This window comes from Lissotriton vulgaris, chromosome 5 (assembly GCF_964263255.1).
Source record: "Lissotriton vulgaris chromosome 5, aLisVul1.2, whole genome shotgun sequence".
In the NCBI taxonomy this organism is placed as follows: Eukaryota; Metazoa; Chordata; class Amphibia; order Caudata; family Salamandridae; genus Lissotriton; species Lissotriton vulgaris.
Genome location: NC_141693.1, coordinates 1,743,786,867 through 1,743,858,955, shown reverse-complemented (window position 1 = coordinate 1,743,858,955; position 72,089 = coordinate 1,743,786,867).

Below are 72,089 nucleotides of genomic sequence, written 5' to 3'. Positions count from 1 at the left end.
ATAAGGCAAAGTGATAAGATAAGCAATAGAATTCTGGAATATAAACAACAATTTGAGATATGGGGAATTGAACTTAGAAAATTCAAACACAGTTTGTATCCAACATTGTTGATACCCAAAGTGGAACAGTGCTACAAGAACATAACAGGCAACGGAAAAAGAAAATGGGCAAAGTTGATTCTGAGGCACAAGGTGGCGGACCAGGCTCACAAATTGGAGAAAAGTCAAATATATCAACAATAACTGTGACCTGTTCCCTAAACTTCTGTCCGTTAAATGTAAATGTATATCATGTAAAGAATCCCAATGAGACCCTACAGTCAACTATTACAGACTATTTTTCTACGGGGAAAATAATAGAAAGAAAAAGATCTTCTGGAAAACAAAAAATGGCCAATGACATAATAATGACGGGAATAAGCGAAATAAAATCAAATATAATATTATCTAAACAAATTCAGTTCCCAGAGGAAGAATTGAGGAAAATAGATTTGGAGGCTGCGGTATCCGTGCTCAAAAACCATTCAAGATAAATTACATGGCACCTATTCATGTGCTGGGTGCTCATTCCTTGGTCGTAAAAGCCAAAGTTCATGTTCCTTGTTCTACAACTATCTTGACCAAGTCCAGTGGTGCAAATAGTGTGTCTGGGAAAAAAGCAGCATTCAAGGCTAAAAAAGGATCCGAGAAAGGCTTAGAAAATAACAAGAAAGATGGTGAAACACCTGATGGAGCGAGTTTTTGCATTTGTCGGAAAGAGGATAATATGGTGATTAGTATATCAATAGGCATTGAGTCAAATTCAATAGTCAATGTATTTCTACCATAGTTCACTCAATCACCAAGAAACATAGCTTTATCCAATTATAATAGGGATCAGATCTGTCATAATATGAGTCCGGAAGCAGTATTAGGCCCCAAGAACCAGAAAAATAGATTTGAATTAGATCCTTTTAGTCTAATTTCAACTATAGGGAAATCTAGTTCTGAATTAAAACCAGCAATGATTCCCGAGGTGATAGACATTAAGGGGCCGATTACGATGTCATTAGGATGGGCTCTGGATGGGATTCGGTATTGTAGAATCCGATTCGGACCCCTTGTTTCCTACTGAATCGTACAGGTTTCCCAACAACTGATTACAATGCTCAGAAACCATTCAGGAAAAAAACAACAGGAGTATAACCCATAGAACAGATTGAGATCTCAAAGTCAGCGCCAGGGGACCCGTCATTGATGACGAACCATTTCTTTTGTATATATTGTTTTTCACTTTCTCACCTTGCGTCCTTCGCTGTGTTTACCCCTGTCGCTGACTAGTCTACTCAAGAGACCCCCAGCCGCCCGATGGCCACTGGATTCACACGGCGGCCAGATCAAGTCTGACACTATGTACATACAACAGGACCTAGGCAGTGGATCGGTTGGTCTGACCCTGCCCCCCGAATCCGCTTCCGACTAGGCTTAAGACACTGGGCAGATCGGGGCTCCGATACTGCGCCCACGCCCACCTTCGTTCCGCACCCAGTACCTTCTAAACGAATACTATATCGGACTCTTTGAGCCTCCCTGTACCATATCCGGACTTCCTCGAGTGCATCGAGTTGAATTCTTCACCCACTAGTAACACGTTACTTAACCCTTGGTACACCTGCAGACAGTACTTGGACGATACAATACTCTGCTTTCACTTACCAAACTGGCAACACGGTCCTGATGAAGATCCTGACTAGATAGGATCGAAACGCCATCGACCCTACGTACAGCGCGACTCATGGCGCACCCTCAACCTTGGTTCCAAAACAAATATTTGCTTTCCATTCATTGATGATAAACGATTGCTTCTGTGTATATTGTTTTTCACTTTGTCACCTTGCGTCCTTCGCTGTGTTTAAACACCTGTCACTCACGCCGTCACTCTTTGTTTCACGAGGACCAAGTGCACAAAGCCCCCTTGGGTTGCCACCGCATTTTATGCCAGCAGTGCTGCTACAACCGTCCTATATAAAACGTGTTTTTAATACATGAAGCTATATGCACTTTTCAAAATTGAAACCGAGAGTCTCTCCTTTTTTCGTGACCTCGTAATGTCTTGTACTTACACGTATACTTGCCATTTTCATTGAATCCGATTGAGATATTGTTGTTCAAAACACAGAAACCATTCAAGCAGAACGAATTGGTTCTGAAAGGCATCCAGACAGCCCTAGTCTTTCAGGGCCGATTCGTACAGCTCTATGGACATGGTTTCCGGACGAACGATTACGATGACCGATTTGGACAGCTGTTCCGATTCGGTTTGCCCGTGACAAAATGGCTGCTGGAATCTGTCTTTGGGGGCCCGTTGCCGATCCCCCTTCCCCCGGAGGCATCCAAATGTGGCTCGTGGGGGTACAAAAGGGACCCCTCTTCTCAAGCACGCACAATGTGGTAGGCACCATGGAATACCTGCCACAGGATGCAAGGTTTTCCCAACCCACCCCTTTTTTCAAGGAGAGCCTGTGTTTGCCTTCGGGACACAGGCTCCCACTGAAGTAAATGCGAGTCCGACCGAACGATTTTGGGAGGCATTGTAATAGATCGCCTGGAATCACAGGACCCGATTCATTTGGAAACTAGTCCGGAACCGATTTGTTCGGGACAGTTTTCAAAAGACATCATAATCGGGCCCTAAGTGTGCAAATTTGTCAAATAAATCAGAGAATGCACACTCTGTGAACAACCCTCTTAATTCAGCTCATCTTTTCTTATTGGCAAAATATTATACAAACTTTTCTGTGGGAGAAGAACTGACGAGGACTGTACAGACATTCAAACAGGAATATGGGGCAGTTTCTTTGACACTATGGATACTATAACCAACGCCCATTATTAACATTCTAACAAACTGAATATTCAGGTGGATCTATTAAATACTCCTGCCCTCTATGTAGCAGGGATAGACTCCAAACTACTAAATTTGATAAACCTAGTAGGAAGGGCACAAGTTGATAGGGTGTGGGAGGGATGGGCGAAACACAAATCTAGGAGGCCTGATGCGCTTCTCTATTTTGGTGTTTATTTCTTTTTAACAGAACAAAAATGCAAGAAGTACGTCTTAGTAGGAAAGCGAAATAGTCTTATGGTTGCAGTTATGGTCGCTGGATTCTTCCTCTTCCAATGGTAGCCTTCTTCTCGATTTTTTTCTTTTTTCCTCTAGGCTGGGCTTTCGAGGTGCATCGTCCCCAGTTGGTCAAGTAAAAAGATAGGGAGTGCAAGGTAAGTAAAGGTCTGGCCGATTTCATTTATGAGGAATAGAGGCCATCACCACATCCATTGGTGTTGGGGAAAACTGCCTTCTAGTGTGAACTGTAAATCCTTGACCCCCTCCCCCCCTTTTTCCCAGTAGGGTTGTCTAGCGATTCTTAGTCTGGTTCTCTCGCTTTATCTACTGGATTGTGAGGATGGGGAAGTGCACAAGACGATCATGTGAATTTGTGCTGTACCCAACCTACAGTCAACTCTGTGTTCCGAAAAAACTACACCCCTCTTTCTCTGGGTTTTTTAAACGCTTATATAATCCTTTCATAAGATAGTCTTTTCTTCCATCCCAATCTTGGATTTCCTTATCTGTAGGTCATACCTTTTATTCTGATATTGTTTTAAACCACAAAATAACAAAAAGAAAATCAACCCGAACTAGAAAGAAAAGAAAGAGAAAAAAACAAGGAAAACAAAAGTGCGGTCCAAAACAATTACTGGGCGCGATTGCTTTTTCTAGATACCCCCATTCTTGCAATTAGAACACTGCCTTAGTCTTGCCTCTCGTTTCCCACCCATCTGAATCTGCCCCCTTTCTCCTTCCCCAAACCGCTCCCTATGTCTCTCCCTCCCTGCACCCACACAGACCAGGAAAGCCGCAACGAGAGTCACGCTTCCTAGGGCGACCACCACTCTTGACTCCAGGGTTCTGGCGTGTCGTCGTCTTCGGGGGCTTGTCGTCTTTCTTCATTTCCTCGCAAAGGAGCTTTGTTGTCCTCTTCTAATTTGGTCCGCATTCTCTCTCCCTCAACGCCGTTTGACTCCACAATGCTCTTCTCGTCTTCTTCCGGGTGCTTACCCCTCTTCTCCTTTGCCAATCCGTTTGTCATCCACTGGCTCCCCACCTTTCTTTGTGATTGGTCCTCGATGTCTGAAGCCCCGCCCAATTCTTTCATCAGCGTCTTCTCGCTGAAGACGTTAACCATTTCTCCTTCTTTTTGTTTTACAGGGAAGGAGTTGCTGGAGTTGTTAGTTGTGCTGAGTGAAAGAGGTAGGTGAGGATTGATTCGGGGTGTAGGGTTAGGACTTCCTAGGGTTAACAGGTTGGGTTCAGGGAGCCGACCTTGTCTGTCTCACATTATGATAATCAAATGATATCCTGTATGTGTGCAAATATCATAGACAAAATATCTTGCCTTCCGATTATAGTTGGTTCTCTTGTGGACAAAGTAAAACTAATGTCAATGCAGAATAAAACAGAGCTAGTAATTACAAACATGAACAATCATAGCTATGGCCAAGACATTAAGACACCAACTACCCCAAAAACATTTGAACAGATTACTTATGGAGTATCAAGTAAAGGGATTAATTACAACACATTACAAGATGATTTGGATCTAGAATTACAATCCATCCAAGAGTTTGAAAAACGAAATAACATCATAATTGTGCAAGGAAGTATACAGGTCCCATAGATGGTTAATTGTGAAATCGAAGCCAAGAAAACAAGAAACAGCTCAAATCGGAGGGTTCCCCAAGCACCAAATACTCTAAACTCATCACTTAACCTAAAATCAGCAGGTCTCAACAAAAGAACAAGGGAAAAACAAAGGAAAGCACATAATAAAACAAACAGGAAAAATAAATTAACTAATTCAAATGTTTTGCACGCCCCAAAGGAGGTCTACCCGATCTTCACAGTATGTGAAAAACTATTTTGTAATATAATAGATGGAGATAAAGGGGATAAAGAATTGACCCCAAATTTGGAAATATAGGCAAATCTCCATCATTTGAAGATGCTCGGATTAGGATAACACCTCCTCAAAGTGGTGAAATTTTGTATAGTTATGTGGCTCAACAAGGTTCTATGAAAAGGTTTCCACCAGTAAATGGAGTCTCTCAGATTCAGATACAGGATAAAAACAAAGAAAGTTGCAGTCCTACTTTAACCACAATGGAGAAAAAACAATTGTTAAATACAAAATGTTCGCCCTTCTCTCCAGTTTGTAAAAAGAACATTTTTGTGCAATGCCATGAAGCCATTTCAGGACAAAGTTGTGAACTTGGGCAAACTGCTTGTGTTGGAGATAGTCAAAGAGTTTTGAGGTCACAAGGCAAAAGTTTAAACCCTACTTTATCTTGTTTTATTCATCAACTTAAAAAGAATCTAACAACATCAGGGATGGTTGTGCCGTTTCTTCCACAAAGTTACCTTTTATTACATTGTATGCTTCAAGGGGTCGTCATGACATTTTAAATTGTGGTAATATATTAAAGCTATAGCTTCTACACCAGAGATTAGTAACCTCAGACATTTTAGAATCAGTTCAATTCAAACAGACTTCTGATAACCCCAAACATGAAGTAACTTGTACTATAAGGCAAAGTGATAAGATAAGCAATAGAATTCTGGAATATAAACAACAATTTGAGATATGGGGAATTGAACTTAGAAAATTCAAACACAGTTTGTATCCAACATTGTTGATACCCAAAGTCAAGGAAGAAAGACATTTATCAACTAAATCAATGACAAAGTGATCGCAAGAAGTGGATATTAATACTCTAAAGGGGCAATAGGACCACTACTCAATCCTGAGTTATCTTCTGGCATCCAGATCACATGCATCAATTTGGGCCCATTGAATTTGTAAAGAAACACAAAAACAACCAGATCTCATGGATGATTGGGGTGGGCTACCAAAAAAACTTAGTAGAGGGAAACTTGATGAGAATGATTGAAGGTGGAGCAGTTTGCTCAGAAAAAACAACTCACCAATTTTAACATTTGCTCTTGGAATGCATATTGCCTTTCTAGGTTATTAAAAGAGCATGACAATACATTTTATTCAGAATTTTAAAATCTTAATGTTCCAGGAAACATGGAAAATGTGCCATTAACCCATAATTGTTTTTCACGAATATGCCAACTTTGCAACTCGCTCATCTGTTTATGGCCAAGCGAAAGGTGGGCTCTCTACTTATGTGTCTTTGGATTTAGATGCAATCCACCATGTAATAGACTTCCAATTGACCTGGTTATTGTGCATCAAAATAGATTTTGAATCACAAATCATATTTTTTAATGTTTTTTGAGAGTAAAGAGTGCAGTTAAGATGACTCAGCTTTCAGTATTACGGGAATCAGTTAAAACTTTATCATATCAGTATCCGGTAACTAGCCTTATCACTTCGGGAGATCTTAGTATGGATCTGTTTACTAAGGGTATAGGGAACAAAAAGAGGACAGGTAACACTATTACCAAGATGTTTTGTTCCCAATTGCAGAAATGCAACCTTGTGCTGCTCCAGGATAGTCAACATAATAAAACAGGTGTTCCAACTTTTTTTTTTGCAATTTTTTTTATTAAACATCATCAACAGATTTCACCATTGACATTTACGAGCAAGGGACCATACAAAGTACAAGATTGCAATATGAAACACAATAAATCAAATCACAGTGTACAATGTAGAGTAAATCAGGGGGTTTTAGGAGTCTCGGTTTCCTGCAGAGGAGTTGGTGGAGTACAGATGGCCCCTCTGTATTGGTTCCATGGCCCCGACACTGTATTCCATTTCCCAGGGCACCCCCTTGCAACATAGACCGATTTCTCCCTGAACATACATCAACCTAATCCCAGTTCCATTTTCCCAGTGCAGGTGGCTGACGTGTCCCCCCTCCAGTGCTGCGCAATATCCCTTTTTGCAATCATTAACATCAGAGTAGCCCTCTGTGTGGTATAAGAGTAGGTTCCCAAATATTCAGGAGGTATCTGCGGGCCTCCAGCTGCATGTCAATATTCAGAACCTCTCGTACAGTTCGATGTATGGCTTGCCAATACGACTGTATGTGTACACAGTCCCATAAGATGTGCATAAATGTGCCTGTCTCCCTGCACCCACGTCTCCCGTGTCTGGTCTACCCATACGCGCCAAGCCTGGCCCTGTGTAATAGATCCTGTGTAGGATTTTGAGCGGTGCCAGCCGCAGTCTTGCCTGGACCGCCACCTTTCTCAGGGAGGAAACCGCCTCTTGCCAATCTTACTCATCCAGCTCTAAGCCATCTCTGACCCATTTCCCCTTCAGTGATTGCAGGGGATCTTCCATATTGTTAATCAGTTTTTTGTAAATCAGGGAAATGGTTTTCACAGGGAGGTGGCCATCTAGCATCCTGCCCTTCAAGGGAGAGGCCTCCGGAATTGTGGATTTGCTCGTGACGTGGGTGAGCAAGGCATGCCGGATTTGAAGATACAGAAAATATTCTATATCTGCCAGGCGGTATTGCTGTTGGAGGGAGGCGAAGGGAAGTATAGTCTCTTTACCCCATATGTCTTTGATCTGTGAGAGTCCAATAAGATTCCATTTATCAAAGCCCTTGGATTGCCATAGGCTTCCCAGCCTATCAGAGTTCCACAGTAGAGTTGCCAGGGTAAGTCTGCGATCCCATCCCAGCTGTTTGTTAGTAGCATGCCAAACATGAACAGAATGTGCAGTAGGTCCTGTAAGAGGATACCTGCAGGGATTGGCATAGAGCACTCTGGTGTTTTAACCCCCAAGGAGCAGCCACTTGTCCATGGAATACCCGGAGTGATCTGGTCGACCATAGATACCCTGGTTAATAGCCGCCAAGTGGGACATCTGGCTGATGCCCCCATAGTACCAGTTAAGGGTCAATTTGGTTAGCGGTATGTGTGTTTTGCCCTCCCATAGGAGAACTCTTTGAAGGTTCTCTATTTCTTTGAAGTAAGAAGGGGGAACCGGGCCCATTGAATAATGGAGGGCATACAGGAAGTGCGGCAGGGCCGTCATTTTAAAGAGGACCGCCTTACCTAACAATGAAAGGGGTAGTGACTTCCAGCACTTGATGTCGCTTTTCAGCCTCTGAAGGGGTGGCACCAGGTTGCAGGCGAGCGGAGCTCTGCATTCAGCGTGATAAAAATGCAAAGATAACGAAAGCCGTCCGATGCTATCTGTATCGGGCAGCCCCTTGGGATGTTGGGTGGTGCTCCATGTAGGACATACACCACAGACTTCGACCAGTTTATGGTGAATCTGGAGTATCTCCCAAACCCCGCGAGAATGTCCAGGAGGGCGATCAAGGAGGCTTAAGTACAGCAGAATATCGCCAGGCGTATATCGATATCTTGTGTTCTCTGCCCGGTGACCACAGCATCCAGCGAATCACTTGATCTCTACGGACCCATGCCGCCAGGGGCTCCAAAGCCAACGCAAAAAGGAACGGTGACAAAGGGCAAACCTGGCGAGTGCCACGGCTCAGCTGGAAAACTGGTGACTTACGATTGTTCGCAACAACCTGGGCCATGAGACTAGAGTATAACAGGCAGACCCAGCTCTTAAAGGTGGGTCCACAACCAGTTTGTCAAGTACGGCAAAGAGGTAAGACCATTCAACCATATCGAATGCCATGGTAGCATCCAGGGACACCAGTATGGCGGGTTCTAGGATAGTCGGTACCCTGCCCAGGACACCGTGTAAGCGGCGTAAATTGAGAGCAGTATTTCGATGTGGCATAAAGCCAGACTGGTCAGGGTGCACTAATGTGGCAATTACCTCAATCAAGCGTGAAGCCAATAATTTTGCAAGAATCTTGGGTACTGCATTCAGCAGCGATATGGGTCTATAGGACGCACAGCTGGTTTTGGGTTTGTCCTCCTTGTGAATGTCCGCAATATTTGCAACTTGTTGGCCAAAGGGAAACATTCCCTTGTCTCTGCTGTCTAAGAACATCGAGCGGAGGAACGGTGCTATCTTATCCGGTCTCAATTTGTACAATTCAACTGAAATGCCATTAGGACCTGACACCTTCCCCGAGCGCACCCCCCTTATCGCCTGTGCCACCTCATCGTCTGTGATAGCCGACTTGAGATATTCATTATTTTCATTTGAGAGGATGGGGAGCCTGATATCCCTAAGCAGTTCACTATTGTCTTCGTCCGTGTAGTTGCCAGTCGTACGGTATACCGTTTGATAATAGTCTGCAAATTGATCAGCTATTACCTGTGGGTCGGTTATGGGGACGGTGTCTTCACTGCGCAGCCCGGGCACCAACCGGGCCGCCTACTCCCCCCTATCCAACCATGCAATTAGCTTCCCCGCCTTATCGCCATGTTCATAGATTCTGCTCTGCGTATTTCTCCCCTGTATCTAGGCTCTATCCTCGGCTATGCTTCTGTACTCATCTTGTTTCAAATTAAGGAGATGCAGCTTTTCGGTGGTCACGGTCTGAACTAATTCTTCCTCCATTCTCAGTACTTCGCTTTCCGCTTGCACTAACTCTGCCTGCTTATTCTTCTTCTTTCCCGCTATGAGGGATAGTGTTTCCCCTCGAATGACAAGCTTCCCATAACGTCCGTGCTGAGTCAACCGTCCCCTCATTATCTTGGAAATAGTTGTCTGCGGTTTGAATTATTTTGTTCTAGCTTTCCGGGTCCCTCCGGTACTATGAATTGATTGGTGCTATCTTCCCAGCACTCATTTGACCCAGGACTATCTGCATCTAGACCGGAGAGTGATCCGAGATACCTCTACCCAGGTGACGAACCTCCCCGATACTGAACGCATGTGCCGCCGGGACTAGGATATAGTCAATACGGGAGAGACTATGATGAGCTCCCGACAAGAACGTGTATTGATTCGTATTGGGGTTTTGGGACCTCCAACCATCTACCAGTCCCATGGACTAAAGTAGGTCCAATAGCCACCTCTGTGAAGGTCTGAGTTCCTGTTGTGGGTGACGGTCAAGCATTCCCGACAGCACTGCGTTAAAGTCTCCTCCTATAACAAGGAGGACTACAGGGAGTGCCAGGAGGATACTACCCAGGTCCTTGAATGTATCATTTTGAAGGACAAGGGGAACATACACTAAAACAAATGTGGCGTCCTGCCCTCCCACAACCAGAGACATGATAAACCTACCCGAGCACCAGACCATGTGGTTTTAATTGTGAAAGGGAACGTGTTTTTGGCCAATATTCCCACCCCTTGCGACCCCGTAGTGAAGCCCGCATGTGCCACCAACCTATATCCTCCCTTGTTTAGAGCCTGACATGTGTTCCCAATAAGGTGTGTTTCCTGTAGGAAGATGACATCTGGGGCCTGTTGCCTGATATATTGGATGACCATCCCACGTTTAATCTTGTCACCCAGGCCATTTACATTCCAGCTGAGGATTCTAACCCCTATATCCCTGTGTGTACCCATCTATATGCAGACACTGCAGCTGCTTCTGCTCAGTGATCGATGTTTGTGCTGTCGAAAAATCATACTCCACACACAATTCAAACCTTGAAAACATCAGCTTCCCCTCCCAAGCTCCCCTCCCTACATCCCATACTCAGAATTATCGATTGGACTGAACCTTCTAAAGAATTGTTAGAATCAAACAATAAAAACAACCCCTCCCAATCACCCCCACCCTGCTACCCTGCACTCTGGACTTCAAACAGCCCATGACTAAACTTGCAGAGTGCCTGTCACCCCACCAATGTGACTAAAAGTAGAAAATTTGGGTACGTGGTGCCCCCCTCCCATCCCTTACCTACACTCAATCATCTACAACTCAGTCAAGGTTATGCACAATTGCATGCAGTTAAATGGGTCCAGGATAAAGAATGTCTCCGATAGGTGAACCCAACCTTTAGGGCAATATTCCAACCTGACCCGTTTAACATGAAGTCTCAGATCAGCACATCCCCCAACCCCCGGCGCAATCCCCCTCCCCCTCAATCAACTTAACCACATCGTCGAAGGAAAATTCTGTCAGCGATTCTACAGCCACTCCGCTGCTGACTCCGGATGCTCAAAGAACCAGACACCCGGAGTCTAGCCGGGAAGAGCATAGGGTACTTGAAGCCTTTATCTCTCAGCGTTTTTTTAATTCCAAGGAATGAACATCTGTTTCTGAACCATCTGTGTGAAGTACGGGAAGAATGATATCTCAGCATTCTCGTACTTTAGGGGCGGGCCTGTTCTAGCGTGCCGGAGAATAACATCACGGTCGCGGGAGTTGAGGACTCTAGCCAGAATCGGACGAGGGGGGCCCTGGGCCGCGGTCGACCTCCAGGATCTCTATGCGCTCGCTCGATGACGAAAAATGTCCCTACCCCCTTGGGTTGTAGATGGTTGAGGATAAGGTCTTCCATGAAAAGATCTGTAGCCTGCCCCTCTGATTTTTCCGGAACACCCAGAATACAAACGTTACTGGGGTGCAGGCGTCCTTCATAATCGTCCAACTTGGATTCAGCGAATTTTCGAAATGTTTGCAAGTCCTTGACTTCCAGTTGCTTCACACGCTCATTCATGTCTGCCCGGAGCAGGTTGACCTCTACGGTAATGGCATCCATCTTATGTTCAAGGGAGATCTTGATACCCGCAATCGCCTCCAGCACGTCTTTAAGCGTTGGTTCCGATGCAGTGTCTCCCTGTATTGCGCCACCTTTGCCTACAGGGGAGGAATCAGGCAGCGACGCCTTGGGGAACGCGTACCTGTCCAGATGATTCTGCTGCACGGACTTGGAACCCCGAGACAACGACATTGTGCCTTTAGCTCTGTTTCAGATGAGGTGTCTGTGGTGTATCACCTCTCAGGGCGCACAGCCCCACCTTCACTGCTTATATCACCTTCACCGCAGCCACCGAACAGGCCACAGGTCTGGCTATTCGATAGCTGGTCTCCCACTATGCCTAGCCACAGCACACAATGTCAGTGGATGCCCAGCCAATGGTACTCACTTTGTGATCTAAAGGTTCAGGCTAGACGGAGATGAGAACAAGCCACCGCACCCTGGAGCAGCCAAGCATCCCAGGTATCAAGGAACCGATGACAGGCCCTCCAGAGGAAAGACCGGCCCAGCGCTGTGTCAGCAGTGGATGGGAGAGGACCGTTCGCCACCTGCATGCCCACCTCAGGAGTTCATAGCGTGGTTCACAGCAAAGATTGCGCAGGGCGGGCGCCGGCAGGAACAGTGCCCACAGCATGTGCGGCGCTCCGTCAGCAAGTATATATGGTGGTCATTAGAGGTGTCCCCAAACCCCCCAAACGGCAGATCTGTGCTTCTATCCCAGGCTACCTTGAATCGGTGTGCTGGCAGCAGGGCGGATCACAGCATGCAAAGGCCTGCAAATCTTGGTCCTCCTGAGGGGTGCGGGCCAGACAGGAGTCACACGCCTCCCCTCTTCGGGTCCCCCACTGACGTTAAGTCTGGCTGTACCTTCGGATCGTTGCGCCGATGCGCTGTCTCTCAGGCCCAGGAGCCGCCACCGCTGCTCCTGGGATACTTCAGACATGGGGTGTGGGGCTAGTCCGAGGCAGGTCTCGGCCGCTGTTGCACCAATAACTCTGGGGCCTTACGGCGTATCATCCAGAGCGCCCGGGGTCTGCAGCTAACTGTCTTTGCAATCGAGGCCCCGGAGCCCACGTTGTCACCAGGCTCCGGGGGTTCCTGACCGCTCCCGTGTTCTCAAGCCTATGTCGCACTTTGTGCACTGCTGGGAACCCTTCAGAACCATTCCAGTCTGGAAATCCCGTCGACAGGTCCACCGAGGGGGTATCTGCGTGCAGGTCCCGCAGTCACTCAGGGTCCCGGCTTCTACGCCACAACCAGGCCTTGCCGAGACACCGGCTCGCTCCCAGCCCCCGATCACCGCACAACATTAGAAGGGTACAGATGTTATGCCGGGCACCTTACCCTTAGATACCCTCATGCAATCGAGTTACGGATAAATGGGTTGGATAGACGGGGGATGAGAGGATTCGGCGGAGCTCCTCTAAGCTGCGACCATCGCGCTTTGCGCTTGGCCACGCCCCCAGGTGTTCCATCTTTTAAAACTTCTCGGCAACACTCTACTATTGACTATACCATAATTTAAAATAAATTATTGAAGAGTCTTATTGGGTTTCAAGTGGCTCCTAGAGTATAAAGTGATCATAACCCACAAATAATTACATTATCATTGGCAGTGGACTACTTACCAAACTCAAGAGTACCTGATAAAGGGCCAGTTGCCTATAATCTGAAGAGGCTGGCATGGCATTCAGCAAAACAAGAGGAGATGTTTGCCTTTTTAGTCCCTATAATAGATCTAGCACTAAATGATAGCCGTCATGGTAAATCAATAGCGGAAAATTGGCTGGGTCTCTTTTCTTTATTTGTTGATCGCTTTCTGGCAAAATCAGCTATCAAGGGAAACCCTTTTAGGCCAAAAATAAATATGTGGTATTCACACAGGTTATACCAAAGAAAAAGGCTCTTAATGAAGCATCCCGGGCTATTTGCAATAAACCACATGGAGCAATTAAATTTACCCAATTGTGTTTAATAAAGAATTTGAGAAAATCATATTAAAATGTGATTTGAGAAGCAAAAAGAGAATACAAGAAAGGATTGTGAATAGAATTGTAGCAGGCGAGCAAGACAAACAATACGAGAGCTTTTTGGGGTATGAGTAACACCCTGGAACATGGCAATATGCGACCTAACGGTGCCATTATTCCTGCAACAGCCTGGGACCTTTTCATCCCTGTCCTGTATGGGTCAACTACTGTAAATGAGTCAAATTCCAATAATAATGTATGTATGCCATTTTCGATAATCAACACACATAATGAGAATAAAGGGCATGAAAACTATGACGATCTACTATTAATATTTGAGTCACTGCAGGAGGACATGTTAAAGTCACTGATAAGTAGGATTAAATCAAACGGTGCGCATAGCTCAAATGGGATCCCAAATACTGTCTTTAAAGCAGGAACGGACATATGGTCAAAATTTCGTACTCAAATGTTTTAAGAAATTGTAGAAACTAAATTAGTCTCTGAATCCTGGCAAGGCAGCATAATACATTCAATTTATAAAAGTGGGCTAATTTCCCTAAAGGATGCAGAAGCAAAAATGTTTGCAACATTATTACTTAAAGATCTAGAGGAATGGGCAACGACGAGGAAAGTTATTCCAATTTGTCCGAATTTTGCAGCAGACAGTCAACAATTACGAACCTGCTGTTACTTACCTTGTTGGCAGAGAAAGCCAAATACAAAAAGCAAAACCTTGCTTTTGATTCTGTTCCGCGGAATCTCCTTTGGGCAAAACTATTAGCATGGGGCGGACTGTAAAATCTGCTGGATATGATTGTATTGTTTTATACAAATACGTGGGTGCAGGTCAAAATGGGAGATGGAAGCTGTACTACTCGCCGCCTTGAAACTCATAGTGGCCTCAGACAGGGCTGCGTACTTGCCCCATGTCTTTTTAACCTGTTTATGGTCTACTTATCATATCATCTAAATACTTTCAATGCACACTCTCCAATCCTTGCAGGCCAAAGTAAAAAATACTTGCAATACGCAGATGATACTATTCTATTAAGTCACACGCAAATAGGGCAGCAAAGATTGATAGTCATTTGATCAATATACATTAGCGAATAGTTTACAAATAAATATATATTTTTTTAAATTATGATAATAGGGTCAACTAAATCAGATAAGATATTATGGAAACTTAATGGATTATCTATTGAATCAGTAAAGCGGCATAAATATTTTGGAGTTACGCTTGATGACAGAATGACTTTTAACTACATTTTGATAACCTAAAGGCCAAAGCAACGTCATTGTCTTTTGCTTTTAGATAACTGCGAGATAAACTATTATGCCCAAATTACAAGTATTTATTGAAGGTAATAAAGGCGAAACTCATCCCCTCGCTCACATATGGGTAAATCATTTTTCCGGGTAAAGATAGTCAACTTTTGGATAAATTACAAATAAAAGTTTTAAATCAACTTTTAGGATTCTGAAAAATGTCTGACACTCTATTGTTAGATTGGAGTTTGGCTTTTTAAACCAAACAATCGGTTAGGTAAGCTGTGTTATTAAAATGTCTATTTTCACTCTATTTATCGGATTCTGAGTCCCTTGCATATATGTGCTGGCAAGAAATAAATAACAAAGAGTATTCCAGCCCATGTAGATCATATCTAATGGAGAGTTTGAATATTTTTAAGCTCCCATCTTTTGATGATATGGTTAGAAATAAGACTGTTTTAAAAACAGATTTTAAATCAATCAACCAAATTTGTATCATTTTTATTAGATCAGGAGACGATTGCAAAAAAAAAGAAGCATGCCTGGTCGAATTTTAACTCGTATAATAAAATTGAGCCCCAATCCTATATAAACTCTTTTTTTTAAACCGGCGGTAAGGGATAGATTGCTTAAGTTAAGGGTTGGCCACTATCCAACAAAAGATGGGATCCCTAGATGGGTACAATATTGGCAATCACAAAACTGTAGATTATGTGGCTGTACCAATTAAACATTATTGCACATTTATGTCTTTGCCCCAAATAGCATCAAGAGAGGTTAACACGTTTAAGACCGATATTTAAGGAACAAGCGATTATACTGTGCCTCCAAGGGCGTAATATTAATTTAACAGTTTACTTCATTAAATGTATACTCATAGCTGAGAAAAAATTGCCTCAGGATGATGTTTTGGTCATGCTATAAGAATAGAAAGTGGCTATGCCAAGTAACCATATTGTCTCATCCATACAGGTATTGTAACTGGAAAACTCTTTACTATGTCTATTTTCACCGATGATATAGTATCCAATGTGAAAGGAAATCTTAAGAAACATGGATGCACTTTATACATTAAGAATAAAAATTATATTTGGCCACAATATGTGTAAATCTTATGTAGCACTTTTAAAGGGGCTGCATAAAGGCACTTTAATTATTGGGCAGAAAGAGGGTTCAAAGACTGATCGTATGGAAGGTTTTATCAATATGTATGGTGATCAATAATGAAATGTAATATTTTTATCAGGTTATAAATGAAATATTGTTCTATGATATTTTATGCAATTTCAATGGTTATTAAGGTATGCTATTAATTACCCAACATTTGTAATGAATGTATGAAATAGCTCTGTATCATGAAATGTGTTGTTTTTATTGTAATGATTTTAATTAATTGGACAATAAAGAACACTGTTTACATTCATGCCTTTACCACAAAATGGTGTGGTAAAGGCATGCATGGTAAAGGAATATGTGGTTACGATGTATCCATGGTTCGGGCTGCGTGGTAGAGGCAAGCGTTGTTTAGCCATGAGTGCCTCTATCGTACAACTATCTGGAAAGCTTTCAAGTACGCCACCAGTATGCACCTCTCTAAGGATGCTGCCACTAAATCCGACAAGGTAGGAGAGTAGTGCTTTAAATGGGCCGGAACTGGCTGATACTCAGTTCAGGGACTATTTTATATTTTGAGAAGGAGAGTACCTGCACTTCTCAAGAGAGACATAATACTCAGCAACGGCCGGCACCGATCAGGGTAAAAAAAAAAAAAAGAAATCTTACCTGTTTGCCGCATCCCTTCTCTTCTCTCCTTCATCGTTGCTTCATGCCGGAACAGGGAAACAGGAACCACCCGGCTCCCAGGCTCCCCATTGGCAATCGTTGGGATTGGTCTGAGCGCCGTGGTTCGGCGCTCAGCCAGAGACTAGGGTCCGTGACATGTTCTCCACGCAGATTGTAATGCAGCTTGCTTGATAAACATGCAAAGTGCGCATGAATGTTTGGCCAGCCCGAGGCGGCCGGCCAAACATTCATGCGCACTTGGAGTGTTCAAACCACTCCTCCCCTGCTCTGCTCTCCCTCCCCTGCTCTGAGTAGAGCAGCCTTGCCCCACCCCGCCCGCAGAGTTGCAGAAGCAGGGAGACATAAACTGATAACAACCAGGTATTATCATTTCATGGCTCATACATTTAATGAGAGTACCAGCACTTTCCTGAAACAAGCAAGTACTCTGGTACAGAATAACTGCACTTCTGTTTTTCAATTTCAAGCACTGGATGGGAGAGCTGGGGGCACCACAGCAGCACCACACAGCCTGGAGGTGCAAACATCCCAGGCCAGGGAGGGTGGTCGACAGCAGAAATAGATTTCTGCGAAACCTAAATACGGGACCGCGCACAACCTGCCTCAGAGGCTCCTGCCTCAAGAACGAGCCCCAAAAGGTTACAAATTAGTCAAAATTCGTTTCGAATTCAGTCTAAAAAAATATGATGTCAAAGTGAAAGAGCAATTCCATTTGTTGCATGCCTGGGCCCTCTGTGTATCTTTCAACCTCTTGGTGCAACTTTGTTTTCATCTAATTAATTCGTCTTCGGTTCGAATCTGCACTAACCCACAAAGTATTGAATACTGTTTACGAATAATTCATAAACAGCATATGGCCAGATACAGTGCTCAGAAGTGCTCTTGGAATTCACCCGATCCCTCACACGCGGCTGCACACGGTCACGCTCGTTCCCTCAGCCCCCAGTTGGTATTCCAACATTTCTCTGGACTGCTTTTGACCCCTGGCCTCAGGGGCGGCACCCCTGCCTCCCAGGGACTGCAGCCTGTACCTTGCACCCGCCTTCTACTTATCATCTTTACCAGCAGAAGGTCACGTTGAGTTTGTTTTTATGTGACAGGGCAATTAGCAGCGTAGACAAACACCGGATGTAGTAAACGTTTACGACTGGGTTAAGAGGATGCTGGGCGAGATGTCCGTCTCCCTTTGAGGAGCACGAGGGATCGATGCCTCGTTACGACTCGCAGCCACACAGGGCGTTTGCACGGGCCTCGGGGCAAGGATTGATTTAAAGAAGGTTTTAACTGGACTGTGCCACGCCGGCCTCGGCACTGAGGTGGCGTGAGAGGCGCCATTTTGCAGCGGTGTAGCACGGGTGCAATGGACTTTGATGCAAACAATGAGCTGTACCACCTTACCCTTCAGTTGGTTGAAAAGACATCAAAAATGGGGGTCTATCAAACCCCAGGTGCTACTGCAACTGCTGCACTAATGATAGCCGAACTCAGGGCCCGATGTAGGTAAACTCCAATTTACCACTTCTTAAATACCGAATCATACCGATTCGGTATTTGAGAAGTGGTAAATTGGAGGGGGGGAGATGTGGGTATTTCAGAATCGATAAATACCGAATCTGTAAGATTCGGTATTTACCGATTCTGTAAATACCGAATCGGTATCCCCCATTGATTCCTATGGGCCTTGAAGCCCATAGGAATCAAAGGGCATTACCGAATCGGTATTTACCGAATCGGTAATTACCGATTTCTGCAAGGGTGCAGGGGGTGTCACTTTGACACCCCCTAGCACCCCCAATACATGCTTGGGTGCCATGTGACAGGCATACATGCCCTAGGGGCAGGTCTGCCTGCCACATGGCATAGGTGTGCATGCACACATGTGCATGCACACCAGAATAGGTATTTTACCATGAAGTTGTATTTCATGGTAAAATACCGATTCGGTAACACCTGTGGGACTCAGAAGAGTCCCACCTACATTAGGAATTTACCGAATCGGTAGAATTACCGAATCGGTATTTTACCGATTAGGTAATTTTACCGATTCGGTAAATGTGCAGTTACCTACATATGCCCTTGGAAACGAGCACCTACATACCAAATGGCCATTTAACGGTCGGAAACGGCCGAAATCGGCCGTTTCCGACCGGTATTAAGGCCCCTACATCGGGCCCTATGTGCTTTAAATGGGCCAGTAGTGAGTACCGCACTTTTTTGTTGAGAGGGAGAGTACCGGCACCTCTCAAGAGAGATCTAACACTTTTAATTGGAGAGTACCGGCACTTCTTAGAAATAAAGCAGATGCTCTGGTCCAGAGTACCTGCACTTCTATTTTTCCATTTCAACCACCGGCTACACTGCTGGCCATTCGTTGGAATATATGGTGGACTACAAGGCTTGTTGAATGTAAGGGGAGGGCGGCCTAATGGTGAGGGGTGTATCCCGTGACCCTCCTGCTGGGGGCTATCCATCCAAGAGTGAACTTTGTCAGATGACAGTTTGTAGGGAATGACCGTATATTCATCCCAAGTTCAGCAAATATTAGATGGACAGGGAGTACCTAACTGTATTGTGGGGCTTACGTTTTGAGCCCTTCTCCAGGGCTTTAAGTGTGCCGGGTCCCTCTGGGTAGTTAAAATAAACAGACTTAAAAACAGGCCCCCTTCGGGCCCTGCATTCCTGTCCTTATTTAAAAGGAGAATCACTGATCGATTTCTGAACGAGTGTAAAAAATGTTAAGGTCATCCATGTCGTTCCTATCTAAATTTCACACGCTTTATGTAATCTGACATTCCCTTAGAATATTGGTTATTTTCGGGATGTTGCGTTATGGTATTTCTTTTCAGGCAGCTTGTTATTCTTGTGCAATGCATCCAAGTGTTTATAACAGGCCATGATTGAGTTGTGGCTGGAGGCAGTATAAGCTTCTCCCAGTGCCTGTCAGAGGGTCAAAAAGGTGTTCAGAATACGTGGTGGTCCAATCCTTGGCCTTACAGCAGAGCGCACACTGGACAAGTCCTGTATGCCAACTGTGCACAGATCAATGGTCATGTGTGCTAGTTGTGCACAGAGTAATGGACCTGTATCAAGACACTCCCTTAAATATATAGACAAGGCCCCTTTTGGGAACCCTTCTTCTCTTTGCATCCCACTTAAAGTCCTGTCCTTGCCCATGCTGGTCCCAATTGCGTTGCCATGTACTAAAGCTTTACAGGATGTGGAATATGGGCCAGAGCTGCCGACTTCGGAGCTGCGGAACCAGGTTTGAGTCTCGGCTGGCGTTGGCTCAACATCCTGTGATTCTGGGCATATCACGTAATCTCACAGCGCCTACCAAAAATGAATGCATCCTTATATAATGTAACTGGTGCACATGTAAAGCACTCCAAAACCTTTGGGTCGAGTTTGCGCTATATAAATCTACAAAAAAAAAAAAAAAAGTAGGCCCACAGCATGCAAAACAGGATTATGTCAAAGATCAGTCACTAGAAAAGTCTTCCACTTTAAGCACGACTGGCGTACAGAGTATGGATCTATGTATTTACCTATCTCATTTTGAACCATCTTGAATCCTGTTTTAGGGTGCATGCCCTCCATTCAGCCCTCCGATGCTCCGAGGTATACTTGTCAGCATCAGATTGGTAACGCCGGCACTCGGGCAATGCCCGAGGGGCCCGTATCCGAATTCCTGTTGTGGGCTGCTTTTTTGAGCAGCCTGGGGTTAAATCCTGGGTCCTAGGCCCACATAATCAATGACAACACAGACACTGGATTGGGGTACTGTGAACTAGCCACAAGTAAGTGTACTCTAGCTCTTTTATTTGCGGGGTCACCTGACTGGTGACGCCCATGTTGGATGGGTGAGGGGGTGTGTGTGGGGGCCAGCCCTCGAGGGAGTGGCTGGCATAAACACTAGACTGTGTCCAGCAGGACACAACATTCCTCCCAAATTGTATTAAAATGAAAAACAACAAACAAGAGTCCAACCTATGTGAAGGAATGAAATCACAACTGAAAATAACTGAAGTCTCACAGTTCAGAGATGCAGCTCGCAGGACAGCGGTGGACAGGTGCAGCTGGGAGCACCCGGACATCTTGGCACGTGTCCATACTTTACTGGGGTGAATGTAAGACATTGTTCTGCAATCTGTCCATCAACTGTGTTTTTTACATGTCCATACATTAACCAGGCATATCTGGACACGAACATGGTGCTGATCAAGTCCGGACATTGCAGCTTAGCATCAGTTGAGTGATGGTTCACCTATGTGATGTTCCTCTGTCCAGCATACTCTTGCAGTGAGGCAATTAGTGTCTTATTGTTCAAAATAGGTGCATCAGGAGCGTAGGTGGAGGTCATTGTAAAAACACCTGACGACGATGTCGCTTAACCCTTGATGACAATCTTGGCATCCTGTGACCTTTTGAAGTCTCAGTTGTATGGCCTGGCTACTTCCTGGAATCCATTTGTGGGGCAAAGTAAAGTCCATCTCTCACGATCGAGAAGGCCCCTTGGATCAGTTGCCACAGGACTGCATATGGGCTCTGACTCTGGAGCCACCGCCTAGTCACTTGTGCAAACTTCAGGGGTGGATGTGTCATGGTCAGAACATGCTCTCGCAACCAGGATCAGGACATGCACCAGTTAAACTGATGGTCACTGTATCTTCAGATCGTCGCTCTGTATGGCAATGGTGCAAGACTCCAGTTGTGACACGTGATACTCCCGGGATGGTAGTGATGCACATGGCATATGAGGGAGTGGCTGCCATGAGCCGACTGTACAACAGGTGGTGAGGACTGGCAGTGATTATGGGTGACTGGTGAACCTTGGCAGTCACGATACTCATCGTACACTTGGTGCAACTCTTCTTGTTTGGCATGTGTGTAAACAAACAGGGATGCCCTTTCCTTTAAGCAGCCGGCGACAAGTGGCTGGATGGTCACTGTGAAGAATGACGTCACCACACCCCAGTGGCTGTCGTATCTTAGAAGATGCATTCAGGTGATGGTGTGAGTACTCGTTCTGGTCCCCTTTTGCTGACTTCTACTGCGCACCTGTTGTCGTCTGCTTTCCTGGAAAAGGACTGACACCGTCCTATATCTCTCCACTCCTTATCTTCTCTGAAATGAGGCGAAAGGCCACGCAAGACAGGTTGCTTCTTGCTGCAGTGGCGTCTTGCTGTAGTAGCGTCTTGCTGCAGTGGCATCTTGCTCCAGTAGCATCGTGCTGCAGTGGTGTCTCGCTGCAGTGGCATCTCTCTGCAGTGGCGTCTCGCTGCAGTGGCTTCTTGCTGCAGTGGCGTCTTGTGGACGGGGGTGACACGGGGTCACTCACAGCTTCTCCCAAACATGCAGATTTCTTGCCCTTTGCAGCATCAGGTCCCTGGGCGTACTACTGGTGCATTGCCGGTCCAGCCAACCTTCTTCCTCACGGCACAGTTTACTGGGCAGCGGCAGGTGAGGTTGCAGAGCCTCTGGCGCTTTCTTCTTCTAGGAACTAGATTATTTGCATCGCTCAATCTTCATCGCCGGTGCCGCTTCTGTCCCTCTTCCACAGCAAGGAAGGGTTCCCCCTCTGCTTGGGTCGACGTGCCCACTTCTTTGGGAAGCCTGAGGCAACGGTGCTGCTAGTTGGCACGGCGTGGGGAAGACGCCTCGTCGCCAATGTTAAAACCTGGGCCCTCGGCCCACATAATGAATGAATGATAACACAGACACTGGATTGGGGTACTGTGAACTAGCCACAAGCACATGCACTCGGGCTCTTTTATTTGCGGGGTCACCTGACTGGTGACGCCCGTGTTGGATGGGTGAGGGAGTGTGTGTGGGCCAGCCCTCGAGGGAGAGGCTGGCAGAAACACTAGACTGTGTCCAGCAGGACACAACACCTTTGGGGGCCGATTTGGGCGGTTTCTGCATTGTTTGATGCTGCCAGCAGCCCAGTGGGTGCCTGAGTGGCCTTTCTGGAGGCAGATGGGCGTTCATTACCTCCTTGTTATCAATGGCAGAGGTGTCACTCCTTTTCTCTTGCTTGGCCGGCCCATTAATCTATGCATATTGAGCGGGGTCAGGGGGCCTGAGCAAAAGTGGCATCACTTGTTTTCAGGTGTGTTTCACCAGTGTAAACTAATCTGTGCGTTTTTTTTAAACCTCCCCCTCTCCTTTTTATAAAATTTCGCAGAAGCAGTGGTTTGCGGAATGGCAATATGCAAATGTGGGCCACTTTAGTGACCGGGCCAGTTTTTAATCCCAATCCAACCCTGATACTTGTGCTATACAAGTGCCAATATATACATTAATTTACCATCGTTCACGGTTCACCCCAGAGGTCTCTTTGTGGGTCCCCTAAGCCCAACGCTTTTCTTCACCCCATGGACGCAATTCTTAAATCACCCCGAGTGGCTCGAAAGTGGTTCGGAGTCCGGACCAAAGGCTTCCTCTCATTTGAAGCCACTTTCCCCGTTGTCAACAAAGTTTTGATTTTGTTATTCATTTGTAATTTCCCCAGCGACGCCATGTTTTGCGATCCGGTCCTAATTATGAATCTGCCCGTGAGAGCCTCAGACAGCTGTGACTGTGAGGCTAAAACCATCCATTAGAGCGCCCAGATGAACCCGCTGCGCGGCGATTCTTTGAAATCAATGGCCTCGCACTCCTGTTCATGTTATATTTATTAACCGCTGCACTCAGCGCGCTCCCCACCCCCTGCAGAAAGGGCTCTAATGGCATTCCCGTTTGAGTGCAACATTACAGTAAATGCTGGTGAAGGCGCACGTCACATAGGGACCCGCCAGCAGGCGCGCAGAAAGCATCTCCTGCCCCTGCCAAAAGCCCTTTTAAAGACTCGGTTCCTGCTTACTTTTCTGTCATCCGGGGTTGTTGCGTTGCAGTTGCTGCGGCGGTGAACTCCGAGGGTTGTTGAAAGCGCGCAAGTGAGCCATTTTCGTTGCGAAGTGATAATAGCTCGGTCTCACTCACCTATAAGTCTCAAACCTGGCATGCTTTCGGCTCCACGGGGCGTCTTTGACGTAGTCACGCACAGATGACGTCAAAAGATGAGAAAAAGTCAGGGTCGGAGTAGGAGAGAAAATAGTCCCGGACACCAAATATAAAAGCTAAAAAAAAGTCCCGTTCTCTCCCGCATTTCCAAATCAACAAGCTGTGTATGTGTTTTGCACGGTATGAGGCTGCATACGTTTGTGATGCTCAGGGCACAGTTTGTGGTAATGTCAGAAAAGTGAAAACGGGCCCCTCAGACCATAAGAGCCCACACACAGCCCAAAACATAGCCCATAGCACCTGTGAGACCAGTAGGCCGGTCACTTACAGACTGCCCTGTAGGGCTTAACGCCAGCCCTGGAAGGAAACGCCCCAGCACCTTCGTAGTTCAGTGACTCTAAAGGTATCGCTCATTTGTGTCCAGCAAGACTCCTGAAACACGCCCACATTGCAGTAGGATCTGCATTGGCACTACCAGTGGAGTAAAGTAAAATGATGGCCGCCCTGCAGAATGTGATGAGGGGCCCCTGTAGTGTCCTGCTGGACACGTTCTAGTGTTCTGCCTGCTTGTACCCCACACCTTACACCCACCCATCACAGGCGTCACTGGTAAATTGACCCTGCAAATAAAAGGAGGTGTACGTGCCCTGGGCCAGTGAACAGTACCCTACTACGGTGTCTGTGTGCTTTGTTCGCAAGCATGTGGGCCTAGCGTCCCCTACATACATTACAGCCCCTAAGTCCGAGTGTTGTAATAACTCTTACAAAAAATGTTCTAACACAATGTGTGCATGTATCTCATTCTTTTTCCATGAGGTCTAAATCAGATACAAAACGTATCTGTCTGTGCTGGTGCATTTTTGTGCAACGTATTCGAAATGAGGCCCTGTTCTTGATACCCAGAAAATCCCTAATGCCTTGAAACCACAACAGCTTTACCTGTATTGCCCTCATTGTACACGGGACAGAGAAAGAATGCTTGTCTTCCAGCTCTACATTGTCATTTTCAGAGGAAAGACCGTTGTCCATCCCCTGTGCTTTGTTGTTTTTGTTGAAACCCAATATCTATTCGGCAAAAATCTAGTCAATTTATTGATACTTTGTGAAATTCACCATAAATCGAGCTGATAGGCGGCCTTCTGTCATTATTCCACATTATTTATTTTGCTGCTCTGTTCAAGCATCTGCTGCCTGTCCTTTGAAGGGGTCAGAGAATGTGGTAGGATGATTGTACTGGGGAAGAAGACTTTGGGTGACATTGAGGTTGTCAGATGTTCAGCACCATTGTGCTCATGTGGAGGCGTAATTACATTTCTGTTTTTCTGGTGTGCTGTAATAGCCCACATGCCGAGTGCCCGCGTGTGCCCTGTGCACATGTACATCCCACCTGCCGGATGTCTTGACCTTACATACATTCACAATGTCCATCTGCGATCCCTTTTCTTAACACCAGACAGTGACAGAAAGAAGGCAGAAACTGCAGTCAGCTGCTATCGGTCCTCTCAAGGAATCGCAGCTCTGACCAAAAGAGGAGGTGTGATTGACAGGCGGACAAGCCAAATGCTTTCTAGCACTCCACAGATTGGTTGTTTCAGTGGAAGTACCGTAAGGGTCATGGGGAGGCCTGAGATGTCTCCTTCTTCCTGTAATATCCTTAATTGCTCATTTATTTAGTGCAATTAGTCCCAGGTGCGCTGCCTGTCCATCTGACCTCTATTGATGGATTCTGTGCAGCCCGCCCTGTTCTATTCCTGCTACAGGCATGCATCTCTTCCCTGACTGAGCCCTGCCTCCACTCAGAGCTTCTAATTCAGACTTCACATGATTTAATGTATATTTTATTGCGTTATTTATATACACCCAGGCTTGCAATGGAAAACAGCTCCTCCAGCAGTTCCCATGACTCGCCTTGACATCATCCTATCACAAGACTGCCCCGGATTGTACACAAAGGCTGACCCACCCCCATCCCTGCTTCTAGTTGCGGACATTGCAATGGCTGTGCTCTTAAAGAAAGAGGCACAACACCCGTGGCACTTGAACTTCCACAAAAAAACTGTTTCATCAACATAAAAAATGACAGTAAATATAAACCCCAATATCCACAATAACAAAAATACTGACTTTTCATGCAAGGCGAAGCAGCCCATGAGCTACTCCCACATACCTGATGATTCAGTGAAACAAATAACAATCAGAGTCTGATCTGAGACAGGACCCTGGAGACCATGGCTGTAAGGCCAGAACTAGCGACAATGCTTGCTGCACAATGTTCTCTTACACAACATATTTGTATACACTCTCTGGAAGTTATGTCATTGCTGCAGGTTCACATGCACTACGGAATGTACCGTCTTTTCTTCCTCCCACTCAGATGATGCACGGGAAACACAAGGCCTCGTTCAAGTGCAGTTCTTTCGGAATACCCCAGGCGGATACCAGTCACATCCCTCTGACGCCTGAAGGAGCAAAGGAGAACAAATAACCCATTGGGCTAGGGGTGTTTCAAACGACGTTAAGGTGAGAGAGGGTTACTTTACGACGCAGTACTACAAGATACGCGGATGGAAAAGTCCCGAACCTGCGTCAGTTAGCACGGGGGCCTCAGATCTGGCATCTACCATGAGAAGCTCGGAACAAAGTGAAACGGAACAAGATGACAGGTGACAGCGTCAGGTACTGCGAAACAAGACAAGAGCTAACAAGGCCGAACTGGATAAGAATACAAAACAACAAGCAGACGGAAACACAATGCATAAGCAAAGGCACCAGCTAGCAGCATCGTCCCCAACAGCACACTCAAAGGAATCCCAGTAGCAAAGTCAGTGTCCTCTGTGATCCATCACTACTTTTGCTGGATGGATGATGTCATGTAGGTGAATGCAGGGCAGAGTTTGCTAATACACCTACAAAATAGACTACCAGATCGCAAGAGCCATTTTTCAAACGCTCCTCGTGGGAGCCTTGTGTCCTTCACTGCCTCACCCTGCTTGTTTTGCAACCTGCCCCCCCCTGGCCTGTCACTGTCTTCTGGGGTGGTGGAGCATCCATCAAGCTCCAGATTTTAGGTACAAGTAGTACCCTGGGCCAGAGAAGATTTCCGTGGGTGTGGAGAGGAAAGGTGGGAGTTGGATCCTCTGAGTTCTGGCGGAGAGGAAGGATTGGGTCCAGTCAAGGGCGGCTCCTTGGATTCCCGCGTCGTGCAGTCTGGCTGCGAGTGTGCGATGTGAAACGGTTGTCTGTCTTCATCCCTACTTTCGGTCATCTTCTGTTAAGAGGATATATATATATATATATTCACTGAAAAAAACATAGGTTTCAGGGGTGTTATAGTTATCTGGACATTTCACTCATACAAAACCATTGAAATTCCTCTGTTATAGTTAGTTGTATTAACTGTAACTCTCGCGCCCGCAATTCACTGGTGATGATGTCACATATTACATAATTCATGACATGGTCAGTTTCATCACTGATGACATCTCAAATGACATCACTGATGACATCACTGATGACATCTTCCAGAGAATGTGGTTTGGTTTAATATTTAAATATGTATTATTATATAAATAGCAATCTGCATTTAAGAATCAGTGAATATATTCCTATCTTGAGGGAGGATTTAGTAGCAGTGTGATTGACTGTTTACTTGACTAATTTATACTGCCTCACTAAATATATTTTATAGTGATTAACTGTGTGAATATCTGTATTATTTTGTCAGTTGTTGTGTAAACTGCTGCACCAGTTAGTTACTAGCTACGTGAAAGTCTATGTTAGTTATTGGTTAGTTAACTGATTATTTGTATGGGAGAGTGAATCTGTGTGTGGTTCGGTGGGGGATCTGTGACTGCCCAAAGATATGTCAATAGTTAATTCAGTAGGTATATGACGTGGAGACTACATGTTATAATAGTTGTTTGGGTGAGTGAATATCTTTATGAGTGTGGTGATGAGCAAATATATTTCTCAATGGTACATGTCCAACAAAGTAGAAAAAATAAAAAGCAGTGTATATGACAGTCGTTGTATATAAATAACTATACATAAAGCTCATTAATTGCATGAGTGACTGTATATATAACTGTATACTTGTAATAGTGATTTCATAACACATAAAGTATCAGTTACCATCTATATGAATACCTGAAGTGCTATTAGTATAAGTGTGTAGCTGAGTAAATTTAAATATGATACATTATTTCCAAAAGTGAGTAGGATGACTGCATAAGTGAATAGAATGTGTGCTAGTGTGTAATATCAATATAGGTGTACAAGTATATTTGATAGTGTTCTATTGATTATTGATATCATGTATGAGTGAATCTATAGGTAATTGATTAGATGTGTGTGTAGATCTATAAATTACTGAGTAGGTTTTTAGATACTTGTATTACTGTGTCAATGGATTCAAATATGACACTCTGTATTTTTCAGTAAGTGATGAAAGGTTATGCTAGTGTATGATGAGGTGTATCTGATTGTCATTTGGATGATGTAATCAGTGATGTCATTTGAGATGTCATAAGTGATGTCATCGGTGATGTCACTGACCATGTCATGAATGATGTAATATGTGACATCATCACCAGTGGATTGCGGGCGCGACAGTTACACTTTCCGAACACGACGCTATTCGACTGGTACGCGACTTGTGGCGCATACACAAGATATACGTATTATGCGACGTGACGGTCACGCGGTTGCGCGTCACGTCATATGCGGGAGACGCGGTCGGTGCCAGCTGCGTGTGCGTACCGTGCGCAGACACCATGTGACCAGGAAAAAAAGAGATTTGATTGGTTCATTACACTTCCTATTGTAAGTATTGAAGTACCCCACCCATTTCAATCATCTTTCTTTTTAGACCTTCCTGAGGAGAAGACATCTACTGCCAAGATCTGCTCTTTTTCAATTTTGCACACCTGTTTCTCAGCAAGGTTAGAGAAATGGCTACTAATGAAGCATCTTCTGATTCAGAACACTCTGGAAATGAAGAATTTGTGCCTGAACCTCCCCCTCCAGAGAAGTATACATCAATTGTCTGGAAGTTTTTTACTTTTACTCCGTTGCAGAAGCAGGTTAATGACACCAAAGTCATTTTCAAAATCTGCAAGGCAGAGCTGTCCAGGGGTAAAAGTACAAAAAAATACTCTTGTGAAACAGCAAGTATGAGGAGACATCTTCAGACAAAACATCCGGAACATTTCTCAAGAGAGGAGATGAGGAGACTAAAAGAATACAACTTTCGATCTACAATGCGGTCAGTAGAGTTTACAATTTGATAACAGTGGTGCAGAAACACTACAGACAACATTGAATTCAGTCTCGATTTATTTAAGGCAGAGACAATTGTACTATGTCCTCATATATTATTAAAGTATAAACAGTAGGAAATGTAGCCTTGATTTATTTAACGCAGAGACAATTGCACTATAAGTCTTCAGATTTTGTTTAAATAAGTGACAAAAAGCATTTCTCGATGTCTGTGCCAACTACTGCCTTCGATCCACACTACGCACAGCAGGTTTCACAACTTGAATATAGCTTTTCATCTACACTACGGACAGCATTCAAGTTAGCCTTGATTTATATAAGGCAGAGACAAATTTGTTAAATGATGCGACAAAAAACATTCCTCAATGACTGTACTGAGTACTGCCTACAAATGTACACTACGATCAACAGAGTTCACCACTTGATACCAGTTCATGAATCCCATAAGCAACAGTCAATGTATGGAGTTCGTTACAGATAATGCAGTGCAACCTAAGATCTACATTTCGAACAGCAGGGTTCACAACTTGAATTCAGCTTTCCATCTACACTACGGACAGCATTCAAGTTATCTTTGATTTATGTAAGACAGAGACCATTTTGTTAAAGGATGCCACAAAAAACATTCCTCAATGAGTGTACTGAGTACTGTTTTCAAATGTACACTGCGATCAACAGAGTTCACCACTTGATACCAGGAGCGCATCAGCTCTATAGACAATATTACATTCATTCTCGATTTATTTAAGGCAGAGTCAATTGTACTGTGTCCTCAGATTCTGTTAACTGTGACAAAAAAGCATTCATCGATGTTTGTATCGAGTAGTGCCTTCCATCTACACTGCGGACAGCAGGGTTCACAACTTGAATTCAACTTTGCATCTACACTACGAACAGTAGGAAATTCAGCCTTGATTTATTTAAGGCAGAGACAATTGTACAGCTACACCACTGGAAGAATCATCTGATTCTGATCATTTTGTTGCTGAGAATTGATAACCATCGATGGTACTTTTATTTTTCACCCTCAAAGTACATGCAGTCCAGCATGCAAAAGCCAATGCTTTGAGTGCAGCCCGTTCGGACTACGCATCATCGCAGGGTGAGCATACGCTAAACACCACACTTACCACTTATACTCAGTGCACCAGAAATAATCGCCATGTGGCCTTATTAAGGCAAAATTCAGTAGTCAAAAGACATTCTTACCAGTGCGGTCTGCCTGAACCACGCATCATCGCAGGTTCCACTCAAACTGACCTTAAAGTAGTGCACCACAACTCATGAACCCTTTACGATACAATCTACTGTGTATTATTTCACATGTAGTGCTCCTACCTTTGTACAGCAGAAGTCATAAACCACTTACGATTAAATACCTATGTATGATATCATGATTACTATTCTACTTGTTACGAACAGCAACATAATAAAATGGAGTTGAGCACACGTGCCCAAGCCCACTTCAACTATCTATCTGTGTCTGTGTATTTATTATGTTTGTAAAATGCTGCTGCTGCGCCCTACCACATTATATTGTGCTATAAATAGCGTATGCACCCATCTTACCTCTGACAGTAGGTGTGGGCTATTCCTCCTTTGAAAAGTTTTTTTTAGCATATTTATATAGCGCAAAATCAACCCAAAACTATATTAGCAATTTACATGAGCACCGCATTTACAGTACATTTTCACGCATGCGTAGATTACGTCATTACTCTACAATAACAAGATGTGGACGCAACTCCGAGCCTCGAACACTGATTTCCAGCACCAAGTTCGACAGTGTACCTGAATCGCCACATACGTATATATATTAGCTGCCCTTCATGTGGAAAAAACGACAACTTAAACCTTTCACAGCCCTGTATTACTACAGCTACAACACTCCACTGAATGTACAACAAACATTCATAATCGCAGAAATGCGTTGAATCCACCATCTTTTATGTGTGCAACCATGGATGAATATAGAGTCAGTGATACCCTGCACCTTCCATGTTGGCCATGCTGTGGAAATTTACAGATATAATGATACATTTGCGTTTAAGACCCGGGTGTCGCCAGCACTACAAAACGGACACCCAAATCACTTGTTTTCTCATATAGCTAACAACGGAACCATGCCCATAGCTTCGGAGTCATGGTTCAGGGCCTCGAGCAGCACTGGCATATGTCAGTCCAGCCCACTCCAATTACGCTACCAGAACAAAACAAAAACGCAACATTGCCCAGATTTCCATTGTACTGATTTCTTAGTTCCAGGTCTAGTTGTCAGAATGGCACACACACACTCCCTCATGCCTGGTATACACTAAGCATGGGCTGAAAATTCATTCCGCTTGCGGAATTTGCGGATTTTCCGCGATTTCACGATCTGCAAATCCCGCGAAATCGCTGTAAAATCTGCGAATCAGCGGGGACAAATTTTCAGCCAAGCACATACAGGGTTACAGCAGCAGGTGCAAAAGTTGAAGCTAATTTTTTGTAACCTTTTACAAAAGGGTTCCAAAGAAATTAACTTCAACTTGGGCACCTGCTGCTGTAAGCCTGTAAGTGCTTCCTGGCGCCTCGTTGCCTACTTGCAACTATTCTCTGACCCTGCTCTGACCCTTAAAGCAGGGTCAGAGAATAGTTACAAGTAGGCAATGAGGCGCCTGTGACGAAAATTAAACCTCAACAGGAAGCACTGACAGATATAAAAACAAGCATTTGCAATGCAATAGGTCTGGCATTAGGAAAGTTTGAGCTATTGGTCTTGTAAATGACAATTTTTTTATTCATGTGTTGGTTTTGAAAATAGCTAAATTAATAGCTTTGTTATTTACAATGCCAATAGTTATAACTTTCGCAAATGTGACACCTATAGCATTTGTAATGCAACATGTTTTGTATTTATGTGACTTAGATGTATTGATATTACAAATTACAATGGCTTTTAATTTTTTTAAATAATTAATACTTAAATACAAGTGATTTTAATTTATAATGGCAATAGCTTAAACTTTTGTGAATAACTTTTGTGAAGATTATGTTCAGTGTATTTTATTGTGATGAAAATCCAAGAACAGAAGTGAAATATTAACATCTTTTTGTGACATTTGTAATAAAGCTTGAAAAATTGAGAGAACATATTTGAACCAGTTGTTGTTGAATGGTTGCGCAGATTGATGCTGGGGTGGCGCTGAGTGGTGCTGTGGTGGTGCTGAGTGGTGCTGTGGTGATGCTGAGTGGTGCTGTAGTGGTGCTGAGTGATACTGGGATGGTGCTGAGTGATGCTGTGGTGGTGCTAAGTGATAATGTGGTGGCACTGAGTGATGCTGTGGTGGTGCTGAGTTATGCTGTGGTGGTGCTGAGTTGGCGCTGAGTGGTGCTGTGGTGATGCTGAGTGATGCTGTGCTGGTGTTGAGTGGTGCTGTGGTGGTGCTGAGTGATAATGTGGTGGTGCTGAGTGATGTGTGGTGGTGCTGAGTGATGCTGTGGTGGCACTGAGTGGTGCTGTGGTGGTGCTGAGTGGTGCTGTGGTGGTGCTGAGTGATAATGTGGTGGTGCTGAGTGATAATGTGGTGGTGCTGAGTGATGCTGGGGTAGCGCTGAGTGATGGTGTGGTGATGCAGAGGGCAGATAGTCACAAAAAGCAGTCTAACAAAGGGCAGAAGAGCAGAAAAACAAGGGAAAACGAGTCTAACAGAGGGCAGAAGGGCACAAAAACCAGTCTAACAGAGGACAGAAGGGCAGAAAAACAAGGGAAAAATGAGTCTGACAGAGGGCAGAAGGGCACAAAAAACGAGTCTAACAGGGGGCAGAAAGGCACAAAAACGAGTCTAACAGAGGGCAGAAGGGCACAAAAAACGAGTCTAACAGAGGGCAGAAGGGCACATAAACAAGGGAATAACAGTGGGTCGAAGGGCACAAAAAACGAGTCTAACAGAGGGCAGAAGGGCAGAAAAAAAAGGGAAAAATTAGTCTAACAGAGGGCAGAAGGGCACAAAAAACGAGTCTTACAGGGGGCAGATGGGCAGAAAAACAAGAGAAAAACGAGTCTAACAGAGGGCAGAAGGCAGAAAAACAAGCGAAAACCTAGTCTAACAGAGGGCAGAAGGGCACAAAAAACGAGTCTAACAGGGGGCAGAATGAATCCCGCCCTGCGTGTTTGTCCATGAAGATGCCACCTTTTTGTGCAATACCTCTACTCAACTGGAGTACTTTCTACTGTCTAATCAGTAAGTGCTCCCTCGTTGGATAAATGTATTGGGGCAGATTTACAATAACTGGCGCATCCCCAGGGATGCACCAGTTATTGTGCACCGCAGCTCCGCCACCCATGGTGCGCCGCATTTACAATGCGCTGCACCATGTGTCAAAAACGGCACAGATGCGTCACGCATCTGTGCCGTAAAAGCAGCGCATTACTGGAGCTGCGTCGCAAGCGCAACGCAGCTCCAGCAATGCTCTGGGGAGCCCTATCTCCCCAATGCTGCATCAAGCCTTGCGCCTGCTTCAAGCAGACGCAGGATTTTGACGCAGCATTGGCCTAAAAGTGACTGAGTGAAATCTTGTAGATTTCACTCAGTCACTTTTAGGAGGCGTTCCTGCGCAGAAACGCCCTCCCCTGCGCCGGAACGCCTCCTGATGGTGCAGGGCTTTACAACGTGACGCATCTCTCAGATGCATCACGTTGTTAATACCCAGCACTATGGCGCATCTTTTGTGCTGCCGCTGCGTCACAAAATTGATGTAACTGCGGCGCAAAAGAGGTGCAAGCGGCTTGTACATCTGCCCCATAGTGCTTTTACTACACTGTAGCTGCGTAAAGGGCCAGAAGATGTGCCTCCAGTGACCATGTGTGCCTGTAACACAGGCACAGGCACACATGGTCACTGAAGACACATCTTCTGGCCCTTTACGCAGCTGCAGTGTAGTAAAAGCACTATACATTTACCCAATGAGGGAGCACTTACTGGATTAGCCAGTAGAAAGTACTCCAGGGCAAATCGCAAAAAAATCTGCGATTTCGCAAATTTCGCCCATGCTTAGTATACACCCACACCACACCCATCCAGCACATGTGTCACTACACTCATGACCCTTCAATAAAAAAGACGGGGTGCACGTGCTCTACGCCATTTTAGAGTTGCTCCCATCGCAAGTGCGGTAATGGCCCGTCCTAGTGGTTCGGACACCTCATGTAGGCCCAAACCACCAAGTACAACGGTCCACCACTACGTGCGTGGCCTCTTTGGTCAATGAGTTAGTGGTACAGCAAGGACTGAGTGGGTGAGAAGCCTGTGATGATGATGGGAGCACGAGTATGTCCTTTCCCATAACCATATCAAGACTCAGCACCAAATGTGAGACTTCTTGGTGGCAGAGTGGGACTGCATGATGTAGAACGTGTCCTGTCCACGAAAAGGTGAGCAATGATGCCTGGGTGCGCATCGGAGGGAGTCGAAGGGGTGCACCAGACTGGACACAAAAAGGCGACGCAGCGATTTAGGCATACGCAGTCGTATATACTGTATCTTATTGCATTTATATATTTTTTTTCCATTAACAGGAACGCTTTTATAATCGGTGAAATGTCCGACGCTCTTGATAATTGAAACCACGTGTATCACTTCGCACCTCTTGCTTTCACAACCGTATAAAAAAATTGTACTATAGTAATTTTTCAAAAATCAAAGCCTATTAAACAAGTTGGAACTGTACAAATAGTTGTTTTTAAATGCGGGGGGGAAGATGTCTGAAAAGACGATGTAAGTCTACTCCACATTAAGATATTAACAAATCCCAATCATAACATCTTTCTTTTACTCTCTTTTAGATGTAGAGCTTCAGGGTGCATTATGTCCCGGCATGTGGTGAAAAACACACCGGTGACAGAAAGGTGAGCTGCGAATATTCTTTTCAGTCACTCTCTCACTTCCTCTCTCCTTTGATAAAGAAATGACACAATGTTGACTTCCTTTTTATCTTACAGGTTGTGTTTCACAAATTGGCGTCCCCCTCCCCAAACACCTCCAAAGCTCTATGTTCGTGCATTCTGCGATGATGAGTGGCCATCGTAACAACATCTGAGAAGCCTGCTTTGACACCCTCTTTGAATCAAGCCAATGGCACAAGGTGAGCAAAGAAGCTTGTTTCCGAAGCAACGACAAGTCATCTGTGTGCGGAGAGAGTGGGTAGTGTGCATTCCTACGCTTGACTGCGTAGGAATGCACAATTACCTCCGGGCAGTGAGAATAGATAGGTTACAACAGTCTGAGGGGCAGATTTACAAGCCCCTTGCGCCACTTTTGTGTCACTTTTAACATGGGAAAGTGGCGCAAGGAACGTGTAAAACTGCCTCTGAGTTTGCAAGAAAAAGCACTCACCTCTGGACTCTGCGAGTCAATGGGGTGCAACAGTCTCGGTACGCAGTATTGAGAACTCACCGGTATGCAGTGGGGGTGCATGGGATATACTACTTTAGAAGAAAAACAGCACACAGACACCTCCTTACAGTGGAAGTTGATGAAATACATTATCCTGAGTGTACAAAGAAATAACCCAAAAATATACTTGTGCAGTTGTATGTACTATGCTATTTCTAACTCGATGTACTATCTTTCAGATCACTAAACCTAAGGGTGCACTATGAACCACCACATGCTTGTACACACAACGGTGGCAAAAGGTGAGCTACAAAGATTTTCTCCAGTATTAACTGCTCCCTCTCTCACAGTTTTAATGTCATTTTTTCTCTCTTTCTCTCTCTCACTCTCTCTCACATTGTTTCTATTTCTCTTTTAAAGTTTTGGACGATGGGGTGTGGCCAAGATGGCGGCGTGAGCAGACGTATTGCTCCGGAGCTCCCGCCGACGGCCGTCACCAGTACCAGCTTTCGTGCCGTCATAGCCACAGTCGGTCCAGGTCCCGGTGCGGAATTTGACTGGGAATCGATTGGTGCAGCTGAGAGCCGGCGCGCGGGTCTGGAAGGCGATTTTAGCTTGTGAGGCGGGCTGAACGTTTTGGCGGCCGGAGGAGACTGGTGAGGCCTGAGACAGCGGTGGGCGGCTGTGGGACTGGCTGAGCTACTCTATGCCTTCCTGGGCAGGTGGGCCACTGTGCCATGGACGGAGCTGCGGAGAGGACTGTGGCGCTCCCGGTGGAGGTGGGCTGGTGCCCCCTCACCGGTGACCAGAGCTTGGAGACCCTCGATGGGGTCAACCAGGCCACCATTTTGTGGGGAGCCCGGAGCAATTGAGCCGGAGGCAGCGGGGTCCGGCGGTGCATCTCACCGCTGATTGAGACCTGCGGGGTGCCGGGATTGGTGCCGCTCTCCTGATTTCTCCACCTGCTGAGGTACGGCCGTTGGTGGTTCCTGGCTATTCTGGTGCTGGGGCTCTGTGGCGGTGCGTAGTGGGGGCCGCCATCTTTGGACGGGCCCGCAGTGGCTGGACGGCGGCGGCAGCAGGCGCTAAACCCGGTGGAGCTGCCGGTGTTTGGGTGATTGGGGCTCACGGTGCCTGAAGGAGGGCCAGACCTTGCCGCGAGAAAGGACTGCTCGGCTGGCATCAGGGCATGAGCGAGGCCCAAGGCGTTGATCTGCAGAGGCCTACCGCGCAGACTGGTTAGCGGGCCCGAGATCGGCTGAGGAGGCCGGCCGCAGGCGCTAGCAGAAGATACCGGTGAGTGGTGCGGAGCTTGGCTGGAGGCTCCGGGCCGCAGTGGAGATTCGGGAGTCATCGCTTGTTAGACTGTGCGCCACGGAGGAGAGCGGTGCTGCTGCAGGGGACACAGTTGGCCTTGGAAAGTGCAGTGTTGGTGGAGGTTTGACCCGGGAGTCTCTCTTGGGGGTGGCGGCGGCTGCTAGCGACAGGAGGACAGCGCAGACGCGGCGGGCTCTGGTGGAGGACCTGGAGGCGTTGCCGGAGTGTGGAGGGCGGCGTGCCGGAGGGTCCCTTGTGACATAGGCTGCCCAGTGGAACATCGGAGAGGAAGGTCACGGAGAGCTTGGTGGTGGTGGGCCGTCGTCTGAGAAAGCGGCCGGACTTAAACAGGCGTAGGGAGCAGGAGCCAGCAGTGTGGTGTTGGGCAGTAGCGGGACCAGGCGTGCCAGACCTGGCGGGGCTGCAGAGACTAGAGGACCGGGTAGAAGCAACGCCCTCTCCACGTCTGCTGGAGTGTTCCAGGAGTTTACCGTCCCTGTGGGCCTGGAGTTCGTTCTTTGTGGTCACTTGCTGGGCAGGAACTTATATCTGCGACGGGGGGACCCTCTGTGCTTGGCTTGCGCAACTACAGGGTGGGCTATGCCCTCTTCCAGAACAGGAAGGACAGGACCATCAAAGACTTATTTGTCAAGGTGCAGTCGGATACAATGGCCTCTACCGCAGCGGCCGGGGCCTCCGGGCATAGACCAAGCAAGGAAGATGGAGTTGAACCCATCACCAAAGCGTTCCTCGAGTCCATGTTTGCCGCTCTCCGGGATGATGTCCACACCCTCAAGCAAGAATTCACCTCGGAAATTCATGAAGTCTGCCGGGAAATGGATGGAATTGGTGAGAGGGTTGCTGATCTGAAGGGTAAGAGCGATGGAATGGACACCGAAATAGCGGCCTTACAGCAGGAGATACTCCGAATCCATGGTCAGCAAGTAGATCTTCAAACCCATCTCGAGGACCTGGAAAACAGGTACCGGCGCCACAACATTCACATTAGAGGAGTGCAGATGGGTGAGGATTCAAAGGATCTGTTTTCCTACGCCAAGGAGCTTTTTAATTACATCCTGGCCTGACCCTTGGAGACTGAGCTGCGACTAGATTGAGCGCACAGGGTGGCTCCCCCGAGGGCCCTGACGGCTTCCCCACCGGACATATTAGTCTGTGTCCAGGACTATCGCACCAAAAAAGCTATCCTCCAAAAGGCGCAGCAAATGCAACCTCTACAGTTTTGGGGACAATCCCCAGTTCTCTATCAGGACTTATCTGCCCTGACCTTACAGAAGAGGAGGTCCTTCAGGCCTAGCACTGCACACCTGCAGCAGCACAATATCACCTATAGTTGGGGCCACCCGTTCAGATTGGCATTCCGTATGGACAACAAGCTGTACCCGCTACGTTCGTTGTCGGAGGCCAGCAGACTGCTAGGTGTGAAGCTGCTGGAATCGGAGGGTGAGGAGGAAGACCCCCAAGCCTTGATGGCGTTTACAGGGTCGCCGGCGGCGTCTCAGAAAACCCTGCACGGCGGAAGTCATGGAGGGGAGAATGTTGGCTCTGGAGGCAGTTTCTGTGGAATCCCCCAGCACACCACCCTGTTGACTATTGACTTTGTAACAGACCGATTGTTTGATTTTCTAAGGCCTTGGCTGTTGGCGGGAGAGAGGGGACTTTCCTGTTGGTGATTTACCCAGATGTCTTTTACTAATCAACCATGGTTGATGGACTGTATGTTTCTGCACTATTTTGTTTCCTTCATGTGTTTGGTAGTTTGGGCTGGGGGGGGGGTACGGTGTCCAGTGCTACACGTTTGCATCTTTCCTTGCTCTAGTGTAGTCCCTCATGTCCGACCTGTCATACTCCTTTGGGTAGCCCCTTGCTCTGGCGATGCTGCTTATGATTCCCTGGGGGTAAGCTTTATCCTGGTGACTATTGGTCATACCTGCTGCTATTCATAGGATCCTAACCCTCAATGTGAGGGGCCTTAATAACCCGGAGAAGCGCAGGGCGATACTGTCGTGCTTGGAGAACACACAAGCAGACGTCTGCCTGCTCCAGGAGACTCATTTGCTGGCGCGTGACTGTCACTGGCTCCGGTCCCGTAGATTTCCAACTCAGTTCTTCTATTCCTGTTCTACTAAGACAGCTGGGGTGGCAATACTGGTAGCGCAGTGATTCAAGGGGGGGTACTACACAAAGGTGTGGAGCTTAAGGGGCAGCTGCTGACCTATCGCTTTGCCCTGGGTGGAATGATTTTTACTGTTGGCTCCCTGTATGCCCAAACGAGGGTCAGGAGAAGTTCCTACATGCCGCACTTACAGAGGCTACAGCCACGTCAGACCGTAATTTCATCTTGGGGGGTGACCTGAACTTAGTGTTTGACAACCTTTTAGTCAGATCTTGTCAGCGCACACACCAGGTAGGGGCGATCTCTGCAGCAGGACTGAGGAGACTGAGCGATTTGGACCTGCATGACCTCTGGCGTAGTTTCCACCACTCGGACAGGGAATATTCTTATTATTCGAATGCACATAAGACCTATGCAAAGCTGGATCACCTGCTGGGTTCTGCTCCTATGCGCGCGCTTGCGATCACTGTTGAAATGGGGGTGGCTTCCCTATCTGATCACGCCCCGGTTCTCGCCACTTTTACTCTTCCGCCGGCCTCGCTTCCCTCCAGGATGTGGCGCCTCTGGGATACTCTTTTGCATAGGGCTGACATTGTTAAACACATACAGGCCACCATCACTGACTACCTCTCACATAATGCGAACTCGGATACCTCACTGGCAACGCAATGGGCTGTGCTGAAGACTGTAGTTAGAGGGGAATTCATTGCGCTTTCGGTGGCTGACAATAAGGAGCACCAGCGTAAACGTGAGGAACTCACTCAACGCGTCCGTAAATTAGAACAGATGCATCTGAGGACGGGGGCCCAGAGGGTGTGGCGCCAACTTAAGACAATGCACCTTCAATTGACAGCACTTGATCAAGATAGAGCAGAGTATGCGGCCTTGAGGCTAAGGCACGCTTATTATACCGGGGGGATAGATGTGGGCAGGAGGTTGAGGGAGGCTCACCAACTGCAAGAGGTCAGAGAAATGGTTAGGCCGGATAGAACCAGCACATCGGACGATGCAGGAATAGTGGAAACATTCCGCGACTTTTATGCTGCCTTGTATACGGAGGACCTGTCTGATAGCTCAGAAGGGGCTGCTTTTTTGGACTCGGTTTCCCTGTCCTCTCTGATGACGGCTCAGGCCGAACACCTTGACAGGAATATCCAAACAGAGGAGGTCATAGCTGCCATATCCAGCCTGAAGTTAGCGAAAGCTCCGGGGCCGGACGGTTTCCCCACTATTTCCTACAATAAGTTTTATGCGGTGCTTGCCCCCTTCTTACTCAACTGTTTAATTCCTTTGCTGAAATGGGTGTGATCCCACCTGATCTCTTGGGGGCTTCTTTCGCAGTGATTCCTAAACCTGGGAAGGACAGGACAAACTGCGGGCATATCGTCCGATATCCCTCCTCAATGTTGACCTCAAACTGTACACAGGGATCTTGGCCGCTCGCCTCTCCTCTCTCATGCCCGGCCTCATTGAACCGGATCAGGTGGGTTTTATACCTGAACGTCGGACATCAGATAACACCAAACGGATTCTTCATCTTATAGAAAAGGCTGGTCGGGTGCCCGGGGAGTATATGATGTTGGCTATAGACGCCGAAAAGGTATTTGACCGCGTTCATTGGCCCTACTTAGAGCGAGTGTTAGAGAGGGTGGGGATGCGGGAGAAGTTCCGTACTTTTATTTTTAATTGCTACAAATTCCCGACAGCAATGGTCAGACTGAATGGCTACACCTCTTCTAGTTTCCGTATCGGCAGGGGCACGAGGCAGGGGTGTCCTCTGTCACCCCTCCTCTTCACCCTCTATGTGGAGCCTTCGGCCCAGAAAATACGACAGAATTTCGCTGTTGAAGGGATCAAGTTTGGGGCCTATGTCCATAAAATAAGTTTATACGCGGATGAAGTGCTGATCTCCCTTGCTAGTCCGCGGACATCGCTGCCGGCCTGTTTGCCTCACACTGCTGCACGCCTCACACTGCTGCATGCCTATTACTGCTGCATGCCTCACACTGCTGCACGCCTCAAACTGCTGCACGCCTCAAACTGCTGCATGCCTCACACTGCTGCATTACTCACACTGCTGAACGCAGCACACTGCTGCATGCCTCACTGCTGCATGCCTCACACTGTTGCACATCTCACACTGCTGCATGCTGTACACTGCTGCACGACACACTGCTGCATGCCACACACTGCTGCATGCCACATACTGCTGCATGCCTCACACTGCTGCACACCTCACACTGCTGCATGCCTCACACTGCTGCATGCCACACACTGCTGCCCGCCTCACACTGCTGCATTACTCACACTGCTGCACACTGCTGCACGCCTTACACTGCTGCACGCCTCACACTGCTGCACGCATCACACTGCTGCACGCATCACACTGCGGCACGCTGCACACTGCTGCATTACTCACACTGCTGCACGCTGCACACTGCTGCATGCCACACACTTCTGCACGCCACACACTGCTGCACCACACACACTGCTGCATGCAACACAGTGCTGCATGCCTCGCACGGCTGCACACTGCTGCATGCTGCACACTGCTGCAGGCCTCAAACTGCTGCACGCAGCATACTGCTGCATGCCTCACGCTGCTGCACGCTGCACACTGCTGCATTACTCACTCTGCCACAAGCCTCACACTGCTGCACGACTTACACTGCTGCACACCTGCACACTGCTGCATGCCTCACACTGCTGCACACCTCACACTGCTGCACGCCTCACACTGCTGCACGCATCACACTGCTGCACGCAGCACACTGCTGCACGCAGCACACTGCTGCATGCTGCTGCATTACTCACTGCTGCACACACACACTGCACGCCTTACACTGCTGCACGCCTCACGCCTCACACTGCTGCATGCTGCACACTGCTGCATGCTGCACACTGCTGCACGCTGCATACTGCTGCACGCCTCACACTGCTGCACGCTGCACACTGTTGCATTACTCACACTGCTGCACACCTCACTGCTGCACACCTCACACTGCTTCACGCCTCACAATGCTGCACGCCTCACACTACTGCACGCATCACACTGCTGCACGCATCACACTGCTGCACGCCGCACACTGCTGCACGCCTCACACTGCTGCACGCCTCACACTGCTGCATGCCACACACTGCTGCATGCATCACACTGTCGCATGCCTCACACTGCTGCATGCCTCACACTGCCGCACGCCTCACACTGCCGCATGCCACACACTGCCGCATGCCACACACTGCTGCCCGCCACACACTGCTGCATGCCACACACTGCTGCACGCCACACACTGCTGAAGCCTCACACTGCTGAACGCCTCACACTGCTGAACGCCACACAACACCACCACATCACTCAGGGACACCACCATATCACTCTAGGACACCACCACATCACTCTAGGACACCACCACATCACTCTAGGACACCACCACATCACTCTAGGACACCACCACACCACTATAGGACACCAGCACATCACTATAGTACACAACCACATCACTCTGGGACACCACCAGATCACTCTGGGACACCTTCACATCACTCAGGGTTATCACTCAGGGGCACCACCACATCACTCTGAGACACCACCACATCACTTACAGACACCACCACATCACTCAGGAACACCACCACATCACTCTGGGACACCACCACATCACTCTGGGACACCACCACATCACTCTGGGACACCACCACATCACTCAGCCCAACCACATCATCACTCAGCACAACAACAGCATCACTCAGCACCACAACAGCACTGTCCTTGCTTGCTACCGACAAGCATTGCCATAGCCATAGGACTCGCATTAGGAAAGTGTAAGCTATTGGCTTTGTGAATATTAATTTATATATTTTCAAAGCCAACACATATTTTAAAAAATTGTCATTTACAATACCAATAGCTCACACTTTCCTAATGAGAGACCTATTGCATTACAAATGCTTGTTCACTTCTTCAGCCTCGCTTTTACCGAGGCACAAAATGGCTGCCAACAGTTCATGGTTTCAAATGTTGACAACCACTTGACAGCCAATTAGCATTCTGCGTGTGATCGAAAGGGTGCGCTTTTCATACACTCACGGTGCGCTCGGAGTCCGCGGATCCACAGCGCCCATAGGTATATATATATGCTTTTAACTGTAATTTTCTCACAAAACTACTGAACAGATTGACACCATTTAAGAAAAAGGCACAAGTCTGAACTGAGGACTACATCTCTGGCAAATTTGGTGTAATTTCGTTCAGCAGTTCGGACTGTAGCTGTGGCTAAATGACCTATGGGAAATTGCATGGGGAAAACACATTTTGGGTTCCCCCTTTTTTCTCGGCCCCCGCTTGACCAATCACCCCCAAACTTTCAGGAAAAGAGCAGAACGGAGCTGGCCATTAGTTTAAAATTTTTTGCAAAGATTCATCAACCAGCGCCAAAGTTACTCCAAATAGAATGTTGCGGATTTCCTCTGGAAAATAGGTACTAACTATAACTACCCACTGGCGACCGCCAGTAGATAATTTATATACACACTATATATATATATAAATATGTATATATATATATATATATATATATATATATATATATATATATATATATATATATTACATACTGACGGTCGCCAGTAGGTAGTTATAGTTAGGATTTTTTTCAATGTTAAATCTCGAAATTCTATTTGGAATAACTTTGGCGCCGGTTGACGAATCTGACTGAAAATTTCCTCAAAATGGCCTTGCGGCGTTCCGGTCCTTCCCTGAAAGTTTGGGGGGGATTCGTGAAGCGGGGGCCGAGATAAAAGGGGGGTCCCAAAACACGGTTTCCCCATGTTAATTTCCATAGGGCGGTCGATTTCACTTTTAGCCCGAACGGCTGAATGGATTTCCACCAAACTTGGCAAAATTGTAGGGACTGGTAGCCCGATGTGCCTTTGCTATGTCTCAAGATATGTGCTCCAGTGGATTTTGAGTAATTTAGGTTAAAAAAAATATATATATCTATAGCAGCGCCCCGGTACGCGCCCCGGGGAGCGCTCCGGGCGCGCCACGTGAGGTGCACACGGAAAGCTGATTGGCTCTCGGGTGTCTGTAAACCTTCGAAACAGTCCGGAGCGGCTGCCATCTTGTGTCTCGGTAAAATCGAGACACAAGAGGTGGCTAAAACAAAGGGGGAAATGACCATAAGGCGTCAGGGATAGACCCCCTTTGACCCCCTAGGTTTGATGTGGGGGCTGTAAAACGGCCCCGCGGGCATTTAAAATATTTTTTTTTTTCGTTTTGCGCGGGGGGAGCGCCCGGTACGCGCACCGGGGAGCGGACCGGGGAGCGTACTATGAGGAAAAAAGATGAGTTTTTAAAAAATGAAGCCTTTTTTTAGAAATTGGAGGTAGTTCTAAAAAGAACTTTTTTTTCTTCTTTTTGTTGTTTTATATTTTTTTTGTTTTTTGAACATTTTGTACTTTTTTTGGCTTTTCAAAACAGTTTTATATTTTTTTTGTATTTTTTTAGGGGGAGAAACAAAAAAAAGGGAATTGAAACTGGCTCAACTGGAGCAAAAAAAACAAAAAACCCAAAAAATTACTTCTTTTTGGGGCACTTGTGATTATCACCTGCAAGGACGATGAGCCTTACGCATTTTTCACCATAGGCGATAAGCTTGCCACATGCAGAACAAGTGATTTTAAAATCAGCAAATCGTGGCTGAATGCAAGGCATCATCTCTGATGTTTCTGGTCCCGATGAAGTGGGTTCGTTTCTTTGGGAGGTGGTCCTTGAAGACTGGGGGAGGTTACTGGCCAGTTCCCTGAGCTCTGCACGAGAATAGTTGTTAGGGTGCTTACGGGTCATATGTCGAATCATGGTGTGAAAAACTGATACAATCTTGGTGAACATTATCTGCGCCATCTTGCCCCTTTTCAAGCCCATTCGTGCGCGTAAGCGGCAACCATTTTGAATGCCATGGCCTCCCTGCCCCTCGCTGATAGCCAGCGCGTCTCCCTCTCTCTTAACCTCGCAAGCATTTCCCCGCACACTGACAAACCCCCGCTCTCTCATGCCTTGGGTCATAAACCCCTCTTCAGCGCAGCTTCACCACAGAATCCCATCCTGTTCCCAGCGCGACACCTCCCCTCGTTCCTTTCGTGGCCTCAAACCCTTTTTGATGCAAACCCCTTTTCCTGTGTCCCCGTTTGTCTTCCCTGTTCCCAGGCCGCCACCTGGCTCTGCGGATACTGTTTATTACCCCGTACAGTAGGAAGCTTCCCCTCCCCATCAAAAGACCCCCGAACCGATCAAAGCCCCCACCCCATGAGATCCGATCAACCCCATGCATTCCGTGAATCGGCGGAATGCCCTGCTGTGCGACAACCATCACCTGTTGTGACCGGGGTGGGGAATCCAACTGTAAATGTATGTGGGAACGGGTCTGAAGGGGAGATTCCGAGGATGTTCTTTCTAGTACTAAAGTATTGCGAGAATGTGTTATGTGTAATAAAGGTCATAAAACTCCAGTATAAGAGGCCAGGCCTCAGAGATGTGGTTAGAGCACCTCGTGACGATACTTGCTGTCTGAATTGATGTGTTCTCCTCCGGAGAGAATAAAATCCTCGTTTCCCGCCTTCCAGTCTCCAGCGCCTGCTTCTTCATTGATTAATATTGGTGGGTCATAGAGGCGATACCGCCGGGCAACATAAAAGGGTCTTTGGTTACCAGTTGTCTTTGGAACCCTTTTTAACAATTGGCGTCCCAAACGTGGGGCCCATCAGCGACTCGTGGATCCAGTGGGAGAGGTCCCGACGACAGAGTGAACGACTGCAACGATCGGAAGGTACCCTGTCCGATAGACCCTCGTCTGACAGCCGATCATCCGAACTTCACTGGTTCCGAACAGACCTCTCTCGAGTGATCTGCGGTCCTGACTGGGAACCCTCAGGAGTGCCACGAGAAGTACGAAGAGAAGAGGACGATCGGGCGCTGGATTCGGAAGACGAGAAACTGTCCATGCGGTCCGGGTAAGGTCGTGTAAACACGACGAATTGCGAAATTGATAGATAATTGAAAGTAATTGATAATTGTTGAGAAAAAACTAGTATTACTCTTTGTTAATTTATTGGAGATTCACTGTCTACAAACGGAGAAACAACAGGCTCTCCCTTTATAAACAGCGAAGGATAGGTACGCACCCGTCGGACCTATCTTCCTCCCCCACTGAACAATTGCCCCTTCCCCCCATTGATTAACTGTTATAGATTGTTTTCTGGAGATTCTCTGTCTGAAAACAGGGAAGATTAGGTCCCCTCTTTACAGATAGTGAAAGGGTAGGTGACGCGAACCTTTGCGAGCCTACTTATTCTCCCCATTGACCATATTGATTTTTTATTTTTGACCTAACGTTGATTGATTGCTCAGAATTGGTTCATGAGGTATTCACTACGTGCAAACAACGTAGAATAGAAATATTCTGTCTAGTCTTTGCGCGCAGTGATAAGATAGGTAGTGCTGACTATTATCCCATTGTGATCCGTCATGCCTGTCTTCTCCCCACTGGTTAGTAGCCTGTTTAACCCGGACCGCTTATTAGAGATGAACCATCCGGCTCCGCTGGAAGGCACCCCTAATAAGGACATGTTCATGAAGCATGGATTAATTGCTATAGCCTATAGTGAGCTGTGGCATAAATATACGAAAAGGGATCGAGAAAGACAGTGGCCACTGAGAGGATCCTTTGATCTCGACAAAATAGAAACAGTAGAAATAGCCCTTCGTAGGAATGAAACAACACCTATATGCTCGATAGCCTCGGTATGTGGCGCAAAGAAGCCACGCAACGAAGGGAAGGCGACGAATTCAGAAAAGGTGAGGGGACACGACGGATAACCCTCCAAACGTCCAGTAGGCAAAGGGAAGGGCCAGCGATGGCACAGTCCCAAGGAGTAGACATGAAAAGCGAACGGTGTAAAGGGATGTGCCGACAAGCCAACCCCGGAACACAACGACCCGAAGGTAATCCCCCGACATTACGCACGGGACGGACAGATTTAAAACAAAACCAATGTGCTTTCTGTAAATGTCTTGGACACTGGAAAGCCCAATGCCCGACTCTGCAAAGCATAGGTAAGAATGGAGGGTTGACAGAAAGGACGGACCGACAGAAAGGAAAAAGACGTGAGATAAAAACCAATCAGACTAGTGCAGACAGAACAGACAGGACCACCCCGTTTGATTATGCTCGGTGGCACAGATTTCGTCAGGCCAATTTTAACGACATGTTAGAGTTCTGGGACTGATTGCTCTCTGTTGCTCCCCCACTCTGAAAAACAAACACAACTGCAGGTCAGTGTAAACAACCCCCCGTTAGAGAAAAGACTCAAGAAAGCCAAGCGTCTATTATATAACTTAGGATTTAATTACGGTAAAACACACAACCAACAGTAAATAGAATAACTAGTAGAACTCTCTAAAAAGCAAACTTGACTAATAGGAAAAATACAAAACATGTTATGCTCACTCCGGAAGTCCTCAAAATGTAACAGTTCGATGGTCCCGCCCATCCGAAACACATAGCACGTGTGGGGCGGGGCCTGCCAACAGCCATGAGCCAAAAGGGAACGCTGGCGAGAAGGTCCTGGAGGCCCCGCCAAGCAGGCAATGAAATGGTCTTCCCATACTGCCCTTCCAGGGATGGCGTCCCCCGGGCCGCGAGTAGGGAGGGGGCGGATGCAAATGACCCCCTCCCTCGTATCTCCTGGTCCGGCCATCACGAATTCCTCCGTCGAACGGATGCAGGGTGGGCAGGGAGGAAGAGGCGACGCGGACGAGCCTCTTCCACCTCCACAGGTAGGAGGCTTCCCTGCCCTGGTCCGGCGCCGATGTCCTCCAGCCGGACGACGGCCATATACCTGCGCTGCACAGGACCTACAATGCCCGCCTGGTATATTTCCGCAACACAGGACATACAACGCCCGCCTGGTATATTTTCTCAGCACAGGACATACAAGACCCGGCTGGTATACTTGCATAGTACAGGACATACAATGTCCGACGGGCATATTTACGGAGCACCGGATGTACAGTGGTCCCCCAAGAGTCGGAATCAGGGGTGTAGGGTGGTCATCATGTGCGCCCCTGATTCCAAGGGACGGTGTAGGATGCGCCGGGAGAAGGAGACGGCACGAGTGAGCCTCCCTCACCTCCCCAGATGAAGGCTCCACTGCTGCACCCTGGCGCCCCGAACCAAAATGTCCAGCTCCAGCAGCATGATGCTCTGTCCTTCGCCATCACGAGAAGTTTCTTCCACTCCTGATGGATACGACAAAGGTGGCTGCCGCAGGGTCTCAAAATGGCGTCTGGGCCCTCGAAAAGACGGGTCTAGGCCGCTGGAGTAACTTTGTCCGAAATTGCAACTCGGGCACTTGCCCACCTGGGCGCAAGCCCCCACCATCGACAAACATCCCCTCGACTTTGAAGATTCTACCAAAGTCCCAAGAGCCCTCGGCCCCTTCAGGCTTCCGGTGAGGAACAGTTGCATTGATCTCAAATGAAATAACCACGGCACAGCAACAAGATGGCGGTGCTCTCGTGTCTGCATCAGCTTCCGTCTGAACCACCCAGAAACATTATGGGCTAACGAACTTGAGTAAGTTCCGGCTGAACATCAACATGACCCGGTAAGAAAGACTCTACTCCCTCCCTCTCTTGATTGACGGTCCACACCACCAGCCCCTCTGTTAACACAGTTTTCTTTTGAACTGCCGAAAGGGACTCTGGTCCAAACCGCCAATTGTCGGGGATATTTTGCCCCTGATGCTACTTCCGGACTAAACCGGCCTCGCCCAAAATGGCGCTGGTATCAATGGAAACTAACGAATGCCTCGTGGTGTTCCTTAGCTAATGAAACTTGATGTACTAAGATATATATATATATGTACGAACCATTGCGCACTCGATGTTAAAGGGAGGAGGGTTCACTTGGCGAACATTTAAGAAGGGTTCCGTAAAATGTTGATTTCAATGAACAATCTATTTTCGATATTTGTTGTAACTGATACATAACGTCGCTTATGATGCATACCCACGGTATATATCTAGGAAATGTGATTACGATGAGCTCGACTGTGTTTCCATTTATGAACTGAAATGCCCCTGATTCCTTCGTCACGCAATGAAATGTTTTTTGGTTACTTGCAAATAATTAATTAGACCTTTTTACATGTTCTTGTGTTACAAAAACCCCCTACTGTATGTGCTTCCATCGACGACATATCAAGCCAAAATATGAATTGCGCTCTCACATTTTATGTACTGAATAATTCTACAAATAAAGGTTTTAAAAAGCTATGAATAGGCATCGCATACTTTTGTGAATACGGGTATCGGTGGGAGGGTTTTTTTCTGTACGCAACTGTTCTGCTCTTTTTTTAAGGTTATCCGAGAAATGGTTGTTCGGCCCTGGGTTGATGGTCGAATCAAAGGTATGATACGCTGCCTCCAAGATATGCGACTAAGCTCAGGAACTGACGTAAGAAGAAGGACCTTGACCTCTGAGAATGGGTAAAGTAAAACGGTGTAATTGATAAATTGATATAAGGATATGGTGGTCGAAGGTATTAAGGTACAGGGTTGAACGGAGAACTGATATGCCTTAGAACATCACAGCTTTGGGAATGATTTAGGGATCCCGAAGGCCGGATACATCTACAAACCCGGGTACCTCACGCTAGGCACCCCTGATTCTTTTTTTAAAATGTTTCTCTACACCCGATCCTTAATGCCATCCTCGAACCTCCCCATGAACAACCTATCGCATTGCCTGCCCCCATGACTTTAGGAAACCAGAACCCTAAGGGATTATATCCCGAAGAGATGAGTACGAGTATGCAGTAAGTAAAAGACTTTCGTGCCCATACATTTGATGTGTTCGAATGTTGTCCTCCCACCTCCCCCTTTCCCTCCTTTCTCCTTCTGCAGGTTACATTAGAATCCCGATTAGAGTATCGTAAGGGATCTGGAACCACGTCACGCCCGATGCATGAAGACGGACTTGCGCTGCAAAACGGCACAACAAAGACGCTCTCACGACCTTTTTACCTGATCTAATGCTCTTTTGTCCCAAAACTGCATGCTTTCTACATCCTAACACAGACCCGAAACGTCTAAACGTTAGGTAACGCGCTGAATAGCCCTAACAATACACGGTCATTCCCTATGTCGCACGTGTACTGTTTGGCCTATTGTCTCTCTCTCTCTCTCTCTCTCTCACTCTCTCTCACTCTCTCTCTCTCTCTCTCTCACTCACTCTTCCATCCCTCCACACTTTCCCTCTTCCTAGCAACTGGCACCTAATTGGCGAACCTGGTGCGCCTCCTGATTGGCCCCAAATACCACAAGTATTTGCACAAATTTGTCCTAAATAAAATTGTATCGGCACCACGTTACTACCTCTCCCTTTCTGCTAAAATATGGATGAAAATTAAATTGACCGATAGGAAAGGGACAGGTAAGACGACTAAGGTTCCCTAAATTTGACCCACCCTCAGGGAACTATTTGTCAGTGGCCTCTATGATAAAATGTGTCTGTGGTAATGCGACCATCCCCATTGCAAATTGTCTCCGTACCCCAAGCTGTAAGAAATAATCGAGACACCCCCATCTACCCAAAATGCCCCCAGTTTGGTATCAGCCACCCTGAACGAGAGCTTGAAAAACGCCCCTTGCTCCGATTCGCTGTGTTCCTAATCGTTTTCCATAAGATCCCTCCTTCCCGGAGGATAAGTTTAATAATTATTGTAAACCACCCCTCCCGAGTTTTTGTAGTAACCAGGTTGCGAGGACTTATATAGAAAGTTAGAAGGATGTGTGCAAAGTTGAAAATTAGATTGAAAATCGAAAGAACTTGTTACAGTAAGCCTGGTTGATAATAAAATGTTTTTATGTAATGCATGCCTATCAGACTATGGTGAATAGCACGTTACACTTTTTCGTAAAATACAAGGCCCTGAAGACCAGCCTAGCCTTGCAAGACTCGTACTAGGGAAATAGGTCTCTACCAGAAGAACTGACATCTACTATAATAGACTTATGCAATAAATGAGTACCAGACCTCGTACCTATTACAAATGAACGTAATAACCATCAAAGCGCCAAAGAATTAGCCACAAAAGGAAGTTGTAAGGAATCCAGCAAACCCATCATCAATTGCTTATACGCTAGCCGCAAGAATCTCCAATGTAGCGAGTGCTTACCCCAGTTGCTTGGTGTTGGGAGAGAAAATAGACTTATGTAATTACCTTCTTCTGCAATATCTCTAAAGACTGTCTTTTCAAAACTCATTTAAGGGCTTGTCGGAGGAGAAAGAGACCGGATGTGGGAGCACGCGGCCTGACAACGGATTGTGGAACATCAGCAACGGAGGCCGAGGCGAGACCACAGCAGTAAGGAGACGCCGGACGGGGCATGGTTTCAGACAAAGCTAAGGAAAGGACTGACCTGAAGCCCCTGCTATATGATCAACGTGTGCCAAAAGCCCCCGCTCTCTGAACATGGTTACGGACTCGCCTGTCGCAAACTCTCCGCCTCCCCCTGATCTGTTCCCGACTTGGCCTTGCTCCATCCCCTCCTCCTCCGACCTACCATAAGGACTGTTCACACCCGCACCTTTCCATCCGAACTCCCAAGTTCCTCCAAATCCTACTGAGCTACCCAGAGAAGAGTACTCCCTGCGTCAGAAGGGAGGGAGCTCCGACTAAATAGACCACGAACTATGTTAAACCCCAGAACGGTGACCTAGAACTCCACCAAGGGTCGCCCCCGAAGAAAAGATAAACAAAGTCTGTGGTTCTGCCCGCTACCAAACACCCTGAAAATGATGGAAGCAACAGGAAATGCCCACCACAGAGACTCGAGACACGAACAGGTCTCACAATTCTGAAACAATCACATTTTTATTGCAAATCTATGCTCTGCGCTACAAAAAGAAAGTGCACCTGTTCCAAAACCGTAACGCATTGCTCCTATGAGGTCTGGCGAAACAAAACAAAAAAGTACCCCTGCCCGCAGACCTCCAACGACTCAATCCACATGAACATTCCTGTTGATAGGTAATCCAGATGCTCAACAGTACTGACAGAAGACGACAAAGGACAACGAGAACTCTGACATTTTTTACTGTATCTCCTTTCTCTCCCAATCACCGTTGGACTGACTATGCACCCGCCGTATACAAAAAGGACTTACTTATAGGATAACTTACCAGTTCTTATTCTATGATCTGTGCCCAACGCCCTCACTGCGTAATTCTAGTCTGATATTGCATTACGATGATTTTTCCTGCAACCAACTTAACAATGAAACCGCTTACTAGATGATGAAATTTTTTCGATATGATGTCTATAATGTGATGTTTATGTACAGTTCTTTCGCCTAAAGTCCCCTCTCCCTTACTTATGATCGCTGCGTATAGGTATTGATAGGAAATAGGCCAGCAAGATGTCTTGGAAATGTTAAAGGGAGGACTGTGAAAAACTGATACAATCTTGGTGAACATTATCTGCGCCATCTTGCCCCTTTTCAAGCCCATTCGTGCGCGTAAGCGGCAACCATTTTGAATGCCATGGCCTCCCTGCCCCTCGCTGATAGCCAGCGCGTCTCCCTCTCTCTTAACCTCGCAAGCATTTCCCCGCACACTGACAAACCCCCGCTCTCTCATGCCTTGGGTCATAAACCCCTCTTCAGCGCAGCTTCACCACAGAATCCCATCCTGTTCCCAGCGCGACACCTCCCCTCGTTCCTTTCGTGGCCTCAAACCCTTTTTGATGCAAACCCCTTTTCCTGTGTCCCCGTTTGTCTTCCCTGTTCCCAGGCCGCCACCTGGCTCTGCGGATACTGTTTATTACCCCGTACAGTAGGAAGCTTCCCCTCCCCATCAAAAGACCCCCGAACCGATCAAAGCCCCCACCCCATGAGATCCGATCAACCCCATGCATTCCGTGAATCGGCGGAATGCCCTGCTGTGCGACAACCATCACCTGTTGTGACCGGGGTGGGGAATCCAACTGTAAATGTATGTGGGAACGGGTCTGAAGGGGAGATTCCGAGGATGTTCTTTCTAGTACTAAAGTATTGCGAGAATGTGTTATGTGTAATAAAGGTCATAAAACTCCAGTATAAGAGGCCAGGCCTCAGAGATGTGGTTAGAGCACCTCGTGACGATACTTGCTGTCTGAATTGATGTGTTCTCCTCCGGAGAGAATAAAATCCTCGTTTCCCGCCTTCCAGTCTCCAGCGCCTGCTTCTTCATTGATTAATATTGGTGGGTCATAGAGGCGATACCGCCGGGCAACATAAAAGGGTCTTTGGTTACCAGTTGTCTTTGGAACCCTTTTTAACAATGGTATAGTTACCAAAGGAATATTTTTTGTTTGGGTTGCCCCTTGAGAGTTCTTCCTTACAGATTAGGCAAGTTACCTTGGCCGCATTCACTTTTTTCTTGCCCTCTGGGAGTGAAAAAACTCCCATACAATGTGTGACTTGGGCTTGTATGGGGTATTTTGTTCAGGCAGCCATCTTTCATCATCCTCCTCTTCCTCTTCCTCCTCCTCTTGTTGACCACCAATGTAATCTTTAACTGGTCCTCTTGGTTGTTGTGGTGGTGGTGGTGGGGCAGATGCACCAGCTGCTGCTGCTACTGAAGCCATTATAAAGATCAAAAAGGTACAGAGAGGTACAAACAGGTCTTCCTCAGTCAAAGGACAAAGTCAGAATAAGGAAAAAAGGTGGGGTCTTTCATCATTTGGAAAAAAAAACTGTCCTGAACCAATGAGAAGTGTTATTTTCAGGTCACAAGACTAGGGGCTTCATCATTATGAAACCAAAACTGTTATGAACCAATGAAAAGTGCTATTTTCAGGTCACATGACCCGACGCGCTTACGCTACGCGCCCCCGGGCGCGCCCAGGGGCGTGCCCCGGGTCGCGCTCCGGGTCGCACTCCGGGTCGCGTCGCGTAAGCGCGTCGGATGTTTACATTACGCGGTCGTATTCGCTCGAGTACTTCCGGGTGCGCTTACGCCGTGCGTATCACGCGGACGCGGCTACACGATACGTCACGATCATGTTTTCGTTCGCGATATTGGCGCTTATGGGACGCTCCCCGGAGCGCGCCCGGGGCGCTTTATAGAAGTACGCTCTTCGGGGCGCTCCCCGGGGCGCGCACCGGGAGCGCTCCAAAAAAAAAAAAATGGGAAAAATTGTAGGGACTGGTAGCCCTATTCTTAAGTGGTTTTTACGAAAATTAACTTTGAACAAATATGTATTGTGCTACATTGGGCTACATATATGTTAGAGCCAAAATGTAGCCCAAATGTAGCCCAATGTAGCCCAATGTACCCCAAAGATGGCCACCAGAGACAAAAAAAAAAATATAGCCCAATGACAGAATGTACCAGAGTGTTCTAAACAACTAGAGCGCTGACAGTCTTACTTATAAAGTGAGACTTATAGTTAGGAATTAGCATTAAAAAAACCTATGAACTTCACTGAAAAAACCATAGGTTTCAGACCAGTTATAGTTAGGAATTAGCATTTAAAAACCTATGAAATTCACTGAAAAAAACATAGGTTTCACACCAGTTATAGTTAGGAATTAGCATTTAAAAAACCTATTAAATTCACTAAAAAAACATAGGTTTCACATCAGTTATAGTTAGCTGGAAATTTTACTGACATAAAACCATTGAAATTCCACGTTATAGTTAGTTGGACTCACTATAACTTGCGCGTGTAATGCACTGCTGATGACGTCACATATTACATCACTCATGACATGGTCAGTGACATCACTCATGACATCACTTATGACATCATCCTTGTGACAGAGTGACAGACCTCCTTTCACTGTAATGTAACCCATGAAACACATATTGAAAAATATAAATTAATTAAAAAAAAATTTTTTTTTTTTTAAAATGGAGATACCCATACCAGTTACAACAACCAATTCAATAATTCCACCATCTATATACACATTCACTCATTCACCAACAGTTCTATATAGTCACTCATATATATATACACTCATCATATGTAGTGATACACCTATACATCCTGTTACACACCGACAGTCATCCAAAAGTTACTCACACACATACTCACACATGCAAATAAACTATTGAACATCCATTTATTTGCATATACAGCTATACACACACTACCACCTTACTTCTAAGGAAACTTACACATACTTACTCTCTTAAACAATCACTTATAGAAACACATACTTATTTAAACAAGAACTCTTTCAATCTCTCACTCTCACATATACTCACTCATATACATCAATACTCACATATACTAGATTAAAACATATGTAGTTACTGATAAAGACACTAATGAGACAGTCATTCACTCACTAACACACGCATATACACACTCATCCACCCATACAGTCCTGCACATATGCCGTCTTCAAAACACATACAAACAGTGAGTCAGTCATTGATGCATCTATGTGCTAAGTAACACTCCCACCAAACCATACAGACACTCATACTGATACTAAAAAAACATCTAATAATCTATATACACACACATGTAGCTACTCACCAACCCATGCAGCAACTTATACACAAAGTGAAACACTGATACATATATTTAAATATTTAAACATTACTCGTTAATATATGTATTCACTAAGATACACTTAATAAGCCAGTTAACCAATCACTTTTTTTTAAAAAAAACATCCATTTACACACTTATTTAAACATTTATTTTTCCATCTACCTTTACATATACATATATAAAAAATATTTATTTTTCAGAAAGGCACACATTCACTGGATGGTGTCATCAGTGATGTCATGAGTGATGTCACTGACCATGTCATGAGTGATGTAATATGTGACGTCATCAGCAGTGTATTACACGCGCAACTTATAGTGAGTCCAACTAACTATAGCGTGGAATTTCAATGGTTTTATGTCAGTAAAATTTCCAGCTAACTATAACTGATGTGAAACCTATGGTTTTTTTAGTGAATTTAATAGGTTTTTTAAATGCTAATTCCTAACTATAACTGGTGTGAAACCTATGTTTTTTTCAGTGAATATATATATATAGTCAATGTACACAGTGGAGTTAAGAAAAACAAAGCTATAATTACCTATAAATATTCACCATATTGAATCAGAATTTTGTAGGTTAATATTTGTGATCTCAAAATTCTGACATACAACCCTAGTGTCTGTTTCAGAAGGTGGGCAAATTACACGTTCCTTCATGGTTATTTTTAATTTAATTTCCTTTTGATGTTTGATATTATTTTGTTTAAAAAAGAGTGTACATTCATTATGTGTTTAAACCACAAACTGATGTGGAGCTCCCAAGCACACCTGCATTTTTCTTTAACCATCCCATTCCTCCTGACCTGTTATGAGGTTAAACTCTTCCCCCCTTCTGGTTCACATTAAAATCAGTGGGGATGCAAGAAGAGGCGCCTGACTTCACTGGCAATCGACAAGCACGCAGAGTTATTACCTCTCCCTCGTAGCCCATAGACAGGTTGACTTTTTCCCACTTCCACAAGGTCAAATCGGATGTGAGCTGTCCGGAAGAAATGAATGGAGCAGGGGCGACTGAAAGAGTCCATGTTTGAGTGGGTTGGGATTGGAAGGACTCTTAGACTCCCTGTAATTGAAAGGAATGGCAATGTGCCCAACCAGCCCCATCATATGTCAGCAGGCTGGGAGAAAAGGGGCAGATCCAGACTGACAGTGCTCCAAAAGAAAAGACTTAGGGCTACATGTAGGTAATTGTAATTTACCGATTCGAAAATATCGAATTTTACCGATTCAGTATTTTTCGAATCGGTAATTGCTATGTAGATAAAAAATCAATAAAAATTACGAATCATTAAGATTCAGTAATTACCGATTCGGTATTTACCGATTCGGTAATTGCCATTCATTCCTATGGGCCTGGAGGCCGATTCGGTAATTGCCATTCATTCCTATGGGCCTGGAGGCCCATAGGAATGAATGTCAATTACCAAATCGGTAAATACCGATTCGGTAAAATAGGGAAAGCTCCAAGGGTGGCAGGGTGTCACATTGACACCCTGTTGCACCCCTGAATAGTTCTTGTGTGCACATATGACACACATACATGCCCTAAGGGCATGTATGTCTGCCACATGGCACAGTTGAAAATGCATTGATTTGCATTTTCAAAGGTATTCCTTATTTACCACAAACTAATAGTTGGTAGTAAATAACGAATCCTTAAAGCACATGAGCACTGTTTAAAGTGCTTCTTACATGTCATTAACCGATTCTGTAAATACCGAATCGGTAAATGATGATTCGGTAAATACCGAATCGGTAAATACCGATTCGTTATTTACCGAATCCTCCCCTACATCACAAATTGGCTCAATAACGGTCGGTAAACCTGAAATGTATTGAATTTTGGGTTTACCGAACGGTAAAGGGCCACCTACATTGGGCCTTAATACCAATACCCTCTCAAAGCCGGCCCATCAAACAAATTCCGTTGAACTTTATTTTATTGAACGTTTAACTCTGCAATTTTTCTGTAGAATACAAATTAAGCAATAAGAAGTTATCACAATTACTACAAAAAACGGAAAAGGTTAATTCTCTGTAAATATATATATCCTACATAGTTCCCATTATTAGTCTCAGAATATATATATATATATTATCCTCCGTTCCTGCTCACAGCCGTGAGAGGTATCGCCAGGAAATGACACGGCACACCAGGTAAGTCCAGCACAAAAACTTTGTTGTGCACAAACTAAAGACGACGCGTTTCGGCGTTAAGCCTTTCTCAAGTAGCCCCCATTTTGTTTTTGCACATATTTAAGTCCCCTTTACCATGTCAATAATAAACATAGAAAAAACACACAATGTCTCGTATTTTTTCAGAAATCGATACATAAATAGTGACACGTCATACAATTGATTGCATTGCATAGTGTATCAGGGACATACATTTACGGCAATTTAGGATGCTGCACAACATTAAGATTTGGATTTGGTCTCCCCGCACTCAGCCGCGCATTGCACAACATGTGGGCGCATTGCATTCTGGTTACAGTAGTTTGCGCTATTGCGTGTGTGTAGAGAAGGACCTTTGATTCGGTATGAAACCAAATAGAACTCCACCTGACCGCAAGCCTGTGACTGGCTCTTAGGGGTAGTGAGGGATCACGTAATTTGAAACTGAATTTGAATTTTGAACAAAACTCGAACACGGGAGCTCCCGTTAAATATTAATGACCCAAAGGGGATAGGCCCTCACACACTCAAAGCAGTGAGTATACGATTGCACCAGACGTGGCAGTACGGCCCTGTAATATATGATTATTGTAAATACAGGCTGAGAAATTTAAGATGAGTTTACTCTGCGGTAAACGGGTGCTCCCGTTGGACTGGTAAATAGGGATCATAATTGGTCGCCATGTAATATATATATATATATATATATATATATATATATATATATATATATATATATATATATATATATATTACATATTTTACATAGCAGTTAACAGTGTTAAACGAGCTACATTTAATAGTGTAACATAACCTATCCCGCTCATTCTTTCATTCCGGTTGTTTCTGTCTTATCCAACAGGATAGGTAGATCTTAAACTCAGCTCCAAAGCCGTCTTCACATGCAAATAAGTTTACACCAGATAGTTATCTCATATTAATGATGGAGAACTATAATTATTATGCAAAAGTTTCTTCTCCATCAGGTGATCCGTAAGAGATTCTAATTCTTCGAATCGAGTCACAAGCAGCAGTATGCATAGACAAATATACAGGGGGAGGCTTACATTATTAAAACAGGCTCTGCAACACTGTCTTTCCACCCTAGCTTCTCCCCAGGCGTTGATTTCATGGCATTGCTTCCTTGCAAATATATTGTAGCGAACCTTGCAAGCAGGGCTGTGATTACGCTGTTCTCTGTGTACAATGTGCAGTCTGTCTGGCACATGCTCTGCTAGCCTGGGAAAGAGTGCAAAGTAGGATGTAATCCATCTGGATATCCCTGGCATGGACTTTCACATGCTATAAATAGATGGTCTGTTTTCCAAAAGTCATTTGTTCTGTCTATAAAGATAAAGTGATTTTTGGAACTAAAGGTAGGGAGTGATTTCTCTCAAGAAGTTTAAATATTTTGAAAAAATATTTGAAGTAAAATTGTCTGATATATGAGAAACTCAAACTGCTCTTAAGGAATACATTTAGGATTTGTTCAAAGAGCGACATTATCTATTGAGAACCTAATAGATAGTCCCATGTTAGTAAGAGCTTCCAAGTTCACCAACACATCTGGCTGATGTTAGTGTCATATTGAAGACTGTCTTTTGGGAAACATCTTTCAGCTCAGCCATGTGCATAGCATCAACCGGATGTCCCATGAGTTCTGATGTTAAAGCGTTTAGCTCGGAGGTTGAGGAGATCAGTGCTGCAGGAAAAAACTATAATTTAATGAACTCATAGTTATTCTGTCTCAAAATAAAAATGCCTTTATCACTTTCTTAGAACTCTCGCAGAACAGTGGATTGCAACTCAGTGAGCCTTTAAAAATGATTGCTGAGTCTTGATTCTGCCAGCTGTGCAAAATATAGACGAGCTGGCACTGTAAACAGATGTAAACTTTGGCTCCGCAACAAGACATAGAACGTTTACATTTCATAACGTTGGATTTTTTGGTGGAGGCTACTCTCAGGGTATTCATTATGTCTCAGCTACACCCAAGTGGTCAAGATTTCTGCATTTAAGAGCTGCATTGCAGGGCTCAGGTTTGAGGTGTATTACTTTCCTCTTCTCCATCGTCGTAAATTAGTGGTGAGGCATAAGCTTGGCTAGTTTCTGATGTAAGAGGTTTAGGATGTCTATGAACCAATGTTTTGTCAATGTCAATGTCAAATGTTCTTCTTAAGCGCACATCTCACTGGGAGGTCTCATGGCGCTGGGCAACAACAACAGCAATGCGGACAGCAACAGGAACACTGAAAGCGAGCTTACTGAGGGAAAAGCCGAGTTTTCAGCTCTCTGCGAAAGCATCTGTGGTCGACTATGGACAAGAGGTGTAATGGTAGTTTATTCCATAGTATAGGGGCCAAATAAGAAAATGATCGGCCACCATTACGAGAAGTGCGAATGTGAGGCTGAACAAGGTACGATTTGGTACCGGACCTTAAGGCTCTTCCATGCATGCACCATTGAAGTTTTTTTGCTAGGTATTTTGTGCCTGTGTTATACATTGTCCTACGTGTGAGATATAAGATTTTAAAATGGCCTCTTTGTCGAACCAGCAGCCAATGGAGAGTTTTGAGGTTTGGGGTGGAGGGGGATCTAGAGGGAAGGTTAAGAATGAGTCTGGCTGCAGTATTTTGAAGAATCTGAAGTTTGGAAAGCAGATCTTCATCGAGTGCCACGAGCAAGGCATTCCCATAGTCAAGTCGGCTGATATCAAGACACTGCACCAAAGGTTTCCTTGCTTCAATGGGTAGCCACTAGAAGATTCTTCAGATTCTGCATGATCCCAAAGCAGACACCAAGAACCTGGTTAACATGAATTTTCATGGACAATGTACTGTTGATGGTAATAACCAGGTTGGGTACTGCTAGCTTTGGGGAAGGACAAGAGCCTAATTCCAGAGGCCACCAGTCTTGTGCCCAGAATTCCTCTGCTCTACCAAACAGGATGATCTCAGTCTTGCTGCCATTTAGTTGTAATTTGTTTCTACTCATCCAATTGTTTACCTGGACCATACAGTGTTTAGGTCTCGCCTCTCAATGCGCATGCGCATTGAGCGAGACTATAGGGGCTTAAATAAGGTTTTCCTAGACTGGCGATTGACTGGCGATTTGATGCTGTGCCTGTGCGCTTTTAGGTCAATGCGCAAGCGCATTGACCTAAAATGCGCATGCACATCATCAAATCGCCATCTGTTCCCCAGCAGCACTCCTCCCACACCTTTGAAGTGAAGCATAGCTTCGCTTCAAAGGGCCCTGCTGCTTCACACTACGGCCGTGTCTCTCCCCCATCGCCGCTCTCCCCACTCCGCCCCCTGCTGCGGCTGTGTCGCATTTCTCCTCCCCCCTCCCCACAGCAATTCCCTCTGTCTTGTTTACCAAATGGTCACTCTCACAGCCTTTTGCTTGCAGGGGCGTGCAGGCTGGCAGTTGCAGTCCTCTCCTCGTGGGTCAGGTTACACGCACAACACCGTGAGGAATTCCCGTGCCTTGTGGGGATCTTGTTTTCACTGCACTGGGTGATTTATGAACTTTCAGGAGTAATGTTACAAGGTCGGTAACTTAAAAACTTGAAGCAACAAAAGAAGTGTGCTTTGCAGCAGGCACATTAACCCTCTGTGCTACGTTATAATGAGTCAAACCTTTGATTAGACAAAACATAGATGTCTGAATTGGGTACATTAACCAACAGATTTATTTTGTCATTATTAGTAATCTTTCATCTCAGGCTGGGCATCAGGCCAGACGTGTGACATGAAAGCGCAGAAGAGGAGACTTTCTCTTTCAGACCCAGTCGCAGCCAGGCTTGACTCTAGTCTTAGCACCATTCACCCCGCTCACTGGAGCACGTGCACACACTGGACATGCGGGGCAATTCTCTACAAATGGGGCCATCATTGGCACCTGAATTAGAATGACAGCCTTGCGACAGAACACCACCGGAGGATGCTGTCCCCAGTGACACAAGTAGTAAAGTTTAGGCGCACAGATTGCCATTGCGCCTTAATGTAACTCCTTCTGTCATGACTGTGTGTGTGCCCGTGTTAGCCTGCTACTGCCTCAGAGTGTGGGATGGGAGAGGGGGCTACAGCCTGCCTACGGCAGGCACTCACAATGAGCATAGCAGCAATTGGCTATGCTCAGGAGACTGTGCGCACACTGAGTGCACCATACAATCAGACATTCATAAGGCACCAAACAACACGCACACAGAGCACAACCCAGCCTAAACATCTCTCCCTTGCGAGGTGATTTTTTATTCCTCTCACAAATGGGAAAAATGGCACCCATCTGTGTGGGAAATAGCCCAACCTGGCAACTCTGGGAGCTGCTTTCCTTCTTAGATGGCATCACGTCAGCAGCTATTCCGGGTCCCTGCTACTCCGGGTCCCAGTTCAGGCCTTTCTTTTGCATGTCATTGTTGGTCCAATTTTCAAAACGGTAGGGGGTGCAGGGGCACACTGCAGGTCAGCATTACTTACCGCAAAACATTATGGCAGATGCAATTCCTGTTGTTAGATGTGTTTTAACATATGTGTTTGCACAGCCAATGCTTGATGCATTCCTGGACATGTGTTTCTGAGTTATTTCGCTCCTTCAACAGAAAGTTGCAGTCGTATTGAGATCAATAACAGTTCCTTCTTCCACGTGCATCTGCTGCTGTACATTTACATGTATATCAGTTCTCCTGCAAGAAGTGTTGTCTTCCATACTATTCTTTCCAGATGACACCATATCATCAGCGATTCCAGAGCTTTGCCCTGGGCTTGCCTTTACCTTTTAGGGTGCATTAGTACATCTGTTATAGTTGAAATGAAACAGGACGACAACTCCCAGAATGCATTTGGCTGGTAAAAGGAAAGCTAAGCACTATTCTGTGTAGCTGGTATTGTGCTCTTACTTGTACATCCGTTCCTGTGCTATGAGCTGCTCCTGGGCTGTTAAAAATGCAGCAGTCCTACTGAGAATGTATATGGAGTCCCTGCTAATAATTGTTGCATCTGTGGCATTAAACAAGTCAGTTGCGCTGGGAGGGCTGGAGCAGCCATGCCTTAAACATATACCAGACTGACTGAGAAGTGTGCTAAAGAACAATATTACACTTGGGGGCGTGGCTTGGACGCCGATCGGGATGGCGGCGTGAGCTCGCAGCTCCGCGCGGAATCCCACTAATTCTCCTGATTTTTGCACCCTGGGCGACCCGTGGTCGACACTCCTGCCCTACGAAGTATAGGGGGACCTCTGGGCATCGATAAGAGGTGGCTGGGGGACCGCTGGCCCCGAGGAGACCCTGATGAAAGACGACCGAGGTGTCGCCGAGAGTGAGAAGAAAATGGCGGCGGAGCGGACCGGAGGCTCCGGACATCGACATTGAGCAGCTTTGGCACCGACTGGTGGGTGGTCCTGCAGCCGTGCGATAGATGCTGAGGGGACTGTGGCGACAGTCCTGAAGTTCGGGGTACAGGGACCCCGGCGCCGCTCGGACATCGGGGATAATAGCTGGCTGCTATCCCTCCTCCGGACACCGGAGGGAGCTGATCGGACAGTGCTAACCCACTTGGCCCTTGGAGCTGCGACATCGGCGGTGGCAATTGATCCTGTTCGATATTGGGAGGTTTGCGCTGTCCCAGAAGTGCTGGGACCAGGCGGGTTTCTTGGCCTGTGACGCAGTACCCTAAGATGGCGGCTACGGGAGGACCGGTGGTCACGGAGCACGGACTGGGAGACCTGGCTGCGCTGTCCCAGGTGGGCGAGACCCCTCCGCCGGTGCTGGACCAGGAGCAACGACTGAATCGGCGCCTGGATGCTATACTGGACGCAATCACCTCGACTAAGGAGGCGTTGCAGCAGGACATTGCCCAAGTAGCCACGGGGCTGGGGCTATTGCGAGCGGACCATGCGAAACTGGCGGATAAGGTCAAGGACCATGATCAGCTACTATTGGACCTGAAACCGTCAGTGGTGACCGCAGAGCATAAAATCACGGACATCCTAGCCCGGTTGGATTCGCTGGAGCGTCGTGCGGAGGATGCCGAAGGCCGCACTAGGAGGAATAACGTGCGGGTCGTAGGCCTGCCGGAACGAATTGAGGGGTAGGACGCGGTGGCCTACATGGAGGACTGGTTCCGAACTGTGGTGGCACCGGAGGGGCTTACTCCTTTCTTTACCCTGGAACGAGCACACAGGGTGCCGGCTCGCCCGCCGGGGCTTGGCCGCCCCCCACGGCCGATGGTGGTGCGGCTCCTCCATTATAAGGACCGGGACCTCCTCATCCAGAGGGCTCGGTCATCGGGCCCGTTTGAGGTGGAGAACAGCAGGGTTACAATATTCCCGGACTACACCCAGGCGGTCCAAAAAAATAGAGCATTGTTCCTGGCGGTGAAGAAGGAGCTGCGAGAGGAGGGCATTCAATACTCCTTGCTCTTCCCGGCCAAGCTGCGGATGAGACCACGCACTTCTTTCAGACTCCGGAGGAAGCATGGCAGTGGCTGGAGTCCTACAGAGCGGGGACGGACAGGTCTCACAAGAGTAGGCGAGATCGGCCTAAACCGCCTCAGGTCAGACAATCGCAACGCAACCGGTCCCGCAATAGGCGCCAGCGGGAGAAACGGGAGGCCCAAATGGCGGCGGACAAGAGGGACGCGCTAGCAGCGACGGCGGCCATCACGAGGTCGCAGCAAGGAAGTGAACTGGCTGAGACGGACTCTGGCGGCGAAGGCAGCAGGACGGGAGAGGACCTTTCGGAAGCGGAGAGCTCCAAGGGGCCGGTGGTGACCCCTCAGACTTCTGATGGGATATTCCACGGTTGAGGCTATGTTGGGACTTGGTCAAGCTCTGCTGGTAGGGCGGTATCCTGTTGGCGATGGGGGGGTTGCCGGGTAGGGTGCAGCGTTGGCAGGATGGGATGGGAGCGCGGGGTGTGGGCTCCGCTAGCTGGGGTCGGAGATAACTCACCCCCTCAGGGCCCTTAAGGCCATCTGTGGTGGCGACCACAGGTTAGGACAATGCGTGGTTGGTTCAAGGTTTGGATCGGGGCTGACACTGGGTTTGTAGGCTCTGTCCTGGGGAGTGGGGTTTGGGGTGTTTTTCTTTTCAGAGTTCGTTTCGGGGGGGGCAACTGCTTTGGTGGGGATGTGAACTGGCACTGTTTGACCTGGACTGTTCTCTGTTGGTATGGGGACGTTACCTAGCTTAAAATGCCTAACGTGGAATGTCCGGGGGCTACGAACCATGATCAAGCGCCATAAGGTGCACGCATATCTGGTGCGGAGGGGGGTCCAGACAGCTATGTTGCAGGAGACCCATCTGACAAAAAAAGAATGTGCTGCGTTGCAGAAAAGATGGAGGGGCCAGGTGTTCGGCACCACTTACTCAGCGTACGCCAGGGGGTATTGATTTGGGTGAGAGCGGGGATACCGTTTCAGGTGCTGAACCAAGTGGTGGATCCTGAGGGCAGGTTTGTGGCGGTGGAAGGACGGTTGCATGGTAGGGATGTGGTACTCTGCTGTGTGTATGCGCCAAATGCTGAGCAGGCCCGATTTTTCGATGGCCTTTCCGGGTCCTTGGCCTCTTTCCTAGCGGGCCCGGTGATACTGGGGGGGGATTTTAACTCAATTACGGATGTGGTCTTGGACAGGTCTCACCCTCCCCTTGTTGATTCCCCGGTACGCAAGTTAGCCATGCACAGGAAGGATTGGCAGGACAGGTGGGGGTTGCTGGATGTGTGGCGGGAACAGCACAGGGACACTAGGGACTATTCCTTTTACTCAGCTCTCCATGCGTTACACGTGAGGATAGATTCGGTGCTCTGTGGCGGATCCCTGGCTCCATTGATCTCGCACACGGAATACCTAGCTAGAACCATATCGGACCATAATCCCCTACTAGTACATGTCCAGTGGCAACGGGAGCGCTCGGCGATTCCAACATGGCGGCTCTGGCCAGACACCTTGGAGGACCCGGTGTTTAGTGCAGCTGTCCAACAGGGCATCGATAATTATTTCGGCGAGAACGAGGGTACTGCCTCGTGTAGGTCCACTGAGTGGGATGCGATGAAAGTGGTGGTGAGAGGGGTGTGCCTGGGTCGGTTTTCGAATGTCTGTACGACTGTGTTGAATGCACTTGCGAAAGCGGAAGAGAAACTAAGAGATTTGGAGCGGCGCAACCCGGCCAGACCGGACTTGCAGGCCCAGTTGCTGGAGGCGAAGGAGATAGTCGCTACTGAAACAGAACGGTTGCGGGGCTACGACTATAAGCAATACGCCATTAGAGCGCATGCGGAACGGGATAAGGTGGGCACGCTCCTGGCCAGACTTGCTAACCCTGAAACTAGAGGCTGCCCGGTCCTTAGCATCAATACCGCACTGGGGGAGACGGTATATTCTCAGGCAGCAGTGTTGGAGTGCTTTCGAGTGTACTATGAGGAATTGTACCGGAGTCAGTTGGGAGTGGAGGCCCAGGACATTGTGGAGTACCTAGAGGCGAGGCAGCTTCCGGTCCTGGACGAGGAGGACGCGAAAGAGCTGGGCGGGCCGATCACGCTTACTGAAATAAGGGCAGCCATTACACATATGGCTCGGAATAAAACACCCGGAGTGGATGGGTTACCAATAGAGTTCTACCAGCAGTTTGTAGATAGCTTGGCACCCAGACTGCTAGTGGTGTACACAGAGGCCTATGAGTCAGGGGGTTTGCCCGGGTCCATGAGGGAAGCTTTGATCGTGCCGCTCCTAAAACCCGGCAGGGATGCGACGGATGTGAGGTCCTATCGCCCGTTGTCCATGTTAACGTTGGACTACAAGATCCTGAGCCGGATTCTGGCCACCAGGCTAGCGCCACACATGACTGGCCTGGTGCACAGGGATCAGGCGGGGTTTATCCCCACGAGGAGCACGGCGTCGAATATCCGGAGACTGGTTGGGATTATGGACGCTGCCCTGGATGAGGGTGGGTCCCAGGCGGTCCTATCAGTGGACATTGAGAAGGCGTTCGACAGTCTGGAGTGGGTTTTTCTGGATGGAGTGATGGAGAGGTTTGGCATAGGTGAAGGGTTCCGCCGGTGGACGAAGGTTCTATATTCCTCGGCGACGGCGCGAGTACGCTTGGGTGGTTTGGTGTCTGCGGCTTACCCGGTGGGCAGGAGCACGAGACAGGGGTGCTCCCTTTCCCCCCTCTTGTTTGCACTGGCGATGGATTGTAAAACAGAAGAGGGACCCTGAATCTAAGACAAAGCTACAATGAGGGAACAACCCGCCAGGGCGAGAACAAGAGGAAAGAACATGAAAGGGTGTTCCCTTAGGAAATAAAATTCAATTCACATAAACAGTTTAACCCACACACCACAACGAGAATAAATTTATTCGAAAAGGTTTTTAATTTTTATTTTTTTCATATAAATATAGCTATTGACATGATTTTTAGATAATTCCATTTAAGCAGTAAAAAACATTTAGAAGGAATTTACATAATCAAGAACGTGCAGACACATTCTAAAACCTAGGACACGCAGTGATACTATAAAAAGAAGGGGGGGTTACCAAATAGATCCACTCATACATTCAAACATCCCTTTTATACAGTCCAATTCATACACAGACATTCACATCCATATCTCTACACACAAAGACAAGAAAAGCGCCGACGCGCGTTTCGGACAAGTGCCAAAAAGGCTTCCTTCATCGGGGCGCACTTGGGATATTGAACTGGCAGACAATGAGCATAATGTCTGTACAACGGTCCTGGGAAGCGGTCCTAGAAACAGCACAACTGTGGGTAGGTGTTCTCAAAAGTAATAATAAACGCTGACAGTAAACAGACGCTGAAGAATTACAAGTGGTAGCACCGGAGTCAGGGTTGATAAATAGTGACCTCGTCGCAAGAGGAATGAGCAATGCTTCATAAGCGATGAATAAACGGAGAGCCTCAGGATATTAGACCATTTCCGACCCAGTGATGAGGGGGTCTGAAGCGGCTCGGCGGTAAACGGTTAAGTGGGTTCCTGGATAGAGATGAGCGTGGGACTCCTTCCCACTCCGGCGAACGGGTTTGTCGGTCAGCAAACTTTTGAGAACACCTACCCACAGTTGTGCTGTTTCTAGGACCGCTTCCCAGGACCGTTGTACAGACATTATGCTCATTGTCTGCCAGTTCAATATCCCAAGTGCGCCCCGATGAAGGAAGCCTTTTTGGCACTTGTCCGAAACGCGCGTCGGCGCTTTTCTTGTCTTTGTGTGTAGAGATATGGATGTGAATGTCTGTGTATGAATTGGACTGTATAAAAGGGATGTTTGAATGTATGAGTGGATCTATTTGGTAACCCCCCCTTCTTTTTATAGTATCACTGCGTGTCCTAGGTTTTAGAATGTGTCTGCACGTTCTTGATTATGTAAATTCCTTCTAAATGTTTTTTACTGCTTAAATGGAATTATCTAAAAATCATGTCAATAGCTATATTTATATGAAAAAAATAAAAATTAAAAACCTTTTCGAATAAATTTATTCTCGTTGTGGTGTGTGGGTTAAACTGTTTATGTGAATTGAATTTTATTTCCTAAGGGAACACCCTTTCATGTTCTTTCCTCTTGCACTGGCGATGGAACCCCTGGCGGCCCATGCTAGGACGGGAGACAGATATGCGGGGATAGACAGTGGCGGGCGGCTACATCATATCTCGCTGTATGCCGATGATCTATTGCTGTATTTAGACGATACGGAGCACGCCTTGGAAGGAGCGATGGACTTGTTGTCGGAGTTTGGCCAGTTGTCGGGCCTTAAGGTTAATTGGGCGAAGACCTGTGTGTTCCCGCTGAGGCCGGAGTCGCCCTGCCCTGCTCGCGAATTAGGGGTAGTTTGGGAGCCATCTTGCTTCACCTATTTGGGAGTCCGGGTCTACCACGTGACCGCAGACCTATTAGAAGGTAATATTGGAAGGCGCATACGGGCACTGAGAGGCAGTATGTCCTTCTGGTCGACCCTCCCGCTCACGGTATTGGGTAGGATTGATCTTTTGAAAATGGTGGCGCTCCCCCGACTCCTGTACTACTTCCGGACACTACCCATTTGGATCCCTCAGAGGATCTTTAGGGACCTGAGGACGATGGTTATTGGCTTCTTGTGGGGACATGGCCGCCGGTGAGTGGCCTTGAGCACGTTGCTACGCCCCAAAATTGAGGGGGGGATGGCTGTTCCTGATTTTGAACTATATTACTTGGCGGCGCAACTCCAGGTTCTCACGCAGCATGTGGCCCGGGTGTTTAGGGGTCCGGAGTGTGATCGTGAGTTGGGAATACAGCGCCATGTGCTGTCCTATATCGTTATGCAGCAGAGGTTGGAGATACGGGGCCTCACTATGGAGGAACGGACGCTCAGGTTGTGCTGGCAGAGGAGTCTCAGGAGGGCGAGGGCAACTCGGCCTTATGCGCCGGAAATTCCGATTGGCATGCTGACAGCCCTGCCACATGGGGGCGATTGGTCCCCATTGCTGGAATGGGAAGAGGCGGGACTTCAGGTGGTGGGAGACCTGTATGTTGATGGGACTTTGGTGCCCTACGGAGTACTTCAGGATCAGTTCGGGCTGTCGGATGGGGGTTTTCTCTTGCATGCGGCGGTGGTAGCGGCCATACAGAAGCATTGGAAGGGAGGGCTCATTGAACCGGACACTACCATGGCATGCCAGTATGTGGTGATGGCAGCGGGCACCTTTAAGGCGGTGACCTGCCTCCATAACAGGATGTTGCATGAGGGACTGGAACCGCTCCAGGGGCTCAAAGAGAAATGGGAGGAGAGTGTGGGTAGGCCCATTCCGGACACGGTATGGAGCCATATTTTACGGCGCACATGGAAAGGCACGAGAAATGCACGTTTCCAGCAAGTGCATTTCTTTGTGCTGCATAGGGCCTATCTGACTCCGGAAAAAATACGGCGGTACTTCCAGGTGCAGGACGCAAGGTGCCCGAGGTGTTCGTCACCAGCGGCGGACATGGACCACTTGTTTTGGGGTTGCCCGCACTTGGAGGCCTATTGGGCAGAGGTGGGGGACCTTCTGAACTAAGTGACTGATAGGGAGGTGGACTTCGACATGGCGGCGTGCTTGTTGCTCTGGTCCCCGCACACCAAACACACTAAGGTGACGAGCAAATTTATTGACCTGGGTTTGATACTGGCACAAAGAGAGATCTCATGGCATTGGAAGTCCAGGGGCGGGCCGTCTTTAAGGAGGTGGAAGAATGAATTGCTGCGGTGGTCTGAATGTGAGAGTGTGCTCCGAATGAGGCAGGCTGTCAAGCTTGGTAATGAAAAAGCCTTGGATACAGCGCGTGCGTGGGAATTAGTGGTGCAAGCCTTGCGTGATTCCTTGGTGGAAGATGAGGATTGAGTGGATGGAACCTGTGGACACCGCGAGGCATACTAGCTCAGAGTTCTCATTGACGCTGTAGCCGGACCCATACTACATTTCAGAACAGGACACACACCATTAGCGGTTGCCGGGGAGGGGACACAGGGGGTTGTTTAGTGGGTGTTCGGGGTGGGTTGGGAGCCTGGGAGTTGATTGGCCGCGGTAGCGATTCTGGGCTGAGAAGGGCCTGTGGGGCGTCAGTAGCGAGCGGGAGGTGCCAGAGGGACCGGGCCAGGCATGGTGGGCCCCGCAGGGCAAGGAAGGGGCTCGGAAGCGGCTTGTAGCACTGACCTGCATATGTGGGATGGCTGATGTTGTCATTTGTTGTGGGAGGGGGGTAAAACGCAGATACGTAAAACGCCCTTATCGACCATTGTCCCATAGGGACACTCACCGTGATGCCTCCCTGCTACTCAGGGCACTACGCCGCCCGGCCTCCGGGATGCGGGCTGAATGGCTGTGTATGATACAAGTTTTAATGGTTGAAGCGGGGGGACACCATGAGTGGACTGGTTGATTAATTGTATTCTGTGGTTTCTAACTCTGCAATAAAAACAAATAAAAAAAAAAAAAAAGAACAATATTACACTTACTATCAAGCCTGATCGGAGTGTCCCTACTGCACAGTAAATCAAAACAATCTATGGTTGATTAAACAAAAAAAAACAGAAATCTAAACTTTACAACTAAACAACATCCTAAAAAGACAATGAAAATGTGTTTACCCTCGGCCTTAGTTTACAGAACCCAGAATTTAAAATCAAGACATATGCCATAAAGCATTCAACCCATAATGCAACACTCAACTTAATATCACAATTCCTGTACCAGGAATTGCATTTCCAAACTAAATGACTGAGTCACTGCAATATGGAAGCACACAGAGCACTGACTCTCTCACTCACTGACTCACTCACTCACTCTCCCACTCACTCACTCACTCACTGACTCTACCACTCACTCACTCACTCTCCCACTCTCCCACTCACTGACTCTCCCACTCACTCACTCACTGACTCTCCCACTCACTCATTGTCAACACATATTGCACTACAATAGGTGTCACAATTGCGAAAGAAAAAGCTATTGGCATTGTAAATGACAATGCTATTAATGTATGTTTTCAAAACCAATACATAAAAAAGTGTCATTTACAATGCCAATAGCTCAAACTTTCTTCACTGCCTTTGCCAGTGCTTGTTGAATTGTGTCGTAAGCACAGTCCATTGCAACCGCGGAGCCCAGCCATTTGAGGTGTTATTTTTTTCATACAGGCATATAGCCAAAGGGCACTAGATGTTGCTTCACACAGTACCAAGGCCATTTCACCCCCTCACCCACTCATCCTCACACACCCTCACTCACCCTCACACCCTCAACCCCCCTCACAATCCTCTCACCCTCACTCACCCTCACACCCCCTTACCCTCAGACCCCTCACCCTCACACACCCTTACCCTCACCCCCTCACCCTGACACACTCTGTCACCCTCACACCCTCACCCTCACACCCCTCACCCCCACACCCCTCACTCGCCCTCACATCCCCTCACTCGCCCTCACACACCTTCACACCCCCTCACACACCCACTCACCCTCACACACCCTTACTCTCACCCCCTCACCCTCACACACCCTCAGTCACCCTCACACTCACACTTCCTCACCATCACACACCCTCACATCCTCTCACCCTCACAAACCCTCACCCACCCTCACACCCTCACCCACCCTCACACACTCACCCAGCCTCACCCTAACACCCTCACTCATCCTCACCCCCTCATCCTCACACAACCTCACTCACCCTCACACCCTCATCCCCCCTCACAACTCTCTCACCCTCACTCAGCCTCACACCCTCACCCTCACACACCCTCACACACCCTCACCCTCTCACCATCACCCCCTCACCCTCACACACCCTTACCCTCATCCCCTCACCCTCACACACCCTCAGTCACCCTCACACCCCCTAACCCTCACCCCCTCACACACCCTCACTCACCCTCACACACCCTCACCCTCACACCCCCTCACACACCCTCACCCTCACACCCCCCTCACTCACCCTCACCCTCACACCCTCACACACCCACTCACCCTCACCCTCACCCCCCTCACCCTCACACCCCTCACCCTCA